Source organism: Oncorhynchus gorbuscha, unplaced genomic scaffold (assembly GCF_021184085.1).
Source record: "Oncorhynchus gorbuscha isolate QuinsamMale2020 ecotype Even-year unplaced genomic scaffold, OgorEven_v1.0 Un_scaffold_2725, whole genome shotgun sequence".
NCBI lineage: Eukaryota > Metazoa > Chordata > Actinopteri > Salmoniformes > Salmonidae > Oncorhynchus > Oncorhynchus gorbuscha.
Window position 1 is genome coordinate 1 of NW_025747159.1, and position 67602 is coordinate 67602.

Below are 67602 nucleotides of genomic sequence, written 5' to 3' on the forward strand. Positions count from 1 at the left end.
TAATGGTTTTCAGTCTCTACTGACTGTTAGAAGGAAGCTAATGTTTGTCTGTCTCTACTGACTGTTAGAAGGAAGCTAATGGTTTCTCTTCTCTACTGACTGTTAGAAGGAAGCTAGTGGTTACTCTACTGACTGTTAGAAAGAAGCTAATGGTTTTCCGTCTCTACTGACTGTTAGAAGGAAGCTAATGGTTTTCAGTCTCTACTGACTGTTAGAAGGAAGCTAATGGTTTTCAGTCTCTACTGACTGTTAGAAGGAAGCTAATGGTTTCTCTTCTCTACTGACTGTTAGAAGGAAGCTAATGGTTTCTCTTCTCTACTGACTGTTAGAAGGAAGCTAATGGTTTCTCTTCTCTACTGACTGTTAGAAGGAAGCTAATGGTTTCTCTTCTCTACTGACTGTTAGAAGGAAGCTAATGGTTTTCAGTCTACTGACTGTTAGAAGGAAGCTAATGGTTTTCAGTCTCTACTGACTGTTAGAAGGAAGCTAATGGTTTCTCTTCTCTACTGACTGTTAGAAGCTAATGGTTTCTCTTCTCTACTGACTGTTAGAAGCTAATGGTTTCTCTTCTCTACTGACTGTTAGAAGGAAGCTAATGGTTTCTCTTCTCTACTGACTGTTAGAAGGAAGCTAATGGTTTCTCTTCTCTACTGACTGTTAGAAGGAAGCTAATGGTTTCTCTTCTCTACTGACTGTTAGAAGGAAGCTAATGGTTTCTCTTCTACTGACTGTTAGAAGGAAGCTAATGGTTTCTCTTCTCTACTGACTGTTAGAAGGAAGCTAATGGTTTTCAGTCTCTACTGACTGTTAGAAGGAAGCTAATGGTTTTCAGTCTACTGACTGTTAGAAGGAAGCTAATGGTTTCTCTTCTCTACTGACTGTTAGAAGGAAGCTAATGGTTTCTCTTCTCTACTGACTGTTAGAAGGGAAGCTAATGGTTTTCAGTCTCTACTGACTGTTAGAAGGAACTAATGGTTTCTCTTCTCTACTGACTGTTAGAAGGAAGCTAATGGTTTCTCTTCTCTACTGACTGTTAGAAGGAAGCTAATGGTTTCTCTTCTCTACTGACTGTTAGAAGGAAGCTAATGGTTTTCAGTCTCTACTGAGTGTTAGAAGGAAGCTAATGGTTTTCCTTCTCTACTGACTGTTAGAAGGAAGCTAATGTTTTTCCTTCTCTACTGACTGTTAGAAGGAAGCTAATGGTTTCTCTACTGACTGTTAGAAGGAAGCTAATGGTTTCTCTTCTCTACTGACTGTTAGAAGGAAGCTAATGGTTTCCGTCTCTACTGACTGTTAGAAGGAAGCTAATGGTTTTCAGTCTCTACTGACTGTTAGAAGGAAGCTAATGGTTTCTCTTCTCTACTGACTGTTAGAAGGAAGCTAATGGTTTTCCGTCTCTACTGACTGTTAGAAGGAAGCTAATGGTTTCTCTTCTCTACTGACTGTTAGAAGGAAGCTAATGGTTTCTCTTCTCTACTGACTGTTAGAAGGAAGCTAATGGTTTCTCTTCTCTACTGACTGTTAGAAGGAAGCTAATGGTTTTCAGTCTCTACTGACTGTTAGAAGGAAGCTAATGGTTTTCAGTCTCTACTGACTGTTAGAAGGAAGCTAATGGTTTCTCTTCTCTACTGACTGTTAGAAGGAAGCTAATGGTTTCTCTTCTCTACTGACTGTTAGAAGGAAGCTAATGGTTTCTCTTCTCTACTGACTGTTAGAAGGAAGCTAATGGTTTCTCTTCTCTACTGACTGTTAGAAGGAAGCTAATGGTTTCTCTTCTCTACTGACTGTTAGAAGGAAGCTAATGGTTTCTCTTCTACTGACTGTTAGAAGGAAGCTAATGGTTTTCAGTCTCTACTGACTGTTAGAAGGAAGCTAATGGTTTTCAGTCTCTACTGACTGTTAGAAGGAAGCTAATGGTTTCTCTTCTCTACTGACTGTTAGAAGGAAGCTAATGGTTTTCCTTCTCTACTGACTGTTAGAAGGAAGCTAATGGTTTTTCTTCTCTACTGACTGTTAGAAGGAAGCTAATGGTTTTCCTTCTCTACTGACTGTTAGAAGGAAGCTAATGGTTTCTCTTCTCTACTGACTGTTAGAAGTTAATGGTTTTCCGTCTCTGACTGTTAGAAGGAAGCTAATGGTTTCTCTTCTCTACTGACTGTTAGAAGGAAGCTAATGGTTTCCGTCTCTACTGACCGTTAGAAGGAAGCTAATGGTTTTCAGTCTCTACTGACTGTTAGAAGGAAGCTAATGGTTTTCCATCTCTACTGACTGTTAGAAGGAAGCTAATGGTTTCTCTTCTCTACTGACTGTTAGAAGGGAGCTAATGGTTTCTCTTCTCTACTGACTGTTAGAAGCTAATGGTTTCTCTTCTCTACTGACTGTTAGAAGGAAGCTAATGGTTTTCCGTCTCTACTGACTGTTAGAAGGAAGCTAATGGTTTTCCATCTCTACTGACTGTTAGAAGGAAGCTAATGGTTTCTCTTCTCTACTGATTGTTAGAAGGAAGCTAATGGTTTCTCTTCTCTACTGACTGTTAGAAGGAAGCTAATGGTTTTCAGTCTCTACTGACTGTTAGAAGGAAGCTAATGTTTGTCTGTCTCTACTGACTGTTAGAAGGAAGCTAATGGTTTCTCTTCTCTACTGACTGTTAGAAGGAAGCTAATGGTTTTCAGTCTCTACTGACTGTTAGAAGGAAGCTAATGGTTTTCCTTCTCTACTGACTGTTAGAAGGAAGCTAATGGTTTTCAGTCTCTACTGACTGTTAGAAGGAAGCTAATGGTTTCTCTTCTCTACTGACTGTTAGAAGCTAATGGTTTCTCTTCTCTACTGACTGTTAGAAGGAAGCTAATGGTTTCTCTTCTCTACTGACTGTTAGAAGGAAGCTAATGGTTTCTCTACTGACTGTTAGAAGGAAGCTAATGGTTTCTCTACTGACTGTTAGAAGGAAGCTAATGGTTTCTCTTCTCTACTGACTGTTAGAAGGAAGCTAATGGTTTCTCTACTGACTGTTAGAAGGAAGCTAATGGTTTCTCTTCTCTACTGACTGTTAGAAGGAAGCTAATGGTTTTCCGTCTCTACTGACTGTTAGAAGGAAGCTAATGTTTGTCTGTCTCTACTGACTGTTAGAAGGAAGCTAATGGTTTCTCTTCTCTACTGACTGTTAGAAGGAAGCTAATGGTTTCTCTTCTCTACTGACTGTTAGAAGGAAGCTAATGGTTTCTCTTCTCTACTGACTGTTAGAAGGAAGCTAATGGTTTCTCTTCTCTACTGACTGTTAGAAGGAAGCTAATGGTTTTCAGTCTCTACTGACTGTTAGAAGGAAGCTAATGGTTTTCCTTCTCTACTGACTGTTAGAAGGAAGCTAATGTTTTTCCTTCTCTACTGACTGTTAGAAGGAAGCTAATGGTTTCTCTACTGACTGTTAGAAGGAAGCTAATGGTTTCTCTTCTCTACTGACTGTTAGAAGCTAATGGTTTCCGTCTCTACTGACTGTTAGAAGGAAGCTAATGGTTTTCAGTCTCTACTGACTGTTAGAAGGAAGCTAATGGTTTCTCTTCTCTACTGACTGTTAGAAGGAAGCTAATGGTTTCGTCTCTACTGACTGTTAGAAGGAAGCTAATGGTTTCTGTCTCTACTGACTGTTAGAAGGAAGCTAATGGTTTCTCTTCTCTACTGACTGTTAGAAGCTAATGGTTTCTCTTCTCTACTGACTGTTAGAAGGAAGCTAATGGTTTCTCTTCTCTACTGACTGTTAGAAGGAAGCTAGTGGTTTTCCATCTCTACTGACTGTTAGAAGGAAGCTAATGGTTTTCTGTCTCTACTGACTGTTAGAAGGAAGCTAATGGTTTCTCTTCTCTACTGACTGTTAGAAGCTAATGGTTTCTCGTCTCTACTGACTGTTAGAAGGAAGCTAATGGTTTCCGTCTCTACTGACTGTTAGAAGGAAGCTAATGGTTTCTCTTCTCTACTGACTGTTAGAAGGAAGCTAATGGTTTCTCTTCTCTACTGACTGTTAGAAGGAAGCTAATGGTTTCTCTTCTCTACTGACTGTTAGAAGGAAGCTAATGGTTTTCAGTCTCTACTGACTGTTAGAAGGAAGCTAATGGTTTTCAGTCTCTACTGACTGTTAGAAGGAAGCTAATGGTTTCTCTTCTCTACTGACTGTTAGAAGGAAGCTAATGGTTTCTCTTCTCTACTGACTGTTAGAAGGAAGCTAATGGTTTCTCTTCTCTACTGACTGTTAGAAGGAAGCTAATGGTTTCTCTTCTCTACTGACTGTTAGAAGGAAGCTAATGGTTTCTCTTCTCTACTGACTGTTAGAAGGAAGCTAATGGTTTCTCTTCTCTACTGACTGTTAGAAGGAAGCTAATGGTTTTCAGTCTCTACTGACTGTTAGAAGGAAGCTAATGGTTTTCAGTCTCTACTGACTGTTAGAAGGAAGCTAATGGTTTCTCTTCTCTACTGACTGTTAGAAGGAAGCTAATGGTTTTCCTTCTCTACTGACTGTTAGAAGGAAGCTAATGGTTTTTCTTCTCTACTGACTGTTAGAAGGAAGCTAATGGTTTTCCTTCTCTACTGACTGTTAGAAGGAAGCTAATGGTTTCTCTTCTCTACTGACTGTTAGAAGTTAATGGTTTTCCGTCTCTGACTGTTAGAAGGAAGCTAATGGTTTCTCTTCTCTACTGACTGTTAGAAGGAAGCTAATGGTTTCCGTCTCTACTGACCGTTAGAAGGAAGCTAATGGTTTTCAGTCTCTACTGACTGTTAGAAGGAAGCTAATGGTTTTCCATCTCTACTGACTGTTAGAAGGAAGCTAATGGTTTCTCTTCTCTACTGACTGTTAGAAGGAAGCTAATGGTTTCTCTTCTCTACTGACTGTTAGAAGCTAATGGTTTCTCTTCTCTACTGACTGTTAGAAGGAAGCTAATGGTTTTCCGTCTCTACTGACTGTTAGAAGGAAGCTAATGGTTTTCCATCTCTACTGACTGTTAGAAGGAAGCTAATGGTTTCTCTTCTCTACTGATTGTTAGAAGGAAGCTAATGGTTTCTCTTCTCTACTGACTGTTAGAAGGAAGCTAATGGTTTTCAGTCTCTACTGACTGTTAGAAGGAAGCTAATGTTTGTCTGTCTCTACTGACTGTTAGAAGGAAGCTAATGGTTTCTCTTCTCTACTGACTGTTAGAAGGAAGCTAATGGTTTTCAGTCTCTACTGACTGTTAGAAGGAAGCTAATGGTTTTCCTTCTCTACTGACTGTTAGAAGGAAGCTAATGGTTTTCAGTCTCTACTGACTGTTAGAAGGAAGCTAATGGTTTCTCTTCTCTACTGACTGTTAGAAGCTAATGGTTTCTCTTCTCTACTGACTGTTAGAAGGAAGCTAATGGTTTCTCTTCTCTACTGACTGTTAGAAGGAAGCTAATGGTTTCTCTACTGACTGTTAGAAGGAAGCTAATGGTTTCTCTACTGACTGTTAGAAGGAAGCTAATGGTTTCTCTTCTCTACTGACTGTTAGAAGGAAGCTAATGGTTTTCCGTCTCTACTGACTGTTAGAAGGAAGCTAATGTTTGTCTGTCTCTACTGACTGTTAGAAGGAAGCTAATGGTTTCTCTTCTCTACTGACTGTTAGAAGGAAGCTAATGGTTTCTCTTCTCTACTGACTGTTAGAAGGAAGCTAATGGTTTCTCTTCTCTACTGACTGTTAGAAGGAAGCTAATGGTTTCTCTTCTCTACTGACTGTTAGAAGGAAGCTAATGGTTTTCAGTCTCTACTGACTGTTAGAAGGAAGCTAATGGTTTTCCTTCTCTACTGACTGTTAGAAGGAAGCTAATGTTTTCCTTCTCTACTGACTGTTAGAAGGAAGCTAATGGTTTCTCTACTGACTGTTAGAAGGAAGCTAATGGTTTCTCTTCTCTACTGACTGTTAGAAGCTAATGGTTTCCGTCTCTCTGACTGTTAGAAGGAAGCTAATGGTTTTCAGTCTCTACTGACTGTTAGAAGGAAGCTAATGGTTTCTCTTCTCTACTGACTGTTAGAAGGAAGCTAATGGTTTCCGTCTCTACTGACTGTTAGAAGGAAGCTAATGGTTTCTGTCTCTACTGACTGTTAGAAGGAAGCTAATGGTTTCTCTTCTCTACTGACTGTTAGAAGCTAATGGTTTCTCTTCTCTACTGACTGTTAGAAGGAAGCTAATGGTTTCTCTTCTCTACTGACTGTTAGAAGGAAGCTAGTGGTTTTCCATCTCTACTGACTGTTAGAAGGAAGCTAATGGTTTTCTGTCTCTACTGACTGTTAGAAGGAAGCTAATGGTTTCTCTTCTCTACTGACTGTTAGAAGCTAATGGTTTCTCGTCTCTACTGACTGTTAGAAGGAAGCTAATGGTTTCCGTCTCTACTGACTGTTAGAAGGAAGCTAATGGTTTCTCTTCTCTACTGACTGTTAGAAGGAAGCTAATGGTTTTCCATCTCTACTGACTGTTAGAAGGAAGCTAATGGTTTCTCTACTGACTGTTAGAAGGAAGGTAATGGTTTCTCTTCTCTACTGACTGTTAGAAGGAAGCTAATGGTTTCTCTTCTCTACTGACTGTTAGAAGGAAGCTAATGATTTTCCATCTCTACTGACTGTTAGAAGGAAGCTAATGGTTTCTCTACTGACTGTTAGAAGGAAGCTAATGGTTTCTCTTCTCTACTGACTGTTAGAAGGAAGCTAATGGTTTCTCTTCTCTACTGACTGTTAGAAGGAAGCTAATGGTTTTCCATCTCTACTGACTGTTAGAAGGAAGCTAATGGTTTCTCTACTGACTGTTAGAAGGAAGCTAATGGTTTATCTTCTCTACTGACTGTTAGAAGTAAGCTAATGGTTTCTCTACTGACTGTTAGAAGGAAGCTAATGGTTTCTCTACTGACTGTTAGAAGGAAGCTAATGGTTTCTCTACTGACTGTTAGAAGGAAGCTAATGGTTTCTCTACTGACTGTTAGGAGGAAGCTAATGGTTTCTCTTCTCTACTGACTGTTAGAAGGAAGCTAATGGTTTCTCTTCTCTACTGACTGTTAGAAGGAAGCTAATGGTTTCTCTTCTCTACTGACTGTTAGAAGGAAGCTAATGGTTTATCTTCTCTACTGACTGTTAGAAGGAAGCTAATGGTTTTCCGTCTCTACTGACTGTTAGAAGGAAGCTAATGGTTTCTCTTCTCTACTGACTGTTAGAAGCTAATGGTTTTCCGTCTCTACTGACTGTTAGAAGGAAGCTAATGGTTTCTCTTCTCTACTGACTGTTAGAAGGAAGCTAATGGTTTTCCATCTCTACTGACTGTTAGAAGGAAGCTAAAGGTTTCTCTTCTCTACTGACTGTTAGAAGGAAGCTAATGGTTTCTCTACTGACTGTTAGAAGGAAGCTAATGGTTGTCCGTCTCTACTGACTGTTAGAAGCTAATGGTTTCACTTCTCTACTGACTGTTAGAAGGAAGCTAATGGTTTTCCGTCTCTACTGACTGTTAGAAGGAAGCTAATGGTTGTCCGTCTCCACAGTCAGTAGAGAAGGGAAAGGCTGAATGTGAACCTTACCTTTTCTCCAAAATGGAGTCCCGGCTGGTAGTTCCGTTGACAACCTTCTCTCCGACTTCAGGTACAATCCATTTGGCAAACAATATCCATTAAATCCTCAGAGCCCAGTTACTCCACGTTTGTTCACCCACCCAGGTAGTTGTTTCGGTAGATTTAGGCCTTTTGGTGTTGACAATAATATACCCAGAATTGTGTATCCAAAATAATTTATATGTCACAGGTGTCTCTCCTGTGTACTTTGTTCTCTGGTCTGAAAGGTAAAACCATTCACATACCCTGCGCAGGCGTTCTGCCTGTGTGTGCCAGGTGTCCTTGCCCTGGACCATAAAGCAGGTATTCATTACAAGGTGACACAGAGGGGTAGTACACTAAAAAGCAGTCTTATCTCTGGCTTAGACACTCTGCAAATAGAACACTGTCCATACAGATGTACAGTACTGTCCATACAGATGTACAGTACTGTCCATACAGATGTACAGTACTGTCCATACAGATGTACAGTACTGTCCATACAGATGTACAGTACTGTCCATACAGATGTACAGTACTGTCCATACAAATGTACAGTACTGTCCATACAAATGTACAGTACTGTCCATACAAATGTACAGTACTGTCCATACAAATGTACAGTACTGTCCCATACTGTCCAAATGTACAGTACTGTCCATACAAATGTACAGTACTGTCCATACAAATGTACAGTACTGTCCATACAAATGTACAGTACTGTCCATACAAATGTACAGTACTGTCCATACAAATGTACAGTACTGTCCATACAAATGTTCCTAGGCCGTCATTGAAAATAAGAATTTGTTCTTAACTGACTTTCCTAGTTAAATAAAGGTAAAATAAATAAATAAAAACTATAAAGAATTAATGAACATGCACCTGTGGAATAGTTGTTAAGACACTAACAGCTTACAGACGGTAGGCAATTAAGGTCATAGTTATGAAAACTTAGGACACTAAAGAGGCCTTTCTACTGACTCTGAAAAACACCGATCTGCATGAACATGCCTTAGGCATGCTGCAAGGAGGCATGAGGACTGCGGATGTGGCCAGGGCAATACATTGCCATGTCTGTACTGTGAGTCGCCTAAGACAGCGCTACAGAGAGACAGGACGGACAGCTGATCGTCCTTGAAGTGGCAGACCACGTGTAACAACACCTGCACAGGATCGGTACATCCGATTGCGGGAAAGGTACAGGATGGCAACAACACTGCCCGGGTTACACCAGGAACGTACAATCCCTCCATCACTGCTCAGGCTCTCTGCAATAGGCTGAGAGAGGCTGGACTGAGGACTTGTAGGCCTGTTGTAAGGCAGGTCCTCACCAGACATCACCGGCAACAACGTCACCTATGGGCACAAAGCCATCGTCACTGGACCAGACAGGACTGGCAAAAAGTGCTCTTCACCGACTAGTCGCGGTTTTGTCTCACCAGGGGTGATGGTCGGATTTTCGCGTTTATCGTTGAAGGAATGAGCGTTACACCGAGGCCTGTATTCTGGAGCGGGATCGATTTGGAGGTGGAGGGTCCGTCACGGGCTGGGGCGGTGTGTCACGGCATCATCGGACTGAGCTTGTTGTCATTGCAGGCAATCTCAACGCTGTGCGTTACAGGGAAGACATCCTCCTCCCTCATGTGGAACCCTTCCTGCAGGCTCACCCTGACATGACAATGCCACCTGTGATTCTGCTCGCTCTGTGCGTGATTTCCTGCAAGACAGGAATGTCAGTGTTCTGCCACGGCCAGCGAAGAGCCCATACGCCGCAGAAATGTCCAGGAACTTGCAGGTGCCTTGGTGGAAGAGTGGGGTAACATCTCACAGCAAGAACTAGCAAATCTGGTGCAGTCCACGAGGAGGAGATGCACTGCAGTACATAATGCAGCTGGTGGCCACACCAGATACTTACTGTTACTTTTAATTTTAACCCCTTTGTTCAGGGACACATTATTACATTTGTTAGTCACATGTCTGTGGAACTTGTTCAGTTTATGTCTCAGTTGTTGAATCTTGTTATGTTCATTCAAATATTTACACATGCTAAGTTTGCTGAAAGTAAACACAGTTGACATGACAATGCTACCAGCCAGAGGATGTTTCTTTTGCTGAGTTGATGATAAACAGAGAGTAGCAGCAGCGTAAAAGAGGGGTTGGTGGGTGGGCACAATGCAAATAGTCCGGCTTGGCATTTGATTACATGTTCATGAGTCTTATGGCTTGGGGGTAAAAGGCTGTTGAGAAGCCTTTTTGTTCTAGACTTGGCACTCCGGTACCGCTTGCCATGCGATAGTAGAGAGAACAGTCTATGACTGGGGTGGCTGGGGTCTTTGACAATTTTTAGGGCCTTCCTCTGACACCGCCTATTATATCGGTCCTGGATGGCAGGCAGCTTAGCCCCAGTGATGTACTGGGCAGTACGCACTACCCTCGCTACTGCCTTGCGGTCGGAGGCCAAGCAGTTGCCGTACCAGGCAATTATGCAACCAGTTGCAGCTGTAGAACCTTGAAGATCTGAGGACCCATACCAAATCTTTTCGTTTCCTGAGGGGAATAGGCTTTGTCGTGTCCTCTTCAAGACTGTCTATTCCCTAGACCAGTGGTTCCTATTCCCTAGACCAGTGGTTCCTATTCCCTAGACCAGTGGTTCCTATTCCCTAGACCAGTGGTTCCTATTCCCTAGAGCAGTGGTTCCTATTCCCTAGACCAGTGGTTCCTATTCTCTAGAGCAGTGGTTCCTATTCCCTAGACCAGTGGTTCCTATTCCCTAGACCAGTGGTTCCTATTCCCTAGACCAGTGGTTCCTATTCCCTAGACCAGTGGTTCCTATTCCCTAGACCAGTGGTGCCCATCCAGGGCTACTAGGATCCCTAGGGGGAACTTGGCCTATCCACAGGGGGTACATGAGAAGGCTCATGATGAGACCATAGGGTTACTGCTAAAAAGCACACGAGTGGGTACTACAGATGTACTCTGGGAAGAGCAAAATTTCGTTGGTGGTACAGTAACCGAAAAAGGTTGGGAACCACTGCCCTATAGAGTGCACTACTGTTGACCAGAGCCCAACATGCATGTACCCTAGTCAAAAGTAGTGTACTATATAGGGAATAGGGCTCTGGTCTAAAGTAGTGCACTATATAAGGAATAGGGCTCAGGTCTAAAGTAGTGCACTATATAGGGAATAGGGCTCTGGTCTAAAGTAGTGTACTATATAGGGAATAGGGCTCTGGTCTAAAGTAGTACACTATATAGGGAAAAGGGCTCTGGTCTAAAGTAGTGCACTATATAGGGAATAGGGCTCTGGTCTAAAGTAGTGCACTATATAGGGAATAGGTTACCATTTGTGATGCACAACATGGGTATTGAACCAGGAAGTATTTTATATGCAGTATAATTGTGTTCAGTCCAAGATAATAAAGTTTATAGTGTTGAATCTATACTGCAGAGGAGGCTGGTGGGAGGAGATATAGGAGTGTTGAATCTATACTGCAGAGGAGGCTGGTGGGAGGAGATATAAGAGTGTTGAATCTATACTGCAGAGGAGGCTGGTGGGAGGAGATATAAGAGTGTTGAATCTATACTGCAGAGGAGGCTGGTGGGAGGAGATATAGGAGTGTTGAATCTATACTGCAGAGGAGGCTGGTGGGAGGAGATATAAGAGTGTTGAATCTATACTGCAGAGGAGGCTGGTGGGAGGAGATATAAGAGTGTTGAATCTATACTGCAGAGGAGGCTGGTGGGAGGAGATATAGGAGTGTTGAATCTATACTGCAGAGGAGGCTGGTGGGAGGAGATATAAGAGTGTTGAATCTATACTGCAGAGGAGGCTGGTGGAAGGAGATATAGGAGTGTTGAATCTATACTGCAGAGGAGGCTGGTGGGAGGAGATATAAGAGTGTTGAATCTATACTGCAGAGGAGGCTGGTGGAAGGAGATATAGGAGTGTTGAATCTATACTGCAGAGGAGGCTGGTGGGAGGAGATATAGGAGTGTTGAATCTATACTGATGAACTCTGTGATTGTGAAAGAAGACAACAAATTGACATTTTTAAATGCAGTAGAATTACAAAACATATTGAAACAGTAACATCGTCAAAACTACTGTATTGAAAGGACGTCATTTCACCAAGATTTACAATCCAGTTGAAAGCCCAGAGACGTGGCAGGAAGAAGAACCATTAACAGGAAGTTAAGTTGCCCTACTTTTATAAGACAACGCTTGGACAACGTGCAGAATGTACTGAACAATGTACAGATCTATTTTTATTACGCAGTAGAATTGTGTCCTGACAATTTTACCCTTAAATGTGTCATCACATGTAGACTGACTGAGTGTGTTTGGGACAACAGACTTCATGTTCACAGAGACACGTTGGTTCCAGAGGTATACCATTTTTTATTCAGTGTGTTCCAGAAAGGCACTAAAATAAATTGAGGAAAGCTTGGAGATGGAATGTTAACAGAGGACTTGGAGGGATGGAAGGATGGAAAACCAGGAGAAGGTATATAGATTGGAACGTTCACAGACCACACACACGCACACACACCACACGTACACACACCACAACGACACACACACACACCACACGTACACACACACACATGACGACACAGCTACATACTTCTAACTAAAGGGTTGGTAAAGAACTAAAAAGCCAGAGAGAATGTTCTTCATCATCATCATCGATGTGTTTTCTAAACCCTTCAAAACATTTGTCCAGATTCTTCTAAAGTCCTTGTATTGGACAGAACCCAACAGAATCCTCCTCCTCATGTTCTGCTCCCAAATGGCACCTAATTCTCTACATCACGGGTCCCAAACATACGGGGCGGGGCGTCTGAGTATCACGGGACCTTCCGATCTAAAATGAAGCGTCACTCCGCAATGCATTAGGCTAGAAACAAGTAGTAAAATGACAAAGAGGAAGACGCGACTCGGATGCACATGGGGAATGTATTTGCTTTGTCTCTATGACATCGAGAAGCTGAGCTTACGACCTTCTAAAGTCGAGGAGTCAAAAGAAATTGGACTTCGCTTGCGGAGTAATCTTATACAATGTGTGACTCCGTCGCTATCAATTGATCGAATCACTTCCTGTAAAATAGAATTTGCATAATTAAATTGAATCACTTCCTGTAAAATATAATTTGCATAATTAAATTGAAGGTTCATATAAATTATCGTAATAAAACATTTGGTAGCGGAAAACATTTGGGGAAATCAGGTCTGGACTATTTATTTCTATTATTATTGTTGATATCATCATCATCATCATCATCATCATCATCATGGGGGCTCCTGAGTGGCGCAGCTGTTTAAGGCACTGCATCTCAGTGCTACAGGAATCACTACAGACCCTGGTTCGATTCCAGGCTGTATCACAACCAGGCGTGATTGGGAGTACCATAGGGTGGAGCACAATTGGCCCCGCGTCGTCAGGCGTCGTCAGTGTTAGGGGGGTTTGGCCTTGGTAGGCCGTCATTGTAAATAAGAATTTGTTCTTAACTGACTTGCCAAGTTAAATAAAAGGTTAAATAAATCGCCTCCCTAAAACAAGTCATGAGACATTTTCCTAGGTCCCTCAAATGAAACAAAATGAAGCTGGTGTTGTATTTAACAAAGGCAATCTCAATAAAAAATAATGAAGCACGTTTGGGAACCCCTGCTGTGCATACTGCACCACTACAGTAGTTAACTATATAGGGAATAGGGTGCCATTTGTGACTCAGCCTTGTAGTGTGGACAGAAGAGCTCATTCAGCGTTTCTTACATGTAATAACGGAGTCAAGTTACATACAGCAGCGTGGTCGTCACCATAGTTACGGTCCTCTGGTTTTAAATACGGACTGGAGATAGATGGATAGAATAACCACAGATGGCTGGATGGACGGAGCGCCTCGATTTACACTTGTCTTGTGTCCCAAATGGCACCCTAATTCCATATTTAGTGCACTACTTTTGACCAGGGCTCATAGGGGCCACAAGTCGTGCACTACAGTGAACAGGGTGCCATTTTGGAAGCAACCGTTGGGTTTAGAGCACTTCCTCTCTGTTCCAATATGCATTCTAGCAGACCAATCAGAATGACAAGCAAAGGTCATGTTCCAGACAGACTGACTGAACTACCAATCCCCTTACATCCTGAATAACTACTCACTGTTATTGGTAGATCAGTCAGTCTGAACTACCAATCCCCTTCCTGATTAACTACTCACTTACCAATCCCCTTACATCCTAAATAACTACTCACTGTTATTGGTAGACCAGTCAGTCTGAACTACCAATCCCCTTCCTGATTAACTACTCACTTACCAATCCCCTTACATCCTAAATAACTACTCACTGTTATTGGTAGACCAGTCAGTCTGAACTACCAATCCCCTTCCTGATTAACTACTCACTTACCAATCCCCTTACATCCTAAATAACTACTCACTGTTATTGGTAGATCAGTCAGTCTGAACTACCAATCCCCTTCCTAAATAACTACTCAGTGTTATTGGTAGATCAGTCAGTCTGAACTACCAATCCCCTTCCTGATTAACTACTCACTTACCAATCCCCTTACATCCTGAATAACTACTCAGTGTTATTGGTAGACCAGTCAGGATGTAAGGGGCATGCATTTTAAGTCATATACTTGTTGGTATTGAAGACAGAGGATGGGACGACTCTCCTGAAATGACATGTGATTGGATGAGATATTGGAAGGGGTGGCGATGAGGAGCGTTGGGGGCGGTCCTTCTTCCTTCTGAGAGCCAGGAGGGTAGGATGATTGGAGAGCTATCCTGTCCGTCACGGGAGTGCATCTGATGATAGGTTGAGATTCAGACACGCATCCCTCTGTTCTGTATCGTGATTGGTTGGTCACAGTTCCTCCTTGTAGTAGCCCAGCTTAGCAAAACTCATCTCTTTCCTCAACTGCATCACTTCCCAGAACATCTGTTCTGCTAGAGTACAGGAAAGGAGATAGAGGGAGCAAAGGAGATAGAGGGAGCAAAGGAGATAGAGGGAGCAAAGGAGATAGAGGGAGCAAAGGAGATAGAGGGAGCAAAGGAGATAGAGGGAGCAAAGGAGATAGAGGGAGCAAAGGAGATAGAGGGAGCAAAGGAGATAGAGGGAGCAAAGGAGATAGAGGGAGCAAAGGAGATAGAGGGAGCAAAGGAGATAGAGGGAGCAAAGGAGATAGAGGGAGCAAAGGAGATAGAGGGAGCAAAGGAGATAGAGGGAGGAAAGGAAGATCGGACAGAAGAGGGCATAAACATTATAACACATTCTGACTATACTGTAGGGACATTATAACACATTATAACACATTCTGACTATACTGTAGAGACATTATAACACATTATAACACATTCTGACTATACTGTAGGGACATTATAACACATTCTGACTATACTGTAGGGACATTATAACACATTATAACACATTATGACTATACTGTAGGGACATTATAACACATTCTGACTATACTGTAGAGACATTATAACACATTATAACACATTATGACTATACTGTAGAGACATTATAACACATTATAACACATTATAACACATTATAACACATTATAACACATTCTGACTATACTGTAGAGACATTATAACACATTATAACACATTATGACTATACTGTAGAGACATTATAACACATTATAACACATTATAACACATTATAACACATTATGACTATACTGTAGGGACATTATAACACATTATAACACATTATAACACATTATAACACATTATGACTATACTGTAGAGACATTATAACACATAACACATTCTGACTATACTGTAGGGACATTATAACACATTATAACACATTCTGACTATACTGTAGGGACATTATAACACATTATAACACATTATAACACATAACACATTCTGACTATACTGTAGGGACATTATAACACATTCTGACTATACTGTAGGGACATTATAACACATTATAACACATGACTATACTGTAGAGACATTATAACACATTATAACACATTATAACACATTATAACACATTATAACACATTATAACACATTATAACACATTCTGACTATACTGTAGGGACATTATAACACATTATAACACATTATAACACATTATAACACATTCTGACTATACTGTAGGGACATTTAACACATTATAACACATTCTGACTATACTGTAGGGACATTATAACACATTACAACACATTCTGACTATACTGTAGAGACATTATAACACATTATAACACATTCTGACTATACTGTAGAGACATTATAACACATTATAACACATTCTGACTATACTGTAGAGACATTATAACACATTATAACACATTCTGACTATACTGTAGGGACATTATAACACATTACAACACATTCTGACTATACTGTAGGGACATTATAACACATTATAACACATTCTGACTATACTGTAGGGACATTATAACACATTACAACACATTCTGACTATACTGTAGAGACATTATAACACATTATAACACATTCTGACTATACTGTAGGGACATTATAACACATTACAACACATTCTGACTATACTGTAGGGACATTATAACACATTATAACACATTCTGACTATACTGTAGAGACATTATAACACATTATAACACATTATAACACATTATAACACATTATAACACATTCTGACTATACTGTAGAGACATTATAACACATTATAACACATTATGACTATACTGTAGAGACATTATAACACATTATAACACATTATAACACATTATAACACATTATGACTATACTGTAGGGACATTATAACACATTATAACACATTATAACACATTATAACACATTATGACTATACTGTAGAGACATTATAACACATAACACATTCTGACTATACTGTAGGGACATTATAACACATTATAACACATTCTGACTATACTGTAGGGACATTATAAACACATTATAACACATTATAACACATAACACATTCTGACTATACTGTAGGGACATTATAACACATTCTGACTATACTGTAGGGACATTATAACACATTATAACACATGACTATACTGTAGAGACATTATAACACATTATAACACATTATAACACATTATAACACATTATAACACATTATAACACATTATAACACATTCTGACTATACTGTAGGGACATTATAACACATTATAACACATTATAACACATTATAACACATTCTGACTATACTGTAGGGACATTTAACACATTATAACACATTCTGACTATACTGTAGGGACATTATAACACATTACAACACATTCTGACTATACTGTAGAGACATTATAACACATTATAACACATTCTGACTATACTGTAGAGACATTATAACACATTATAACACATTCTGACTATACTGTAGAGACATTATAACACATTATAACACATTCTGACTATACTGTAGGGACATTATAACACATTACAACACATTCTGACTATACTGTAGGGACATTATAACACATTATAACACATTCTGACTATACTGTAGGGACATTATAACACATTACAACACATTCTGACTATACTGTAGAGACATTATAACACATTATAACACATTCTGACTATACTGTAGGGACATTATAACACATTACAACACATTCTGACTATACTGTAGGGACATTATAACACATTATAACACATTCTGACTATACTGTAGAGACATTATAACACATTATAACACATTATAACACATTATAACACATTATAACACATTATAACACATTATAACACATTCTGACTATACTGTAGGGACATTTTACAACATTATAACACATTCTGACTATACTGTAGGGACATTATAACACATTACAACACATTCTGACTATACTGTAGAGACATTATAACACATTATAACACATTCTGACTATACTGTAGGGACATTATAACACATTACAACACATTCTGACTATACTGTAGGGACATTATAACACATTATAACACATTCTGACTATACTGTAGGGACATTATAACACATTACAACACATTCTGACTATACTGTAGGGACATTATAACACATTATAACACATTCTGACTATACTGTAGAGACATTATAACACATTCTGACTATACTGTAGAGACATTATAACACATTCTGACTATACTGTAGAGACATTATAACACATTATAACACATTATGACTATACTGTAGAGACATTATAACACATTATAACACATTCTGACTATACTGTAGGGACATTATAACACATTCTGACTATACTGTAGAGACATTATAACACATTATAACACATTATGACTATACTGTAGGGACATTATAACACATTATAACACATTCTGACTATACTGTAGAGACATTATAACACATTCTGACTATACTGTAGGGACATTATAACACATTCTGACTATACTGTAGAGACATTATAACACATTATAACACATTATGACTATACTGTAGAGACATTATAACACATTATAACACATTCTGACTATACTGTAGAGACATTATAACACATTATAACACATTCTGACTATACTGTAGAGACATTATAACACATTATAACACATTATAACACATTATAACACATTCTGACTATACTGTAGGGACATTATAACACATTATAACACATTCTGACTATACTGTAGGGACATTATAACACATTATAACACATTCTGACTATACTGTAGGGACATTATAACACATTATAACACATTCTGACTATACTGTAGGGACATTATAACACATTACAACACATTCTGACTATACTGTAGGGACATTATAACACATTATAACACATTATAACACATTATAACACATTATAACACATTCTGACTATACTGTAGAGACATTATAACACATTATAACACATTATGACTATACTGTAGAGACATTATAACACATTATAACACATTATAACACATTATAACACATTATAACACATTCTGACTATACTGTAGGGACATTATAACACATTATAACACATTCTGACTATACTGTAGGGACATTATAACACATTATAACACATTCTGACTATACTGTAGGGACATTATAACACATTACAACACATTCTGACTATACTGTAGGGACATTATAACACATTATAACACATTATAACACATTATAACACATTCTGACTATACTGTAGAGACATTATAACACATTATAACACATTCTGACTATACTGTAGGGACATTATAACACATTATAACACATGCTGACTATACTGTAGAGACATTATAACACATTATAACACATTATGACTATACTGTAGAGACATTATAACACATTATAACACATTATGACTATACTGTAGAGACATTATAACACATTATAACACATTCTGACTATACTGTAGGGACATTATAACACATTATAACACATTCTGACTATACTGTAGGGACATTATAACACATTATGACTATACTGTAGAGACATTATAACACATTATAACACATTATAACACATTCTGACTATACTGTAGAGACATTATAACACATTATAACACATTCTGACTATACTGTAGGGACATTATAACACATTATGACTATACTGTAGAGACATAACACATTATAACACATTATAACACATTCTGACTATACTGTAGGGACATTATAACACATTCTGACTATACTGTAGGGACATTATAACACATTCTGACTATACTGTAGAGACATAACACATTATAACACATTATAACACATTCTGACTATACTGTAGGGACATTATAACACATTATAACACATTCTGACTATACTGTAGGGACATTATAACACATTATAACACATTATAACACATTACAACACATTCTGACTATACTGTAGGGACATTATAACACATTATAACACATTCTGACTATACTGTAGGGACATTATAACACATTCTGACTATACTGTAGGGACATTATAACACATTATAACACATTCTGACTATACTGTAGGGACATTATAACACATTATAACACATTCTGACTATACTGTAGGGACATTATAACACATTATAACACATTATAACACATTATAACACATTATGACTATACTGTAGGGACATTATAACACATTATAACACATTCTGACTATACTGTAGAGACATTATAACACATTATAACACATTCTGACTATACTGTAGGGACATTATAACACATTATAACACATTCTGACTATACTGTAGAGACATTATAACACATTATAACACATTCTGACTATACTGTAGGGACATTATAACACATTATAACACATTCTGACTATACTGTAGAGACATTATAACACATTATAACACATTCTGACTATACTGTAGGGACATTATAACACATTCTGACTATACTGTAGGGACATTATAACACATTATAACACATGACTATACTGTAGAGACATTATAACACATTATAACACATTCTGACTATACTGTAGAGACATTATAACACATTATAACACATTATGACTATACTGTAGAGACATTATAACACATTATAACACATTATAACACATAACACATTATAACACATTCTGACTATACTGTAGGGACATTATAACACATTATAACACATTATAACACATTATAACACATTCTGACTATACTGTAGGGACATTATAACACATTATAACACATTCTGACTATACTGTAGGGACATTATAACACATTACAACACATTCTGACTATACTGTAGAGACATTATAACACATTATAACACATTCTGACTATACTGTAGAGACATTATAACACATTATAACACATTCTGACTATACTGTAGAGACATTATAACACATTATAACACATTCTGACTATACTGTAGGGACATTATAACACATTACAACACATTCTGACTATACTGTAGGGACATTATAACACATTATAACACATTCTGACTATACTGTAGGGACATTATAACACATTACAACACATTCTGACTATACTGTAGAGACATTATAACACATTATAACACATTCTGACTATACTGTAGAGACATTATAACACATTATAACACATTCTGACTATACTGTAGGGACATTATAACACATTACAACACATTCTGACTATACTGTAGAGACATTATAACACATTATAACACATTCTGACTATACTGTAGGGACATTATAACACATTATAACACATTCTGACTATACTGTAGAGACATTATAACACATTATAACACATTCTGACTATACTGTAGGGACATTATAACACATTCTGACTATACTGTAGGGACATTATAACACATTATAACACATGACTATACTGTAGAGACATTATAACACATTATAACACATTCTGACTATACTGTAGAGACATTATAACACATTATAACACATTATGACTATACTGTAGAGACATTATAACACATTATAACACATTATAACACATTATAACACATTATAACACATTCTGACTATACTGTAGGGACATTATAACACATTATAACACATTATAACACATTATAACACATTCTGACTATACTGTAGGGACATTATAACACATTATAACACATTCTGACTATACTGTAGGGACATTATAACACATTACAACACATTCTGACTATACTGTAGAGACATTATAACACATTATAACACATTCTGACTATACTGTAGAGACATTATAACACATTATAACACATTCTGACTATACTGTAGAGACATTATAACACATTATAACACATTCTGACTATACTGTAGGGACATTATAACACATTACAACACATTCTGACTATACTGTAGGGACATTATAACACATTATAACACATTCTGACTATACTGTAGGGACATTATAACACATTACAACACATTCTGACTATACTGTAGAGACATTATAACACATTATAACACATTCTGACTATACTGTAGAGACATTATAACACATTATAACACATTCTGACTATACTGTAGGGACATTATAACACATTACAACACATTCTGACTATACTGTAGGGACATTATAACACATTATAACACATTCTGACTATACTGTAGAGACATTATAACACATTATAACACATTATAACACATTCTGACTATACTGTAGGGACATTATAACACATTATAACACATTCTGACTATACTGTAGGGACATTATAACACATTACAACACATTCTGACTATACTGTAGAGACATTATAACACATTATAACACATTCTGACTATACTGTAGGGACATTATAACACATTACAACACATTCTGACTATACTGTAGGGACATTATAACACATTATAACACATTCTGACTATACTGTAGGGACATTATAACACATTACAACACATTCTGACTATACTGTAGGGACATTATAACACATTATAACACATTCTGACTATACTGTAGGGACATTATAACACATTATAACACATTCTGACTATACTGTAGGGACATTATAACACATTCTGACTATACTGTAGAGACATTATAACACATTCTGACTATACTGTAGGGACATTATAACACATTCTGACTATACTGTAGAGACATTATAACACATTATAACACATTCTGACTATACTGTAGGGACATTATAACACATTCTGACTATACTGTAGAGACATTATAACACATTATAACACATTATGACTATACTGTAGGGACATTATAACACATTATAACACATTCTGACTATACTGTAGAGACATTATAACACATTCTGACTATACTGTAGGGACATTATAACACATTATAACACATTATAACACATTATAACACATTATAACACATTCTGACTATACTGTAGAGACATTATAACACATTATAACACATTATGACTATACTGTAGAGACATTATAACACATTATAACACATTATGACTATACTGTAGAGACATTATAACACATTATAACACATTCTGACTATACTGTAGAGACATTATAACACATTATAACACATTCTGACTATACTGTAGAGACATTATAACACATTATAACACATTATGACTATACTGTAGGGACATTATAACACATTATAACACATTCTGACTATACTGTAGGGACATTATAACACATTATAACACATTCTGACTATACTGTAGGGACATTATAACACATTATAACACATTCTGACTATACTGTAGAGACATTATAACACATTATAACACATTCTGACTATACTGTAGAGACATTATAACACATTATGACTATACTGTAGAGACATTATAACACATTATGACTATACTGTAGAGACATTATAACACATTATGACTATACTGTAGAGACATTATAACACATTCTGACTATACTGTAGAGACATTATAACACATTATGACTATACTGTAGAGACATTATAACACATTATGACTATACTGTAGAGACATTATAACACATTATAACACATTATGACTATACTGTAGAGACATTATAACACATTCTGACTATACTGTAGGGACATTATAACACATTCTGACTATACTGTAGAGACATTATAACACATTATAACACATTCTGACTATACTGTAGGGACATTATAACACATTATAACACATTATAACACATTATAACACATTCTGACTATACTGTAGAGACATTATAACACATTCTGACTATACTGTAGAGACATAACACATTCTGACTATACTTTCGGGACATAGTCAGCATGACAACTGGAGACTAAAGACTGCCAGTACGGCTACTGTTGTAGATTGTGAGAATCCTATAAACGACAAAATGCTAGAACAGCCATTCCATGGCTACGTTAAAAACATCATCGCTTGGCTCCGAACTCGTCTCCTCTATTGAAAAACAATGGCGTTCTTGTGCTAGTCGGTAACCTTGAGGAGACTTCTCTAAATGAGCTGTGTGACTGATGAGCCTCCACCCTCTACGGTAATGGACATAGAAATAGAATCAGAATGTTGAGGTGAATGGGGAATTCCCCATTCTAGGTATTCCATTTCTATGCTGATAGGATTCCACCATGTCAGATAGCTGCTGAGTTAGCAGGATCTACAGCCCCACTGGGTCCATAAGAAACACTACTCAACATGACTTATTCATATGTACTGTGGTTTCCTGATAGCACGTCCATCCATGGGATCCATCCAAAGCTTCACATTAGCTGAAACCACTAAAGACAAAGTGTATTCACATGTGACTGTAGGCAAAACAACATGGCTGCAGCGTCACAGGAAATGCACTGCTAGCCGATCTCACCGTCCTGCAGCTTGACCAGCCCTTGGTGGATGTAGCGGATGTAGGTAAAGAAGTTACAAACTGACGTGATCTGGAGAGAGAGAGAGAGGGAGAGATCAAGGTTAAATGTCTAGACTGGTGAACATGAATCCTTTTCTTATGCAGGGAATTAGACGTTGATAAAACAGAGTGCTGTGGACGTCGTAGGGGATTACAGGTTGATAAATGAGAGTGCTGTAGACGTCGTAGGGGATTACAGGTTGATAAATGAGAGTGCTGTAGACGTCGTAGGGGATTACAGGTTGATAAATGAGAGTGCTGTAGACGTCGTAGGGGATTACAGGTTGATAAATGAGAGTGCTGTAGACGTCGTAGGGGATTACAGGTTGATAAATGAGAGTGCTGTAGACGTCGTAGGGGATTACAGGTTGATAAATGAGAGTGCTGTAGACGTCGTAGGGGATTACAGGTTGATAAATGAGAGGGCTGTAGACGTCGTAGGGGATTACAGGTTGATAAATGAGAGGGCTGTAGACGTCTCTGGATAAGAGCGTCTGCTAAATGACTTAAATGTAAATGTAATGTAAATGTCGTAGGGGATTACAGGTTGATAAATGAGAGTGCTGTAGACGTCGTAGGGGATTACAGGTTGATAAATGAGAGTGCTGTAGACGTCGTAGGGGATTACAGGTTGATAAATGAGAGTGCTGTAGACGTCGTAGGGGATTACAGGTTGATAAATGAGAGTGCTGTAGACGTCGTAGGGGATTACAGGTTGATAAATGAGAGTGCTGTAGACGTCGTAGGGGATTACAGGTTGATAAATGAGAGGGCTGTAGACGTCGTAGGGGATTACAGGTTGATAAATGAGAGGGCTGTAGACGTCTCTGGATAAGAGCGTCTGCTAAATGACTTAAATGTAAATGTAATGTAAATGTCGTAGGGGATTACAGGTTGATAAATGAGAGTGCTGTAGACGTCGTAGGGGATTACAGGTTGATAAATGAGAGTGCTGTAGACGTCGTAGGGGATTACAGGTTGATAAATGAGAGGGCTGTAGACGTCGTAGGGGATTACAGGTTGATAAATGAGAGGGCTGTAGACGTCGTAGGGGATTACAGGTTGATAAATGAGAGGGCTGTAGACGTCGTAGGGGATTACAGGTTGATAAATGAGAGGGCTGTAGACGTCGTAGGGGATTACAGGTTGATAAATGAGAGGGCTGTAGACGTCGTAGGGGATTACAGGTTGATAAATGAGAGGGCTGTAGACGTCGTAGGGGATTACAGGTTGATAAATGAGAGTGCTGTAGACGTCGTAGGGGATTACAGGTTGATAAATGAGAGGGCTGTAGACGTCGTAGGGGATTACAGGTTGATAAATGAGAGGGCTGTAGACGTCGTAGGGGATTACACGTTGATAAATGAGAGTGCTGTAGACGTCGTAGGGGATTACAGGTTGATAAATGAGAAGGCTGTAGACGTGGTAAAACTCACCCGATAACGACAGAAAGGAGACACGTAGTAATAGTTGCTGGAATCACCAAACTTGATTCTGTGCTTGCAGGTTTTGGTCTGGCCACTAAGGGCACACTTTCTGTGAGGAGAGACAAGAAACAGAGAGACAGTGGTAAGAAAGACCATTCTGAAACCAAGTGGTAAGAAAGAGGCCCAGTATTGCCCTGAAAACAGCTGAATTTCTAATCACCTAAAGCTCAACATCACAGCACATTGAGAGACCAGGCCTGGTCAGCCTAACTGGACTGATCATGTTTAAGGAATAGAAAGAGAGCGAGGGGGAGACACACACAGAGCGAGGGGGAGAGAGGCACACACAGAGCGAGGGGGAGAGACACAGAGCGAGGGGGAGAGACACAGAGCGAGGGGGAGAGACACACAGAGCGAGGGGGAGAGACACACAGAGCGAGGGGGAGAGACACACAGAGCGAGGGGGAGAGACACACAGAGCGAGGGGGAGAGAGACACAGAGCGAGGGGGAGAGAGACACAGAGCGAGGGGGAGAGAGACACAGAGCGAGGGGGGAGAGACACACAGAGCGAGGGGGAGAGACACACAGAGCGAGGGGGAGAGAGACACAGAGCGAGGGGGAGAGAGACACAGAGCGAGGGGGAGAGAGACACAGAGCGAGGGGGAGAGACACACAGAGCGAGGGGGAGAGACACACAGAGCGAGGGGGAGAGACACACAGAGCGAGAGAGAGACACATCGAGGAAGAATGAAAGAAATGGTGAGAGAGCAGGGTGGAACCAGAATGAATGAGGTCTTTGGGTAAACACATTGTATTCCCTTCACACAGACAGGGAACCACTGAGAACAAAAACATCATTCCCCCAATTCTCTCTTCTTCCTCCCAACTTGAACAAATAATCTCCTTTAACATTTACATTTAAGTCATTTAGCAGACGCTCTTATCCAGAGCGACTTTAATCCACCCAATATTCTAACCAAGGTCAGAGACATTATCAGGAAGTCAATTGTCAGCGGGGGATTCTGATTGGTCACGGTTGGGTGAGGAAGGAGGATAGCAGTTTCAGTACATTGTAATCTCCCCTAGGATTCTAGAGAGATGATTACTGATTCATATTGTAGACAGAGCAGAAGGAGAGCATATTAAACACAGACATGGAGATACACTATTATTCAAAAGTATGTGGACAGCCCTTCAAAATCAGTGGATTCGGCTATTTCTACCTCACCCGTTGCTGACAGGTGTAGAAAACTGAGCACACCGCCATGCGATCTCCATAGACAAACATTAGCAGTAGAATGGCCTCACTGAAGAGCTCAGTGACTTTCAAAGTGGCACAGTCACAGGATGCCACCTTTTCAACAAGTCAAGCTAGTCAAAATGCTGTCCTGTTAGAGCTGCCCTGGTCAACTGTAAGTGCTGTTATTGTGAAGTGGAAACATCTAGGAGAAAAACAGTGGTAGGACACACAAGCTCACAGAAAGGGACCATCGAGAGCTGAAGTGGGTAGAGTGTATAAAGAATAAATTAGAGTCTGTCCTCGGTTGCATCACTCTCTACAGAGTTCCAAACTGTCGCTGTAAACAATGAGCAGTGGTAGTCAGCGTGTTAGCTGGGGTAGTTGTTAGCTGGGGTAGTTGTTAGCTGGGGTAGTTGTTAGCTGGGGTAGTTGTTAGCTGGGGTAGTTGTTAGCTGGGGTATTTGTTAGCTGGGTTAGCTGGGGTAGTCAGTGTGTTAGCTGGGGTAGTTGTTAGCTGGGTTAGCTGGGGTAGTCGTTAGCCGGGTTAGCTGGGGTAGTCAGTGTGTTAGCTGGGGTAGTTAGCTGGGCTAGTCAGTGTGTTAGCTGGGGTAGTTGTTAGCTGGGGTAGTTGTTAGCTGGGCTAGTCAGTGTGTTAGCTGGGGTAGTTGTTAGCTGGGCTAGTCGTTAGCTGGGTTAGCTGGGGTAGTTGTTAGCTGGGGTAGTTGTTAGCTGGGGTAGTCAGTGTGTTAGCTGGGGTAGTTGTTAGCTGGGGTAGTTGTTAGCTGGGGTAGTCGTTAGCCGGGTTAGCTGGGGTAGTCAGTGTGTTAGCTGGGGTAGTCAGTGTGTTAGCTGGGGTAGTTGTTAGCTGGGCTAGTCAGTGTGTTAGCTGGGGTAGTTGTTAGCTGGGCTAGTCGTTAGCCGGGTTAGCTGGGGTAGTTGTTAGCTGGGGTAGTTGTTAGCTGGGGTAGTTGTTAGCTGGGGTAGTTGTTAGCTGGGGTAGTCAGTGTGTTAGCTGGGGTAGTTGTTAGCTGGGGTAGTCAGTGTGTTAGCTGGGGTAGTTGTTAGCTGGGGTAGTCAGTGTGTTAGCTGGGGTAGTTGTTAGCTGGGGTAGTCAGTGTGTTAGCTGGGGTAGTTGTTAGCTGGGGTAGTCAGTGTGTTAGCTGGGATAGTTAGCTGGGCTAGTCATTAGCTGGGTTAGCTGGGGTAGTCAGTGTGTTAGCTGGGGTAGTCGTTAGCTGGGCTAGTAGTTAGCTGGGTTAGCTGGGGTAGTCAGTGTGTTAGCTGGGGTAGTCGTTAGCTGGGCTAGTCGTTAGCTGGGTTAGCTGGGGTAGTCAGTGTGTTATCTGGGGTAGTTGTTAGCTGGGCTAGTCGTTAGCTGGGTTAGCTGGGGTAGTCAGTGTGTTAGCTGGGCTAGTCGTTAGCAGAGTTAGCCGTTAGCCGGGTTAGCTGGGGTAGTCGTCAGTTGGGTTAGCTGGGGTGGTCGTGGTCAGCGTGTTAGCTGGGGTCGTGGTCAGCGTGTTAGCTGGGGTCGTGGTCAGCGTGTTAGCGGGGGTCGTGGTCAGCGTGTTAGCGGGGGTCGTGGTCAGCGTGTTAGCGGGGGTCGTGGTCAGCGTGTTAGCGGGGGTCGTGGTCAGCGTGTTAGCGGGGGTCGTGGTCAGCGTGTTAGCTGGGGTCGTGGTCAGCGTGTTAGCTGGGGTCGTGGTCAGCGTGTTAGCTGGGGTCGTGGTCAGCGTGTTAGCTGGGGTAGTTGTCAGCTGGGGTAGTTGTCAGCTGGGGTAGTTGTCAGCTGGGGTAGTTGTCAGCTGGGGTAGTTGTCAGCTGGGGTAGTTGTCAGCTGGGGTAGTTGTCAGCTGGGGTAGTTGTCAGCTGGGGTAGTTGTCAGCTGAGGTAGTTGTCAGCTGAGGTAGTTGTTAGCGTACTCACTTTGGTCCTCCACACTCCACAGCAGAGGCCTTGACGACAGGCAGCGTCTGGAAGCCCACCGGCTCCACACTGAGCGTGTTCCTCTCCACTGCCTCCAAGATGGCCGACCCCAGCTACAGGAGAGGTTAGAGTTAAGGGTGAAAGTGCTCTGAAGCCCACCTTAAGTCCACAGCCTCCAAGATGAGGTCAGATGTTAGGGGTCAGGGTGAAAGTACATTATATTTATAGACAGTACTGCTTCAGTTACTTCTAGTTTTAGTCAACATTTCTAAATACTTCTTTCAGTAAGTGTCAGTTTTTCTTATCTGTCAGTACCTCTATTCTGCCACAAGAGGGCAGTGTAACAGATCAGTCTATTCAGAGTACAGAATAGTGTTGCAGGATACAGTGAAACTTCTGTATATTTTAGACTGTTCTGGGCTGCATTAGCTCCACAGTCCCCACTCATGCTGCACAGACACTGACACGCTTGAATAATGCCACTCGGACCGAAATGAAATTGTTCATTACGGTTCGCAAAACAATGTCCATACAGGCCAGAAATGTTTAACAATGCAGGAGGATACCGGTAGCTTCCAGGTTTAAAATGTAGGCTAACTTTCCTAACTCGACTACAGCTGAATTCACTACCCTCATACTTTCTTTGTGATAATATCCAAACCATAATTCAAAACACGCTGATTTTAAAGCTGATTGTCACCACAAACTTTATTAATTGACTTAGTCTACCTTGCAGCACCAAAAACTAAATTCTCTCCTTTGCCTCCTCCTGGTTTCCAGTAGATTCCATAGCCACAATCAGCCTAACAAATGACACTCATTTAAAGAGACGGCGCACACTTCTATAAAGAAGAGATTGCTTTTTTTCCCCTACGCAAATGTTGTTAATCAGTACAATATGTTCTCTTAGCCATAATCAATAAGTCGTAAATGAAAAGGGATTGTTTGTCGTCTGTAGCCTCATGAAATCAGCCAAAACAACTCCTATACACTCCTATTGAATAATATACATTCACCTGTATTATGAATAGACCTAGTCGACATCCTGATTTACCCAGTTAACCAATAGAGATGGACCATTCCAATAACTGATTACCATTATGGAGTTATGTAGTCAGATTGGTAAAAGTCTAATTGATTGTATATGATTGTATAATTTATTCTATATATACGGTTGTCTCCGTGAACAATGTTGCAAGTAAAGCATTTAAAATGTAATGATATTGAACTCAAAAGCTGAGTTTATCTGTCTGGATCAAGTGCCATTCTGTAACTTTGGCTAATATGCCTTTAATATGTGTGATATAGTTTTGGTATCAAGTGATGTGATGCTATAGAGTATTGTGATAGTAAAGCTGGTATTGGGTTGGAAGTTAAAATGGTGGTATGGTGACAACACTATTACAGAACACTAATGACAACACTAGTACAGAACACTAATGACAACACTAGCAGAGAACACTAATGACAACACTAGCAGAGAACACTAATGACAACACTAGTACAGAACACTAATGACAACACTAGTAGAGAACACTAATGACAACACTAGTAGAGAACACTAATGACAACACTAGTACAGAACACTAATGACAACACTAGTACAGAACACTAATGACAACACTAGTAGAGAACACTAATGACAACACTAGTAGAGAACACTAATGACAACACTAGTAGAGAACACTAATGACAACACTAGTAGAGAACACTAATGACAACACTAGCACAGAACACTAATGACAACACTAGCACAGAACACTAATGACAACACTAGTACAGAACACTAATGACAACACGAGAGGGTTATAACAGCTCCAGACATTATACTGCTCCCTGATGGAATACACAGGTTATAACAGCTCCAGACATTATACTGCTCCCTGATGGAATACACAGGTTATAACAGCTCCAGACATTATACTGCTCCCTGATGGAATACACAGGTTATAACAGCTCCAGACATTATACTGCTCCCTGATGGAATACACAGGTTATAACAGCTCCAGACATTATACTGCTCCCTGATGGAATACACAGGTTATAACAGACATTATACTGCTCCCTGATGGAATACACAGGTTATAACAGACATTATACTGCTCCCTGATGGAATACACAGGTTATAACAGCTCCAGACATTATACTGCTCCCTGATGGAATACACAGGTTATAACAGCTCCAGACATTATACTGCTCCCTGATGGAATACACAGGTTATAACAGCTCCAGACATTATACTGCTCCCTGGTGGAATACACAGACTGGGTTATAACAGCTCCAGACATTATACTGCTCCCTGATGGAATACACAGGTTATAACAGCTCCAGACATTATACTGCTCCCTGATGGAATACACAGGTTATAACAGCTCCAGACATTATACTGCTCCCTGGTGGAATACACAGACTGGGTTATAACAGCTCCAGACATTATACTGCTCCCTGATGGAATACACAGGTTATAACAGACATTATACTGCTCCCTGATGGAATACACAGGTTATAACAGACATTATACTGCTCCCTGATGGAATACACAGGTTATAACAGACATTATACTGCTCCCTGATGGAATACACAGGTTATAACAGCTCCAGACATTATACTGCTCCCTGATGGAATACACAGGTTATAACAGCTCCAGACATTATACTGCTCCCTGATGGAATACACAGGTTATAACAGCTCCAGACATTATACTGCTCCCTGATGGAATACACAGGTTATAACAGCTCCAGACATTATACTGCTCCCTGATGGAATACACAGGTTATAACAGCTCCAGACATTATACTGCTCCCTGGTGGAATACACAGACTGGGTTATAACAGCTCCAGACATTATACTGCTTCCTGATGGAATACACAGGTTATAACAGCTCCAGACATTATACTGCTCCCTGGTGGAATACACAGACTGGGTTATAACAGCTCCAGACATTATACTGCTCCCTGATGGAATACACAGGTTATAACAGCTCCAGACATTATACTGCTCCCTGGTGGAATACACAGACTGGGTTATAACAGCTCCAGACATTATACTGCTCCCTGATGGAATACACAGGTTATAACAGCTCCAGACATTATACTGCTCCCTGGTGGAATACACAGACTGGGTTATAACAGCTCCAGACATTATACTGCTCCCTGATGGAATACACAGGTTATAACAGCTCCAGACATTATACTGCTCCCTGATGGAATATGGATACGACCACAGGTACTAAGGAGTGAAAGAAGTTTAGACTGGTGAGTCCATCTGTGGTCACTACGGAAGCCCAGAGGGTACTTGATGAAACCAGACAAAACAGAGAGCACTTGGTAAAACAATGTTAACAGCTAGAGTTTTAAAATCATAGCGCTGACAACATGCAGGACACAGAATAGGTCTTTATGAACTATCATACATCCTGCACTGGGCCTTAGTGTACCTGGAGGAGGTGAGGGTGTGTGTGTGTGTGTGTGTGTGTGTGTGTGTGTGTGTGTGTGTGTGTGTGTGTGTGTGTGTGTGTGTGTGTGTGTGTGTGTGTGTGTGTGTGTGTGTGTGTGTACCTCACTCTTGGAGGTGGTGAGGTGTGTGTGTGGTGTGTACCTCACTCTTGGAGGTGGTGAGGTGTGTGTGTGGTGTGTACCTCACTCTTGGAGGTGGTGAGGTGTGTGTGTGGTGTGTACCTCACTCTTGGAGGTGGTGAGGTGTGTGTGTGGTGTGTACCTCACTCTTGGAGGTGGTGAGGTGTGTGTGTGGTGTGTACCTCACTCTTGGAGGTGGTGAGGTGTGTGTGTGTGTGTGTGTGTGTGTGGTGTGTGGTGTGTGTGTGTGTGTGTGTGGTGTGTGTGTGTGGTGTGTGTGTGTGGGGTGTGTGTGGTGTGTGTGTGTGTGGTGTGTGTGTGTGTGTGTGTGTGTGTGTGTGTGTGTGTGTGTGTGTGTGTGTGTGTGTGTGTGTGTGTGTGTGTGTGTGTGTGTGTGTGTGTGTGTGTGTGTGTGTGTGTGTGTGTGTGTGTGTGTACCTCACTCTTGTAGAAGGTGAGACAGGGGTAGATGTCCTCTCTGTAGACTCTCTCCAGGAAAGAGCTGTTCCTCTCCAGACTGGGCTCCTCCTTCCACAACTTAAACTCACTAAACAGGAGACTGTCCAGCTGAAGAGGAGGAGTAGGAAGAGGAGTAGGGGGTGGAAGAAGAGGAGTAGGGGGGTGGAGGAAGAGGAGTAGGGGGTGGAGGAAGAGGAGTAGGAGCAGGAAGAGTAGGGGTGGAGGAAGAAGAGTAGGAGCAGGAAGAGTAGGGGTGGAGGAAGGAGGAGGAGCAGAAGAGGGAGTAGGGGTGGAGGAAGGAGGAGGAGCAGAAGGGTGAGTAGGGCGTGGAGGAAGACGAGGAGCAGAAGGGGGAGTAGGGCGTGGAGGAAGAGGAGGAGCAGAAGGGGGAGTAGGGGGTGGAGGAAGAGGAGTCGGAGCAGGGGGAGGAGTAGGGGGTGGAGGAAGAGGAGGAGCAGAAGGGGGAGTAGGGGGTGGAGGAAGAGGAGTCGGAGCAGGGGGGGAGGAGTAGGGGTGGAGGAAGGAGGTATAGGAGCAGAAAGAGTAGGGGTGGAGGAAGGAGGAGGAGGAGTAGGGGTGGAGGAAGAGGAGTGGGAGCAGGAAGAGTAGGGGTGGAGGAAGGAGGAGGAGGAGCAGGCAGAGTAGGGGTGGAGGAAGGAGGAGGAGGAGCAGGAAGAGTAGGGGTGGAGGAAGGAGGAGGAGGAGCAGGAAGAGTAGGGGTGGAGGAAGGAGGAGTAGGAGCAGGAAGAGTAGGGGTGGAGGAAGGAGGAGTAGGAGCAGGAAGAGTAGGGGTGGAGGAAGAGGAGGAGGAGTAGGGGGTGGAGGAAGGAGGAGTAGGAGCAGGAAGAGTAGGGGTGGAGGAAGAGGAGGAGCAGAAGGGGGAGTAGGGGTGGAGGAAGGATGTATAGGAGCAGGAAGAGTAGGGGTGGAGGAAGGAGGAGGAGGAGTAGGGGGTGGAGGAAGAGGAGGGGGAGCAGGCAGAGTAGGGGTGGAGGAAGGAGGAGGAGGAGCAGGCAGAGCAGGAAGGGGTGGAGGAAGGAGGAGGAGGAGCAGGAAGAGTAGGGGTGGAGGAAGGAGGAGGAGGAGCAGGAAGAGTAGGGGTGGAGGAAGGAGGAGGAGGAGCAGGAAGAGTAGGGGTGGAGGAAGGAGGAGTAGGAGCAGGAGGAGGAGTAGGGGGTGGAGGAAGAGGAGTGGGAGCAGGAAGAGTAGGGGTGGAGGAGGAGCAGGAAGAGGAGGAGTGGAGGAAGGAGGAGTCAGGGGTGGAGGAAGAGGAGGAGGAGCAGGAGCAGGAAGAGTAGGGGTGGAGGGAGAGGAGGAGTGGAGGAAGGAGGAGTCAGGGGTGGAGGAAGGAGGTGTCGGGGGTGGAAGAAGAGGAGGAGGAGCAAAGTAGACACTTTAATATCACACACATACCTGGACAACATAACTTCCACACACCAACAGACCACACATCCAGATCCCCTCTTCAGCCTCCTCCAGGAAGATAGTTATGGACGATTCATTCTGCTGTATTACAGTGCTCACAGATCTCAGTTTCACTCCTATTCATACCTACTGATAGTCCAGCTTCATGAGGGTCACTGGAGGGAGGGAGGGAGGGAGGGAGGGAGTAGGAGGGATGGAGTAGGAGGGAGGGAGTAGGAGGGAGGGAGTAGGAGGGAGGGAGTAGGAGGGAGGGAGGGAGTGAGGGAGGGAGTGGGAGGAGGGAGGGAGGAAGAGGGGAGGGAGGGGGAGGGAGGAAGAGGGGGGGGAGGAGGAGGGAGGGGGAGGGAGGAGGAGGAGGGAGGGAGGGAGGGAGGGAGGGAGGGAGGGAGGAAGGAGGGAGGGAGGGAGGGAGGGAGGGAGGGAGGGAGGGAGGGAGGGAGGGAGGGAGGGAGGGAGGGAGGAGGGGGAGGGAGGGAGGAGGGAGGGGGAGGGAGGGGGAGGGAGGGGGAGGGAGGGGAGGAGGGAGGGGGAGGGAGGGGGGGGGGGAGGAGGGAGGGAGGAGGGAGGAGGGAGGGAGGGAGGGAGGGAGGGAGGGAGGGAGGGAGGGAGGGAGGGAGGGAGGGAGGGAGGGAGGGAGGGAGGGGGAGGGAGGGAGGGAGGGAGGAGGGAGGAGGGAGGGGGAGGGAGGAGGAGGAGGGAGGGGGAGGGAGGGGGAGGAGGGAGGGGGGAGGGAGTAGGAGGGAGGGGGAGGGAGTAGGAGGGAGGGGGAGGGAGGGAGGAGGAGGAGGGAGGGAGTGGGAGGAGGAGGAGGGAGGGGTAGGGAGGGAGTAGGAGAACTGCATAAATGACTCACTGCTCAGGCAACATGAATCAATAAGGAGTTGATGATAAACCAGGTCTCAACAGAACCCACAGCACGTATAAAACATGAGCAGAGCAGAAGCCCTGGCTGACATGTGGAGAGGAGAGCAGAAGCCCTGGCTGACATGTGGAGAGGAGAGCAGAAGCCCTGGCTGACATGTGGAGAGGAGAGCAGAGCAGAAGCCCTGGCTGACATGTAGAGAGGAGAGCAGAAGCCCTGGCTGACATGTGGAGAGCAGAGCAGAGCAGAAGCCCTGGCTGACATGTGGAGAGCAGAGCAGAAGCCCTGGCTGACATGTGGAGAGGAGAGCAGAGCAGAAGCCCTGGCTGACATGTGGAGAGCAGAGCAGAGCAGAAGCCCTGGCTGACATGTGGAGAGCAGAGCAGAAGCCCTGGCTGACATGTGGAGAGCAGAGCAGAAGCCCTGGCTGACATGTGGAGAGCAGAGCAGAAGCCCTGGCTGACATGTGGAGAGCAGAGCAGAAGCCCTGGCTGACATGTGGAGAGGAGAGCAGAAGCCCTGGCTGACATGTGGAGAGCAGAGCAGAAGCCCTGGCTGACATGTGGAGAACAGAGCAGAAGCCCTGGCTGACATGTGGAGAGCAGAGCAGAGCAGAAGCCCTGGCTGACATGTGGAGAGGAGAGCAGAAGCCCTGGCTGACATGTAGAGAGGAGAGCAGAAGCCCTGGCTGACATGTAGAGAGGAGAGCAGAGCAGAAGCCCTGGCTGACATGTGGAGAGGAGAGCAGAGCAGAAGCCCTGGCTGACATGTGGAGAGCAGAGCAGAAGCCCTGGCTGACATGTGGAGAGGAGAGCAGAAGCCCTGGCTGACATGTGCAGAGGAGAGCAGAAGCCCTGGCTGACATGTGGAGAGGAGAGCAGAAGCCCTGGCTGACATGTGGAGAGGAGAGCAGAAGCCCTGGCTGACATGTGCAGAGCAGAGCAGAAGCCCTGGCTGACATGTGGAGAGCAGAGCAGAAGCCCTGGCTGACATGTGGAGAGGAGAGCAGAAGCCCTGGCTGACATGTGGAGAGCAGAGCAGAAGCCCTGGCTGACATGTGGAGAGGAGAGCAGAAGCCCTGGCTGACATGTGGAGAGGTGAGCAGAGCAGAAGCCCTGGCTGACATGTGGAGAGCAGAGCAGAAGCCCTGGCTGACATGTGGAGAGCAGAGCAGAAGCCCTGGCTGACATGTAGAGAGGAGAGCAGAGCAGAAGCCCTGGCTGACATGTGGAGAGCAGAAGCCCTGGCTGACATGTGGAGAACAGAGCAGAAGCCCTGGCTGACATGTGGAGAGGAGAGCAGAAGCCCTGGCTGACATGTGGAGAGGAGAGCAGAAGCCCTGGCTGACATGTGGAGAGCAGAGCAGAGCAGAAGCCCTGGCTGACATGTAGAGAGCAGAGCAGAAGCCCTGGCTGACATGTGGAGAGCAGAGCAGAAGCCCTGGCTGACATGTAGAGAGCAGAGCAGAAGCCCTGGCTGACATGTAGAGAGCAGAGCAGAAGCCCTGGCTGACATGTGGAGAGCAGAGCAGAGCAGAAGCCCTGGCTGACATGTGGAGAGCAGAGCAGAAGCCCTGGCTGACATGTGGAGAGCAGAGCAGAAGCCCTGGCTGACATGTGGAGAACAGAGTAGAAGCCCTGGCTGACATGTGGAGAGGAGAGCAGAAGCCCTGGCTGACATGTGGAGAGGAGAGCAGAAGCCCTGGCTGACATGTGGAGAGCAGAGCAGAAGCCCTGGCTGACATGTGGAGAGGAGAGCAGAAGCCCTGGCTGACATGTGGAGAGCAGAGCAGAGCAGAAGCCCTGGCTGACATGTGGAGAGCAGAGCAGAAGCCCTGGCTGACATGTGGAGAGCAGAAGCCCTGGCTGACATGTGGAGAGCAGAGCAGAAGCCCTGGCTGACATGTGGAGAGCAGAAGCCCTGGCTGACATGTGGAGAGGAGAGCAGAAGCCCTGGCTGACATGTGGAGAGGTGAGCAGAGCAGAAGCCCTGGCTGACATGTGGAGAGCAGAGCAGAAGCCCTGGCTGACATGTGGAGAGCAGAGCAGAGCAGAAGCCCTGGCTGACATGTGGAGAGGAGAGCAGAAGCCCTGGCTGACATGTAGAGAGCAGAGCAGAAGCCCTGGCTGACATGTGGAGAGCAGAGCAGAGCAGAAGCCCTGGCTGACATGTGGAGAGGAGAGCAGAAGCCCTGGCTGACATGTGGAGAGGAGAGCAGAAGCCCTGGCTGACGTGTGGAGAGCAGAAGCCCTGGCTGACGTGTGGAGAGCAGAAGCCCTGGCTGACATGTGGAGAGCAGAAGCCCTGGCTGACATGTAGAGAGCAGAGCAGAAGCCCTGGCTGACATGTGGAGAGCAGAGCAGAGCAGAAGCCCTGGCTGACATGTGGAGAGGAGAGCAGAAGCCCTGGCTGACATGTGGAGAGGAGAGCAGAAGCCCTGGCTGACGTGTGGAGAGCAGAAGCCCTGGCTGACATGTGGAGAGCAGAAGCCCTGGCTGACATGTGGAGAGCAGAAGCCCTGGCTGACATGTGGAGAGCAGAGCAGAAGCCCTGGCTGACATGTGGAGAGCAGAGCAGAAGCCCTGGCTGACATGTGGAGAGCAGAGCAGAAGCCCTGGCTGACATGTGGAGAGGAGAGCAGAAGCCCTGGCTGACATGTGGAGAGCAGAGCAGAGCAGAAGCCCTGGCTGACATGTGGAGAGCAGAGCAGAGCAGAAGCCCTGGCTGACATGTGGAGAGCAGAGCAGAGCAGAAGCCCTGGCTGACATGTGGAGAGCAGAGCAGAAGCCCTGGCTGACATGTGGAGAGGAGAGCAGAAGCCCTGGCTGACATGTGGAGAGCAGAGCAGAGCAGAAGCCCTGGCTGACATGTGGAGAGGAGAGCAGAAGCCCTGGCTGACATGTGGAGAGCAGAGCAGAAGCCCTGGCTGACATGTGGAGAGGAGAGCAGAAGCCCTGGCTGACATGTGGAGAGCAGAGCAGAAGCCCTGGCTGACATGTGGAGAGGAGAGCAGAAGCCCTGGCTGACGTGTGGAGAGCAGAAGCCCTGGCTGACGTGTGGAGAGCAGAAGCCCTGGCTGACATGTGGAGAGCAGAAGCCCTGGCTGACATGTGGAGAGCAGAGCAGAAGCCCTGGCTGACATGTGGAGAGCAGAGCAGAAGCCCTGGCTGACATGTGGAGAGGAGAGCAGAAGCCCTGGCTGACATGTGGAGAGGAGAGCAGAAGCCCTGGCTGACATGTGGAGCCATCTGCCATTTAAATGAAGCAGGGAAACTGAAACAGCCAGCAGTGAAATAGTTCAGGAAGACAAGAGCAGGAGGGTGATTACATCTGACTGCATGTCTGTGTGTGTTACGTCCATGTCTGTGTGTGTGTGTGTGTGTGTGTTACGTCCATGTCTGTGTGTGTGTGTTACCTCTGCAGTCTCGTACGATGGGCTGTGTGCCGCTCAGTTCGTGTGTGTGTGTGTGTGTGTGTGTGTGTGTGTGTGTGTGTGTGTGTGTGTGTGTGTGTGTGTGTGTGTGTGTGTGTGTGTGTGTGTGTGTGTGTGTGTGTGTGTGTGTGTGTGTGTGTGTGTGTGTGTGTGTGTGTGTGTGTGTTACCTCTCTACAGTCTCGTACGATGGGCTGTGCGCCGCTCACTTCCTGCCCGCTGCCCAGCATGGCGCTGCTCGTACTCTTGTTGCGGCCGTGACCCTTCTTGAAGGGAGCCTTGGAGCCCCCAGGAAGGTCATGACAGGGGGAGGTGGGGGACGTGGACAGGACCAAGGTCTTCAGGGCCGACACCTCCGCCTGGAGCACATCAATCTGGGGGGAGGAACATCACACATATAGAACCATATAGATACAGGTCTATCTGTCTCGTCTCACACCGTTCTGACAGGGAGAGGTGAGGAACAGGTCTAACTTCTGTTACTGTCAGACTGATATATGATCTACAGGACTGTTACTGTCAGACTGATATATGATCTACAGGACTGTTACTGTCAGACTGATATATGATCTACAGGACTGTTACTGTCAGACTGATATATGATCTACAGGACTGTTACCGTCAGACGGATATATGATCTACAGGACTGTTACCGTCAGACTGATATATGATCTACAGGACTATTACTGTCAGACTGATATATGATCTACAGGACTGTTACTGTCAGACTGATAGGATATATGATCTACAGGACTGTTATTAAAGCAGCCAGACATGGAGCACTACAGTCAGTCAAGTCCCTGTGGTTCCCATTACCAGCCAGTCGGGAGGCTGTAGTGGTGTGACTGATACAACCTGCTATTAAAGCAGCCAGACATGGTGCACTACAGTCAGTCAGCCCCTGTGGCTCCCATTACCAGCCAACCGGGAGGCTGTAGTGGTGTGACTGACACCTTTAGTGAAGAGGCAGCACATAAATCAGCCAGCACTCCATCCCAGACACACACACCTGCAGAATTGTCCTTAGAAGACTATCAGACTGGGTCAGCCACTCCATTTCCATGAGGGTAACAGTCATGTAGACACAGTAGTATTGAAAATGGTTGTGAATGGGTCAGTCCTCACCTTGTTCAGAGCTTCCTTCAGCTGCTTCTCAGCAGTCGACTGTTTGATGTTGGCCTCACGCACCATCTTGTGAGCTTCCTGTAAGAAGGCACGAGACGTTAGACCCACAATGCATCACTCATCGCCCTGACCTCTAACCCCTACCGACTCCTGACACAAAACAGAGAACCCAGCAACCAAACACAAGTCAAGACAACCCGAGTCAGAGTCACAGCTGGAACCAAACACCCAGAGAAAAGCAGGTTAGTGTCTTTACAAACTAACAAGAGCTTTGAAAACAGGAGAGGAGAGACAAAGGAGACCGAGAGAGAGGATGGAAACTGTTAATCTAGCTACGTAAGAGAAGGGAGGAGAGACAAAGGAGACCGAGAGAGAGAGAGAGGATGGAAACTGTTCATCTAGCTCCGTAAGAGAAGGGAGGAGAGACAAAGGAGACCGAGAGAGAGAGAGAGAGGATGGAAACTGTTCATCTAGCTCCGTAAGAGAAGGGAGGAGAGACAAAGGAGACCGAGAGAGAGAGAGAGAGGATGGAAACTGTTAATCTAGCTACGTAAGAGAAGGGAGGAGAGACAAAGGAGACCGAGAGAGAGAGAGAGGATGGAAATTGTTAATCTAGCTACGTAAGAGAAGGGAGGAGAGACAAAGGAGACCGAGAGAGAGGATGGAAACTGTTAATCTAGCTACGTAAGAGAAGGGAGGAGAGACAAAGGAGACCGAGAGAGAGAGAGAGGATGGAAACTGTTAATCTAGCTCCGTAAGAAAAGGGAGGAGAGACAAAGGAGACCGATAGAGAGGATGGAAACTGTTAATCTAGCTCCGTAAGAAAAGGGAGGAGAGACAAAGGAGACCGAGAGAGAGGATGGAAACTGTTAATCTAGCTCCGTAAGAAAAGGGAGGAGAGACAAAGGAGACCGAGAGAGAGGATGGAAACTGTTAATCTAGCTCCGTAAGAAAAGGGAGGAGAGACAAAGGAGACCGATAGAGAGGATGGAAACTGTTAATCTAGCTCCGTAAGAAAAGGGAGGAGAGACAAAGGAGACCGAGAGAGAGGATGGAAACTGTTAATCTAGCTCCGTAAAAGAAGGGAGGAGAGACAAAGGAGACAGAGAGAGGATGGAAACTGTTAATCTAGCTCCGTAAGAAAAGGGAGGAGAGACAAAGGAGACCGAGAGAGAGGATGGAAACTGTTAATCTAGCTACGTAAGAGAAGGGAGGAGAGACAAAGGAGACCGAGAGAGAGGATGGAAACTGTTAATCTAGCTCCGTAAGAGAAGGGAGGAGAGACAAAGGAGACCGAGAGAGAGGATGGAAACTGTTAATCTAGCTCCGTAAGAGAAGGGAGGAGAGACAAAGGAGACCGAGAGAGAGAGAGAGGATGGAAACTGTTAATCTAGCTCCGTAAGAGAAGGGAGGAGAGACAAAGGAGACCGAGAGAGAGAGAGAGGATGGAAACTGTTAATCTAGCTACGTAAGAGAAGGGAGGAGAGAAAGGAGACAGAGAGAGAGGATGGAAACTGTTAATCTAGCTCCGTAAGAGAAGGGAGGAGAGGATGGAAACTGTTAATCTAGCTCCGTAAGAGAAGGGAGGAGAGACAAAGGAGACCGAGAGAGAGGATGGAAACTGTTAATCTAGCTCCGTAAGAAAAGGGAGGAGAGACAAAGGAGACCGAGAGAGAGGATGGAAACTGTTAATCTAGCTCCGTAAGAGAAGGGAGGAGAGACAAAGGAGACCGAGAGAGAGGATGGAAACTGTTCATCTAGCTCCGTAAGAGAAGGGAGGAGAGAAAGGAGACAGAGAGAGAGGATGGAAACTGTTAATCTAGCTCCGTAAGAAAATGGAGGAGAGACAAAGGAGACCGAGAGAGAGGATGGAAACTGTTAATCTAGCTCCGTAAGAGAAGGGAAGAGAGACAAAGGAGACCGAAAGAGAGAGAGAGAGAGGATGGAAACTGTTCATCTAGCTCCGTAAGAGAAGGGAGGAGAGACAAAGGAGACCGAGAGAGAGGATGGAAACTGTTAATCTAGCTCCGTAAGAAAAGGGAGGAGAGACAAAGGAGACCGAGAGAGAGAGAGAGAGAGGATGGAAACTGTTCATCTAGCTCCGTAAGAGAAGGGAGGAGAGAAAGGAGACAGAGAGAGAGGATGAAAACTGTTCATCTAGCTCCGTAAGAGAAGGGAGGAGAGAAAGGAGACAGAGAGAGAGGATGGAAACTGTTAATCTAGCTCCGTAAGAAAAAGGGAGGAGCGAAACCAAAACACTGATCACAAGGAGGGCCGTCTCAGTGTTTCTGGGGGGGATGAATTAGCCGGTCGGACCAACCTCAAACAGGCTAGCAGTGAGCTCCTCCAGTTCCTGGCCCAGTTGGTCCCTGACTTTAGAAAGCCTTTCACACTCCTCGTCTTTCAACTTAACATCCTTAAGAAATTAAGAAAAAAAAACACAAAAAATGGACAAACACAAACGTGATGAACGTAAATATAAATGACTAGGTAATAATAATGACAAAGGAAAATCAAATGTGGTTTATTTTAGCAGCCGAAATAAGATGAAACAAATCAAAAATGTGAAATGGAACCGTGACTTGGTGTGTGTGAATGTTGTGTGTGTACACGTCTTAAGACAGGCATGTACTGGAAATGGAACCGTGACTTGGTGTGTGTGAATGTTGTGTGTGTACACGTCTTAAGACAGGCATGTACTGGAAATGGAACCGTGACTTGGTGTGTGTGAATGTTGTGTGTGTACACTTCTTAAGACAGGCATGTACTGGAAATGGAACCGTGACTTGGTGTGTGTGAATGTTGTGTGTGTACACTTCTTAAGACAGGCATGTACTGGAAATGGAACCGTGACTTGGTGTGTGTGAATGTTGTGTGTGTACACTTCTTAAGACAGGCATGTACTGGAAATGGAACCGTGACTTGGTGTATGTGAATGTTGTGTGTGTACACGTCTTAAGACAGGCATGTACTGGAAATGGAACCGTGACTTGGTGTGTGTGAATGTTGTGTGTGTACACTTCTTAAGACAGGCATGTACTGGAAATGGAACCATGACTTGGTGTGTGTGAATGTTGTGTGTGTACACGTCTTAAGACAGGCATGTACTGGAAATGGAACCGTGACTTGGTGTATGTGAATGTTGTGTGTGTACACTTCTTAAGACAGGCATGTACTGGAAATGGAACCGTGACTTGGTGTGTGTGAATGTTGTGTGTGTACACTTCTTAAGACAGGCATGTACTGGAAATGGAACCGTGACTTGGTGTGTGTGTACACGTCTTAACACAGGCATGTACTGGAAATGGAACCGTGACTTGGTGTGTGTGTACACGTCTTAAGACAGGCATGTACTGGAAATGGAACCGTGACTTGGTGTGTGTGTACACTTCTTAAGACAGGCATGTACTGGAAATGGAACCGTGACTTGGTGTGTGTGAATGTTGTGTGTGTACACTTCTTAAGACAGGCATGTACTGGAAATGGAACCGTGACTTGGTGTGTGTGTACACGTCTTAACACAGGCATGTACTGGAAATGGAACCGTGACTTGGTGTGTGTGTACACGTCTTAAGACAGGCATGTACTGGAAATGGAACCGTGACTTGGTGTGTGTGTACACTTCTTAAGACAGGCATGTACTGGAAATGGAACCGTGACTTGGTGTGTGTGTACACGTCTTAACACAGGCATGTACTGGAAATGGAACCGTGACTTGGTGTGTGTGTACACTTCTTAAGACAGGCATGTACTGGAAATGGAACCGTGACTTGGTGTGTGTGAATGTTGTGTGTGTACACGTCTTAAGACAGGCATGTACTGGAAACACACACAGTTCAGTTGACAGCAGGCCAAGTTTCGATAGCTGAAATCAAAACGTTTATATTACCCTAATAATATATTACCCTGTACAGTAAATGTATTTCAGAGCACTAAAATACTTAGTTCCTGGAAGAGATATTTAACAGTGTGTGGCCCTTATTGTTCTATACTAGTTCCTGGAAGAGATATTTAACAGTGTGTGGCCCTTATTGTTCTATACTAGTTCCTGGAAGGGATCTTTAACAGTGTGTGGCCCTTATTGTCCTATACTAGTTCCTGGAAGAGATATCTAACAGTGTGTGGCCCTTATTGTCCTATACTAGTTCCTGGAAGAGATATCTAACAGTGTGTGGCCCTTATTGTTCTATACTAGTTCCTGGAAGAGATATCTAACAGTGTGTGGCCCTTATTGTTCTATACTAGTTCCTGGAAGAGATATTTAACAGTGTGTGGCCCTTATTGTTCTATACTAGTTCCTGGAAGGGATCTTTAACAGTGTGTGGCCCTTATTGTCCTATACTAGTTCCTGGAAGAGATCTTTAACAGTGTGTGGCCCTTATTGTCCTATACTAGTTCCTGGAAGGGATCTTTAACAGTGTGTGGCCCTTATTGTCCTATACTGGTTCCTGGAAGGGATCTTTAACCTCTCTAGGGTACGTGGGACGGTAGCATCCCACCTCGTCAACAGACAGTGAAACTGCAGGGCGCCAAATTCAAAACAACAGAAATCTCATAATTAAAATTCCTCAAACATACTTGTATTTCACACCATTTTAAAGATACACTTGTTGTAAATCCAGCCACAGTGTCCGATTTCAAAACGGCTATACGGCGAAAACACACCAAACGATTATGTTAGGTCAGAGCCAAGTCACAGAAAAACACAGCCATTTTTCCAGCTAAAGAGAGGAATCACAAAAAGCAGAAACAGATTAAATTGATCACTAACCTTTGATGATCTTCATCAGATGACACTCATAGGACTTCATGTTACACAATACATTAATGTTTTGTTCGGTCGGTAAAGTTCATATTTATATCCAAAAATAGGAGTTTACATTGGCGCGTTATGTTCAGTAGTTCCAAAACATCCGGTGATTTTGCGGAGAGCCACATCAATTTACAGAAATACTCATAATAAACATTGCTAAAAGATACAAGTGTTATGCATGGAACTTTAGATCCACTTCTCCTTAATGCAACCGCTGTCAGATTTCAAAGAAACTTTACGGAAAAAGCACACCATGCAATAATCTGAGTACAGCGCTCAGAGACCAAAACAACCCAAACAGATATCCGCCATGTTGTGTCATCAACAGAAGTCAGAAATAGTATTATAAATATTCACTTACCTTTGATGATCTTCATCAGAATGCACTCCCAGGAATCCCAGTTTCACAAGAAATATGTTTGTTTTGTTCGATAATGTCCATCATTTATGTCCAAATACCTCCTTTTTGTTAGCGCGTTCAGTACACAATCCAAACTCACGACGCGCGATCACTAGGAGCAGACGAAAAGTCAAAAAGTTCCGTTACAGTCCATAGAAACATGTCAAACGATGTATAGAATTAATCTTTAGGATGTTTTTAACAAAAATCTTCAATAATGTTCCAACCAGAGAATTCCTTTGTCTGTGGAAATGGAATGGAACTGAGCTAACTATCACGTGAACGTGCGAGACTGAGATTGTGGCTCTCTGGCAGACCTGACTCAATTCCCTCTCATTCTCCCCCACTTCACAGTAGAAGCATCAAACAAGGTTCTAAAGACTGTTGACATCTAGTGGAAGCCTTGGGAAGTGTAATATGACCCCATAGACACTGTGTATTCGATAGGCCAAGAGTTGAAAAACTACAAACCCTCAGATGTCCCACTTCCTGGTTGGATTTTTCTCTCAGGTTTTTGCCTGCCATATGAGTTCTGTTACACTCACAGACATCATTCAAACCGTTTGAGAAACTTCAGAGTGTTTTCTATCCAAATATACTATTATATGCATATTCTAGCTTTTATGACTGAGAAGCAGGCAGTTTAATTTGGGCACGCTTTTCATCCAAAATCCCCAATGCTGCCCCCTACCCTAGAGAAGTTAACAGTGTGTGGCCCTTATTGTTCTATACTACTTCCTGGAAGGAACATGGACATCCACTGTAGGCTGTATAAACTGGGTGTTGTCCATGTCATATAATTACAACAGAAACATTCCTGTATCCATTTGACCTGCTGCTTCTTAGTAAATATAACTTTATAGTGAGGCTACACCCACTAACCCCCACCAACACCACCCACATGCTGATGCAGTAACTGTTGTTCACGCAGAAATGATATGTGAGGAGCTACAACCACACACACACACACACACACACACACACACACACACACACACACACACACACACACACACACACACACCACACACACACACACACACACACACACACACACACACACACACACACACACAGGGTTTACTAGTCCTCTCCTCTGGCAAGGTGACACCTCTTCACACAGGGTTTACTAGTCCTCTCCTAGTACACTCTGGCAAGGTGACACCTCTTCACACAGGGTTTACTAGTCCTCTCCTCTGGCAAGGTGACACCTCTTCACACAGGGTTTACTAGTCCTCTCCTCTGGCAAGGTGAAGTAGTTAAATAACTTTCCAGGGCCTGACCAAAAACAACAGGACAGACACTAGTGGTAAACAACAGGACAGACACTAGTGGTATTCTACACCGTGGTAAACAACAGGACAGACACTAGTGGTATTCTAGACCGTGGTAAACAACAGGACAGACACTAGTGGTAAACAACAGGACAGACACTAGTGGTATTCTAGACCGTGGTAGACAACAGGACAGACACTAGTGGTAAACAACAGGACAGACACTAGTGGTATTCTAGACCGTGGTAGACAACAGGACAGACACTAGTGGTAAACAACAGGACAGACACTAGTGGTATTCTAGACCGTGGTAAACAACAGGACAGACACTAGTGGTATTCTAGACCGTGGTAAACAACAGGACAGACACTAGTGGTAAACAACAGGACAGACACTAGTGGTATTCTAGACCGTGGTAAACAACAGGACAGACACTAGTGGTATTCTAGACCGTGGTAAACAACAGGACAGACACTAGTGGTATTCTAGACCGTGGTAGACAACGGGACAGACACTAGTGGTATTCTAGACCGTGGTAAACAACAGGACAGACACTAGTGGTATTCTAGACCGTGGTAAACAACAGGACAGACACTAGTGGTATTCTAGACCGTGGTAAACAACAGGACAGACACTAGTGGTAAACAACAGGACAGACACTAGTGGTATTCTAGACCGTGGTAAACAACAGGACAGACACTAGTGGTATTCTAGACCATGGTAAACAACAGGACAGACACTAGTGGTATTCTAGACCATGGTAAACAACAGGACAGACACTAGTGGTATTCTAGACCGTGGTAAACAACAGGACAGACACTAGTGGTATTCTAGACCATGGTAAACAACAGGACAGACACTAGTGGTATTCTAGACCATGGTAAACAACAGGACAGACACTAGTGGTATTCTAGACCGTGGTAAACAACAGGACAGACACTAGTGGTATTCTAGACCGTGGTAAACAACAGGACAGACACTAGTGGTATTCTAGACCGTGGTAAACAACAGGACAGACACTAGTGGTATTCTAGACCGTGGTAAACAACAGGACAGACACTAGTGGTAGACAACAGGACAGACACTAGTGGTAAACAACAGGACAGACACTAGTGGTAAACAACAGGACAGACACTAGTGGTATTCTAGACCGTGGTAAACAACAGGACAGACACTAGTGGTATTCTACACCGTTGTAAACAACCATAAGCATCTGGAAGGATAAACACCAACTCCCTTGGCTGGCTGGGCCTTTTTATTTATTATTCAATGGCTCAGATTAGTAGTGGGAGCTGGCTTACAGCGTACACACACACACACACACAGGGTTCCCTCTCGCTCATCGAACACAAGGTCATCGCCATGCCGACAGAGGCAGAAGGGTGAGAGTAGTGATCAACGCAGGAAGTGGAAGGAGGTAGATAGTAGTGGTGATCAACGCAGGAAGTGGAGGGAGAATGGGCAGGGAACGGCAGGAAAGGGGGAAGAAGGTAGAGGTGGGATGAGATGGAAGGAGAGGAAGAAAGATAAGGGGCTGACCCTGCTGGTTCTGGAGCGGACAACTTGTCTGAGCTGCGTAGACTATCTGGGGGAATCAGTGATTTACCTGTCTGTCTGTGATCGGCTGGTCACCAGTTAAGGCTGTACAGACTCATAGCCCTAAACTGATTGGGAAGGAGGAACTGGGTGTTTCCCTCTCCTTACTGGAAGAGACACTGGCAACAGGACAGCAGTCAGTCCTGGTGCAGCGAGGAGCAGCCAGACTGGGTAATACATGGAAGAAGACACACAGCTTTCTCTGAGGGGAAATGGCAGAGGGATCGTCAATAATTGTGATTCCAAATCCATGAGGGGTCACCATAAGGTCAGCAGTGGTCAATAAGAACACCTGAGGATGACTGATTGGTTCAATCTAACCTCCCCCGGGCCACCCTGCTAGTAGCATGACCCTGCACCTCATTGGGGTGGTCTGATTTGGTGCATCTGTGATAGTGAATGAGGTCCAGTCTAATGGCTGTAGTTATAATCCAGGACTTCCCTGATGCTAATGGAACTGAAGGAGCCCCCAGGGGATACTGGGCTTTCCTCTAGTACAGTAGCTAGCTGGTGATTCAGCACCACCTAGTACAGTAGCTAGCTGGTGATTCAGCACCACCTAGTACAGTAGCTAGCTGGTGATTCAGCACCACCTAGTACAGTAGCTAGCTGGTGATTCAGCACCACCTTCTAGTACAGTAGCTAGCTGGTGATTCAGCACCACCTTCTAGTACAGTAGCTAGCTGGTGATTCAGCACCACCTAGTACAGTAGCTAACTGGTGATTCAGCACCACCTTCTAGTACAGTAGCTAGCTGGTGATTCAGCACCACCTTCTAGTACAGTAGCTAGCTGGTGATTCAGCACCACCTTCTAGTACAGTAGCTAGCTGGTGATTCAGCACCAACATCCTTCTAGTACAGTAGCTAGCTGGTGATTCAGCACCACCATCCTTCTAGTACAGTAGCTAGCTGGTGATTCAGCACCACCATCCTTCTAGTACAGTAGCTAGCTGGTGATTCAGCACCACCTTCTAGTACAGTAGCTAGCTGGTGATTCAGCACCACCTTCTAGTACAGTAGCTAGCTGGTGATTCAGCACCACCTAGTACAGTAGCTAGCTGGTGATTCAGCACCACCTTCTAGTACAGTAGCTAGCTGGTGATTCAGCACCAACATCCTTCTAGTACAGTAGCTAGCTGGTGATTCAGCACCACCTTCTAGTACAGTAGCTAGCTGGTGATTCAGCACCACCTTCTAGTACAGTAGCTAGCTGGTGATTCAGCACCACCTAGTACAGTAGCTAGCTGGTGATTCAGCACCACCTTCTAGTGCAGTAGCTAGCTGGTGATTCAGCACCACCACCTAGTACAGTAGCTAGCTGGTGATTCAGCACCACCTTCTAGTACAGTAGCTAGCTGGTGATTCAGCACCACCTTCTAGTACAGTAGCTAGCTGGTGATTCAGCACCACCTTCTAGTACAGTAGCTAGCTGGTGATTCAGCACCACCTTCTAGTACAGTAGCTAGCTGGTGATTCAGCACCACCTTCTAGTACAGTAGCTAGCTGGTGATTCAGCACCACCTTCTAGTACAGTAGCTAGCTGGTGATTCAGCACCACCTAGTACAGTAGCTAGCTGGTGATTCAGCACCACCTAGTACAGTAGCTAGCTGGTGATTCAGCACCACCTTCTAGTACAGTAGCTAGCTGGTGATTCAGCACCACCTAGTACAGTAGCTAGCTGGTGATTCAGCACCACCTAGTACAGTAGCTAGCTGGTGATTCAGCACCACCTTCTAGTACAGTAGCTAGCTGGTGATTCAGCACCACCTAGTACAGTAGCTAGCTGGTGATTCAGCACCACCTAGTACAGTAGCTAGCTGGTGATTCAGCACCACCTAGTACAGTAGCTAGCTGGTGATTCAGCACCACCTTCTAGTACAGTAGCTAGCTGGTGATTCAGCACCACCTAGTACAGTAGCTAGCTGGTGATTCAGCACCACCTAGTACAGTAGCTAGCTGGTGATTCAGCACCACCTTCTAGTACAGTAGCTAGCTGGTGATTCAGCACCACCTTCTAGTACAGTAGCTAGCTGGTGATTCAGCACCACCTTCTAGTACAGTAGCTAGCTGGTGATTCAGCACCACCTAGTACAGTAGCTAGCTGGTGATTCAGCACCACCTTCTAGTACAGTAGCTAGCTGGTGATTCAGCACCACCTTCTAGTACAGTAGCTAGCTGGTGATTCAGCACCACCTTCTAGTACAGTAGCTAGCTGGTGATTCAGCACCACCTTCTAGTACAGTAGCTAGCTGGTGATTCAGCACCACCTTCTAGTACAGTAGCTAGCTGGTGATTCAGCACCACCTTCTAGTACAGTAGCTAGCTGGTGATTCAGCACCACCTAGTACAGTAGCTAGCTGGTGATTCAGCACCACCTAGTACAGTAGCTAGCTGGTGATTCAGCACCACCTAGTACAGTAGCTAGCTGGTGATTCAGCACCACCTTCTAGTACAGTAGCTAGCTGGTGATTCAGCACCACCTTCTAGTACAGTAGCTAGCTGGTGATTCAGCACCACCTTCTAGTACAGTAGCTAGCTGGTGATTCAGCACCACCTAGTACAGTAGCTAGCTGGTGATTCAGCACCACCTTCTAGTACAGTAGCTAGCTGGTGATTCAGCACCACCTTCTAGTACAGTAGCTAGCTGGTGATTCAGCACCACCTTCTAGTACAGTAGCTAGCTGGTGATTCAGCACCACCTTCTAGTACAGTAGCTAGCTGGTGATTCAGCACCACCTAGTACAGTAGCTAGCTGGTGATTCAGCACCACCTAGTACAGTAGCTAGCTGGTGATTCAGCACCACCTAGTACAGTAGCTAGCTGGTGATTCAGCACCACCTAGTACAGTAGCTAGCTGGTGATTCAGCACCACCTTCTAGTACAGTAGCTAGCTGGTGATTCAGCACCACCTTCTAGTACAGTAGCTAGCTGGTGATTCAGCACCACCTTCTAGTACAGTAGCTAGCTGGTGATTCAGCACCACCTTCTAGTACAGTAGCTAGCTGGTGATTCAGCACCACCTTCTAGTACAGTAGCTAGCTGGTGATTCAGCACCACCTTCTAGTACAGTAGCTAGCTGGTGATTCAGCACCACCTTCTAGTACAGTAGCTAGCTGGTGATTCAGCACCAACATCCTTCTAGTACAGTAGCTAGCTGGTGATTCAGCACCACCTTCTAGTACAGTAGCTAGCTGGTGATTCAGCACCACCTAGTACAGTAGCTAGCTGGTGATTCAGCACCAACATCCTTCTAGTACAGTAGCTAGCTGGTGATTCAGCACCACCTAGTACAGTAGCTAGCTGGTGATTCAGCACCACCTTCTAGTACAGTAGCTAGCTGGTGATTCAGCACCAACATCCTTCTAGTACAGTAGCTAGCTGGTGATTCAGCACCACCTTCTAGTACAGTAGCTAGCTGGTGATTCAGCACCACCTTCTAGTACAGTAGCTAGCTGGTGATTCAGCACCACCTTCTAGTACAGTAGCTAGCTGGTGATTCAGCACCACCTAGTACAGTAGCTAGCTGGTGATTCAGCACCAACATCCTTCTAGTACAGTAGCTAGCTGGTGATTCAGCACCACCTAGTACAGTAGCTAGCTGGTGATTCAGCACCACCTAGTACAGTAGCTAGCTGCTGATTCAGCACCACAAGTCTCTCTCACACCCCTCTCTCTTTCACTCATGATTTTCTGTCTTTCGTTCTCTCGCTCTCCTTCCGTCTTACAATCTTTCTTTCTCCCTCACACATCCCTGCTCTGAGCAGCAGGACTGAGACAGACAGAATGTGGGTGCAACTGGCAGCTGCGTCTCTCTCACACCATTTCATTCCAGAGATCTCTAAATCAGGTAGTGAGATGACACCTGGAGTCTGTCTGGCACACCAGTGTAGAGGGGGAAGAGATAGAATGTTCAGAAGAAACAGAGGTAAAAACAACAACGTTTGAAGCAATAATTGACACGTGACAAACTCCTGTTTGTGGTTCTAATATGCTGCTCTGATAGAGGCTGAATGAAGAGGCAGAATGAAGAGGCAGAATGAAGAAAGAGGCAGAATGAAGAGGCTGAATGAAGAGGCAGAATGAAGAGGCAGAATGAAGAAAGAGGCAGAATGAAGAGGCTGAATGAAGAAAGAGGCTGAATGAAGAGGCTGAATGAAGAAAGAGGCTGAATGAAGAGGCAGAATGAAGACAGAGGCAGAATGAAGACAGAGGCAGAATGAAGAAAGAGGCAGAATGAAGAAAGAGGCAGAATGAAGAAAGAGGCAGAATGAAGAAAGAGGCAGAATGAAGAAAGAGGCAGAATGAAGAAAGAGGCAGAATGAAGAAAGAGGCAGAATGAAGAAAGAGGCAGAATGAAGAAAGAGGCAGAATGAAGAAAGAGGCAGAATGAAGAAAGAGTCAGAATGAAGAAAGAGTCAGAATGAAGAAAGAGTCAGAATGAAGAAAGAGTCAGAATGAAGAAAGAGTCAGAATGAAGAAAGAGTCAGAATGAAGAAAGAGTCAGAATGAAGAAAGAGTCAGAATGAAGAAAGAGTCAGAATGAAGAAAGAGTCAGAATGAAGAAAGAGTCAGAATGAAGAAAGAGTCAGAATGAAGAAAGAGTCAGAATGAAGAAAGAGTCAGAATGAAGACAGAGGCAGAATGAAGAAAGAGTCAGAATGAAGACAGAGGCAGAATGAAGAAAGAGTCAGAATGAAGACAGAGGCAGAATGAAGAAAGAGGCAGAATGAAGAAAGAGGCAGAATGAAGAGGCTGAATGAAGAGGCAGAATGAAGAAAGAGGCAGAATGAAGACAGAGGCAGAATGAAGAAAGAGGCAGAATGAAGACAGAGGCAGAATGAAGAAAGAGGCAGAATGAAGACAGAGGCAGAATGAAGAAAGAGGCAGAATGAAGAAAGAGGCTGAATGAAGAAAGAGTCAGAATGAAGAAGGAGGCAGAATGAAGAAAGAGGCTGAATGAAGAAAGAGGCAGAATGAAGAATAATAATAATATATGCCATTTAGCAGACGCTTTTATCCAAAGCGACTTACAGTCATGTGTGCATACATTCTACGTATGGGTGGTCCCGGGAATCGAACCCACTACCCTGGCGTTACAAGCGCCATGCTCTACCAACTGAGCTACAGAAGGACCACTAAAGAGGCAGAATGAAGAGGCAGAATGAAGAGGCAGAATGAAGAGGCAGAATGAAGAGGCAGAATGAAGAGGCAGAATGAAGAGGCAGAATGAAGAGGCTGAATAGGAAGATGGCGCCTATTGAGATGGCGCCTATTGAGATGGCGCCTATTGAGATGGCGCCTATTGAGATGGCGCCTATTGAGATGGCGCCTATTGAGATGGCGCCTATTGAGATGGCGCCTATTGAGATGGCGCCTATTGAGATGGCGCCTATTGAGATGGCGCCTATTGAGATGGCGCCTATTGAGATGGCGCCTATTGAGATGGCGCCTATTGAGATGGCAGCGTCGCTTCTAGTCCTTAGGAAACTGCGTAGTATTTTTTTTTTCTAAAGTATTATTTCTTACATTGTTAGCCCAGAAAACCTTAAGTGTTGTTACATACAGTCAGTATTGAATATCAGAGAGACGTCAACTTGCCAGCACAACCAGGAATACGATCAGGAATACGACCAGGAATACGACCAGGAATACGACCAGGAATACGACCAGGAATTACGACCAGGAATACGACCAGGAATACGACTTTCCCAAAGCGGATCCTTTGTCTGCACCTCCCAGGGCATTTGAACTGATTCCAGAGGCCGATCCAAAACAAAGGAGGAGGAGAGGGTGCCGGAGCGGTCTTCTAGTGAGGCTTCGGATGCGCGCACACCACCCAAAGCTTCCGAGTACATTACTCGCTAATGTCCGGTCCCTAGTTAACGAAGAAGACAAAATCAGGGCAAGAGATACTTTCCAAAGAGATATCTGGGGTTGTAACATACTCTGTTTCACCTTTTGTTCACCTGACCTAGAGTTCCTCACAATAAAATGCAGGCCGTATTAACTCCCAAGAGAACTCTACTCGGTTATCGCCACTGCCGTGTATATTCCCGCAAGCGGATACCAAGACAGCCATCAAGGAACTTGAAAACCCATATATGCTGAGGCTGCATTTATTGTAGCTGGGGATTTTAACAAAGCTAATTCGAGAACAAGGATACCTAAATTCTATCAGCATATCGATTGCAGTACACGAGTGAGTAACACGCTTTACCACTGCTACTCTAACTTCCATGATACATACAAGGCTCTCCCCCCGCCCTCCTTTTGGCTAATCTGACCATGACTCCATCTTGTTGCTCCCATCCTACAGGCATAAACTATAACAGGAAGCGCCCGTGCTTAGGTCTATCCAACGCTGGTCTGACTAATTGGATTCCACGCTTCAAGATTGTTTCGATCACGTGGACTGGGATGTTCCGGGTAGCCTCAGACAATGACATTGACGTACACGCTGACTCGGTGAGAGAGTTTATAAGAAGATGTTGTACCCACTGCAAATATTAAAACCTTCCCTAAACAGAAACCGTGAAATGATGGCAGCTTTCGCACAAAACTGAAAGCACGTACCACCGCATTTAATCATGGCAAGGAGACTGGGAAACATGGACGTATACAAACAGTGTAGTTATTCCCTCCGTAAGACAATCAAACAAGTTAAGCATCAGTATAGAGACAAAGTGGAGTCGTAATTCAACAGCTCAGACACGAGACGTATGTGGCTACAGACAATCACGGATTACAACAAAGAAAACAGCCCTGTCGCAGACGTCTTACTCCAAACAAACTAAACAACTTCTTTGCTCGCTTTGAGGACAATACAGTGCCACCGCCACGGCCCGCTACCAAAGACTGTGGGCTCTCCTTCTCCATGGCCGACGTGAGTAAAACATTTAAAAGTGTTAACCCTCGCAAGGCTGCCGGCCCAGACGCCATCCCTAGCCGCGTCCTCAGAGCATGCGCAGACCAGCTGGCTGGTGTGTTTACGGACATATTCGATCACACCCTATCCCAGTCTGCTGTCCCCACATGCTTCAAGATGGCCACCATTGTTCCTGTTCCCAAGAAAGCTAAGGTAACTGAGCTAAACGACTATCGCTCCGTAGCACTCACCTCCGTCATCATGAAGTGCTTTGAGAGACTAGTCAAGGATCATATTACCTCCACCCCACCTGATACCCTAGACCCACCACAATTTGCTTACCGCCCCAAAAGGTCCACAGATGATGCAATCGCCATCTGGACAAGAGGAACACCTATGTAAGAATGCTGTTCATTGACTACAGCTCAGCATTCAACAGCATAGTGCCCTCCAAACTCATCATAAACTTGATACCCTGGGTCTCGAACCCGATCTGTGCAACTGGGTCCTGGACTTCCTGATGGGCTGCACCCAGGTGGTGATGGTAGGAAACAACATCTCCACTCCATCGATGCTCAACACTGGAGCTCCACAAGGGTGCGTTCTCAGCCCTCTCCTGTACAACCTGTTCACCCATGACTGCGTGGCCATGCACGCCTCTAACTCAATCATCAAGTTTAGACAACACTACAGTGGTAGGCTTGATTACCAACAACGACGAGACAGCCTACAGTGTGTGGTGTGGTGTCAGGAAAATAACCTCTCACTCAATATATTAACATCCTGTTCCTTTACTAGATTGTGTGTATTAGGTTTTGTTGTGGAATATTTAGATATTACCTGTTAGATACTGCTGCACTGTCAGATCTAGAAGCATAAGCATTTAGCTACACCTACAATAACATCTGCTAACCATGTGTATGTGACCAATAACATCTGCTAACCATGTGTATGTGACCAATAACATCTGCTAACCATGTGACTGTGACCAATAACATCTGCTAACCATGTGTATGTGACCAATAACATCTGCGAACCCTGTGTATGTGACCAATAACATCTGCTAACCCTGTCTATGTGACCAATAACATCTGCTAACCCTGTGTATGTGACCAATAACATCTGCTAACCCTGTGTATGTGACCAATAACATCTGCTAACCCTGTGTATGTGACCAATAACATCTGCTAACCATGTGTATGTGACCAATAGCATCTGCTAACCCTGTGTATGTGACCAATAACATCTGCTAACCATGTGACTGTGACCAATAACATCTGCTAACCATGTGTATGTGACCAATAACATCTGCTATCCATGTGTATGTGACCAATAACATCTGCTAACCCTGTGTATGTGACCAATAACATCTGCTAACCATGTGTATGTGACCAATAGCATCTGCTAACCCTGTGTATGTGACCAATAACATCTGCTAACCCTGTGTATGTGACCAATAACATCTGCTATCCATGTGTATGTGACCAATAACATCTGCTAACCCTGTGTATGTGACCAATAACATCTGCTAACCCTGTGTATGTGACCAATAACATCTGCTAACCATGTGTATGTGACCAATAGCATCTGCTAACCCTGTGTATGTGACCAATAACATCTGCTAACCATGTGACTGTGACCAATAACATCTGCTAACCATGTGTATGTGACCAATAACATCTGCTATCCATGTGTATGTGACCAATAACATCTGCTAACCCTGTGTATGTGACCAATAACATCTGCTATCCATGTGTATGTGACCAATAACATCTGCTAACCCTGTGTATGTGACCAATAACATCTGCTAACCCTGTGTATGTGACCAATAACATCTGCTATCCATGTGTATGTGACCAATAACATCTGCTAACCCTGTGTATGTGACCAATAACATCTGCTAACCCTGTGTATGTGACCAATAACATCTGCTAACCCTGTGTATGTGACCAATAGATTTTGATTTGAACGAAGAGGCTGATAATAACATGGTAACATGGAATAGATCATCAGACTGAACAAAGCACTGTTCCTGTAGAATCACTGGTCAACCAATCACCTTGCCTGCTCAGGCCCAACCCCTTCCGTTCCAACACGCCCATTCAAACTCTGGTTACGAGGCAGTGATAGTTCTCACTCATCAGAGTTGGCTGGAGAAAGCAGCATTCAGGAGCGTCGGGTTAAAAATAAACATTGGCAAGAGGCTTGTGGGGTAATTTCAGAGAACACAGGAGGAACATGTTGGTCCCCTGCCGTTGATTTCAACATGGCTGCTTTGATGAGGAGAGGAGAACCACACAATCCTTCTGCGTGGATTTCACTCTGTTATCAACTGATGTGAGACCATTCAACTAGTAGACACACAACCTGAGGGAACATACACATGACATGGGCACAGTGGGTGTGTGTGTGTGTGTGGTCTCTTACCCTCTGTGCCTTGGCTAGCTCCTCCTTCAGTCTCTCATTGGCTTTCTCTCTGATCTCCATGACTGAGGGGCTGCGGAGGCGGGACAGGCTGTCATTGGTCAGACTCAGAGAATCCTCCCCTTCCTCTCCAGACAGGAACACCCCTTCTGCTGACTCCGCCTCTGACCGGACGGGGGGTTCCAACCCCGGAACGCTGCAAGGAATCATGGGTAAACTAATGTAAGCGTATAGGAGGGTTGGCTGATTACTACAGGGATCAATCAGTCATCACTGATCAACACTATTGACTGTATGATTAGTGGTGATAATGATCCAGCTATCATTACCTGGTTGGACATTTTAAGCTGAGTAAGCATGTTTTAATGTATGACTTAGCATCCCAGTGGGCTAGTCATCAATAGTACATTTTAAGTGTCAATGAACACTGCTTAGTGGAACCCTTGACTTGTATAGAATACATTGCCTGGTTAATACCGACTGCACTGTGTATCCTACAGACAGATCATTTAAAGCAGACATCAAGATTGGCATCATTTAAATGGGCCAGGTACTATACCTACAAGATTTCATGGGCCAGGTCTAGTATCTCTTTACATTGTGGTTGTCATGGGCCAGGTAACATTTATTACAAATCTCTTTACATTGTGGTTGTCATGGGCCAGGTACTATATCTCTTTACATTGTGGTTGTCATGGGCCAGGTACTATATATCTTTACATTGTGGTTGTCATGGGCCAGGTACTATATATCTTTACATTGTGGTTGTCATGGGCCAGGTACTATATATCTTTACATTGTGGTTGTCATGGGCCAGGTACTATATTTCTTTACATTGTGGTCATCATGGGCCAGGTACTATATGTCTCTTTACATTGTGGTTGTCATGGGCCAGGTACTATATGTCTCTTTACATTGTGGTTGTCATGGGCCAGGTACTATATGTCTCTTTACATTGTGGTTGTCATGGGCCAGGTACTATATGTCTCTTTACATTGTGGTTGTCATGGGCCAGGTACTATATGTCTCTTTACATTGTGGTTGTCATGGGCCAGGTACTATATGTCTCTTTACATTGTGGTTGTCATGGGCCAGGTACTATATGTCTCTTTACATTGTGGTTGTCATGGGCCAGGTACTATATGTCTCTTTACATTGTGGTTGTCATGGGCCAGGTACTATATGTCTCTTTACATTGTGGTTGTCATGGGCCAGGTACTATATGTCTCTTTACCTTGTGGTTGCCATGGGCCAGGTACTATATGTCTCTTTACATTGTGGTTGTCATGGGCCAGGTACTATATGTCTCTTTACATTGTGGTTGTCATGGGCCAGGTACTATAAGTCTGTTTCTCCAGGAGGGTTTCTTCCTGACCTTCCATTGTGGGGTTCTGTGCTGCCCAGTAGCCTAGGGGCAGAGTAGATGGGCTGGGTGGGCAGCTGGTCGGCTCGCAGGGCGTTGGGGGGGCAGGGGCTGGAGCTGAGGGAGGGTGTACGGTACAGGGCGCTGGAAGGGGCGCTGTGACATTGGGGTCTGGTGTCGGAGGTCAATCCGTGGAGGTCAGGGGTGGTGGGTGACGCCAAGTTGACCTCATGGAAGCCTTCGAGGGGTTCGCTGGCCATAGCCCTGCAGCTTCAGTCATCATACACCTCCCTGAAGAGAGGGGAGAGAAGAGAGGGGAGAGAGGAGAGAGGAGAGAGGGGAGAGGAGAGAGGGGAGAGGAGAGAGGAGAGAGGGGAGAGGGAGAGGGGAGAGGGGAGAGGAGATGAAAGTCAAAATAATGACTGTTTGGGGTCAAACAGAGACATCCATTCTAGACTACATTCACACAGATCTAATTCTGCTATTTCAAGCAGACTACCCACAGCAGCAACAGTATCATTGTGTGATCCCAGGTGTGGACTATGGAGTAGCTGATTAAACACTGCCTCCCTCTTCAGCCCCAGCAGAGAGAGCAGACAGCCAGGCCACTGCTCCAGTCAATGAGGACTGAGAGGAAACAGGTCATTCAGGGGAACGTTCCAGACAGGAACAGGCCAGTCTTTCTGAGAGGAAACAGGTCATTCAGGGGAATGTTCCAGACAGGAACAGGCCAGTCTCTCTGAGAGGAAACAGGTCATTCACGGGAATGTTCCAGACAGGAACAGGCCAGTCTCTCTGAGAGGAAACAGGTCATTCAGGGGAATGTTCCAGACAGGAACAGGCCAGTCTCTCTGAGAGGAAACAGGTCATTCAGGGGAATGTTCCAAACAGGAACAGGCCAGTCTCTCAGACAGGAAATAGGTCATTCAGGGAATGGTTACAGACAGTGACAGGCCAGTTTCTCCGAGAGGAAATGTAATGTGTACCTGTGAAGTTAGTGTTGAAATTCACACTGAAGGTTTAGCTAGCCTGCACAACTAGAAACTGGTTCCACCAAACTGTTTCATTCCAGAAGCTGTTTCATTCATTCATTCAGCTGAATTGAAACCAACAGATATGAACCTACCATTATGATGAATGTGTGTGTATTTAAAAGCTGATGATGTGATTGTGTGTGTAGTGGGTCTCCTCTTCAGTCAGGACAGACCTCCAACACTGACTTACTGCTGCAAGAGAAGACAGGAAGAGATGAGAGTTACTGTTGGTGAGCAGCTTGGGGAACAGCTTGTTGGGGGAACAGCTTGTTGGGGGAACAGCTTGGGGGAATATGTTGGGGAACAGCTTTTGGGGGAACATGTTGGGGGAACAGCTCTCTTGGGGGAACAGCTGTTGGGGGAACATGTTGGGGGAACATGTTGGGGGAACATCTTGGGAACATGTTGGGGAACATGTTGGGGGAACAGCTTGTTGGGGGAAACATGTTGGGGAACATGTTGGGGGAACAGCTTGGGGGAACAGTTTGGGGGAACATGTTGGGGGAACATGTTGGGGGAATATGTTGGGGGAACAGCTTTTTGGGGAACAGCTCGTTGGGGGAACAGCTCGTTGGGGGAACAGCTGGGGGAACAGCTTGGGGGAACATGTTGGAGGAACAGCTTGTTGGGGGAACAGCTTGTTGGGGGAACAGCTTGTTGGGGGAACAGCTTGGGGGAACAGCTTGGGGGAACAGCTTGGGGGAACAGCTTGGGGGAACAGCTTGGGGGAACAGCTCGTTGGGGGGAACAGCATGGGTGAACAGCTTGTTGGGGAACAGCTCGTTGGGGGAACAGCTCGTTGGGGGAACAGCTCGTTGGGGGAACAGCTCGTTGGGGGAACAGCTGGGGGAACATGTTGGGGGAACAGCTTGTTGGGGGAACATGTTGGGGAACATGTTGGAGGAACAGCTTGTTGGGGGAACATGTTGGAGGAACAGCTTGTTGGGGGAACAGCTTGTTGGGGGAACATGTTGGGGAACATGTTGGGGGAACATGGGGAACAGCTTGGGGGAACATGTTGGGGGAACATGTTGGGGGAACAGCTTTGGGGAACAGCTTGGGGGAACAGCTTGGGGGAACAGCTTGGGGGAACAGCTTGGGGGAACAGTTGGGGGAACATTGGGGGAATATGTTGGGGGAACAGCTTCTTGGGGGAACAGCTTCTTGGGGAACAGCTCGTTGGGGGAACATGTTGGAGGAACAGCTTGGGGGAACAGCTTGGGGGAACAGCTTGGGGGAACATGTTGGGGGAGCAGCTTGGGGGAACATGTTGCCAGGGTTAGTTAGGTGTAACCCTTTACACTCGTACCCGTCGTCAGGTTGAAAATGACAGATTTGGACAGTAATTAGCTACCTGTACAGTAACATGCTATATACATGACCAGACCTCTGGCTTTTGGGTTTTGACTGACAGACGTTCTGAACTGGAGCACCACAACATGTTTTACAGATGAGTTGTTGTCTGAACGAGGGAAATGCTGTAAATTAAGTATTTTGAAAGATGAGACGTTGAGGATTATAATTTAATACCTCTGATGTCACAAGGAAGACAAACACCTGTCAGTCCAAATGTACATTTCACATTTCTATAATCAGACAACTCATGTTATATTCAGTGTCAACGTTTATCATCACTATGTTTAATGTGCAGTTACCAGGTGACATGGGGTCACACCCTGGGTTGTTGTGAACAGAATGAGTCTGTTTAATGTGCAGTTACCAGGTCACATGGGGTCACACCCTGGGTTGTTGTGAACAGAATGATTCTGATGAACAGTTACCAGGTGACATGGGGTCACACCCTGGGTTGTTGTGAACAGAATGATTCTGATGAACAGTTACCAGGTGACATGGGGTCACACCCTGGGTTGTTGTGAACAGAATGATTCTGATGAACAGTTACCAGGTGACATGGGGTCACACCCTGGGTTGTTGTGAACAGAATGAGTCTGTTTGATGCAGTTACCAGGTGACATGGGGTCACACCTGGTTGTTGTGAACAGAATGAGTCTGTTTGATGTGCAGTTACCAGGTCACATGGGGTCACACCCTGGGTTGTTGTGAACAGAATGAGTCTGTTTGATGTGCAGTTACCAGGTGACATGGGGTCACACCCTGGGTTGTTGTGAACAGAATGAGTCTGTTTGATGAACAGTTACCAGGTGACATGGGGTCACACCCTGGGTTGTTGTGAACAGAATGAGTCTGTTTGATGAACAGTTACCAGGTGACATGGGGTCACACCCTGGGTTGTTGTGAACAGAATGAGTCTGTTTAATGTGCAGTTACCAGGTGACATGGGGTCACACCCTGGGTTGTTGTGAACAGAATGAGTCTGTTTGATGACCAGTTACCAGGTGACATGGGGTCACACCCTGGGTTGTTGTGAACAGAATGAGTCTGTTTGATGACCAGTTACCAGGTGACATGGGGTCACACCCTGGGTTGTTGTGAACAGAATGAGTCTGTTTGATGTGCAGTTACCAGGTGACATGGGGTCACACCCTGGGTTGATGTGAACAGAATGAGTCTGTTTAATGCAGTTACCAGGTGACATGGGGTCACACCCTGGGTTGTTGTGAACAGAATGAGTCTGTTTGATGAACAGTTACCAGGTGACATGGGGTCACACCCTGGGTTGTTGTGAACAGAATGAGTCTGTTTAATGTGCAGTTACCAGGTGACATGGGGTCACACCCTGGGTTGTTGTGAACAGAATGAGTCTGTTTGATGAACAGTTACCAGGTGACATGGGGTCACACCCTGGGTTGTTGTGAACAGAATGAGTCTGTTTGATGAACAGTTACCAGGTCACATGGGGTCACACCCTGGGTTGTTGTGAACAGAATGAGTCTGTTTGATGAACAGTTACCAGGTCACATGGGGTCACACCCTGGGTTGTTGTGAACAGAATAAGTCTGTTTGATGAACAGTTACCAGGTGACATGGGGTCACACCCTGGGTTATTGTGAACAGAATGAGTCTGTTTGATGAACAGTTACCAGGTGACATGGGGTCACACCCTGGGTTGTTGTGAACAGAATAAGTCTGTTTGATGAACAGTTACCAGGTTGGGGTCACACCCTGGGTTATTGTGAACAGAATGAGTCTGTTTTGAACACCAGGTGACATGGGGTCACACCCTGGGTTGTTGTGAACAGAATGAGTCTGTTTGATGAACAGTTACCAGGTGACATGGGGTCACACCTGGGTTGTTGTGAACAGAATGAGTCTGTTTGGTGAACAGTTACCAGGTGACATGGGGTCACAGGTGAACAGAATGATGATGAACAGTTACCAGGTCACATGGGGTCACACCCTGGGTTGTTGTGAACAGAATGAGTCTGTTTGATGAACAGTTACCAGGTGACATGGGGTCACACCCTGGGTTGTTGTGAACAGTCTTCTAATGGTACGACTGCTGTCGGCATTAAAGATTATCCAACATGAATAATCGCTTGGAGGTCAGGATGACATCAGTGGTGTCGTCTACGGAGATACAGATATGACTTATTACTGATATCTACACAGAGCATTGATGTGAATCACACTGCTGCTCTCTCATTTAGATATTTGTGCCTTACAGATTGTGGTTGTTGTGGACGGCTGTTCACAAATCTAAATGTGTATTTGAACCCAATAATAGTTGAATTCAAGAAGTTTAAGCTGCATTGTTTTGAAACCAGTGGACAGCCAGTGAAAAAACGTGCTCTTGCAACAGCTGCTTGTGCGGATCCTAAACAGCCGGTGAAATAGAGGTGAGTGAGATCCTCCCTTCTGAACTCCACTGTGGCATTGTGCCCCACACGGTCAGAAACCAGCTTCATTTAACACCCCGACTGGGGCTTAATAGCTCAAATCTAATGTGCACTGATGAACACATGTCCATGGGACTAACAGACTTCACAGCTGCATAATGTCAAGATATCACCGTGTCACCAACAATAAGGTCAACAGGCCAATAACAAAAGGCAGCACGTAATTTATTTTTCACGTGTAAACAGCACTTTTCAGTAGTGCTGAAAGCTCGCCGTTCCATGAGCGCAGTATCTATTTTTAAACTCGAAATAATGACCCAAATCAGTCATCCATAACAACAGAATCATAAACAGAGTAGGTTAGTGAGTGAGTGAGTACACACACACCTCACACACCTCACACCTCACACACGCATCTCAAACTCCACTGGCCAAACACAAGACAGACACACCCATGCTAACATTCCAAAGGTTGAGCTAACTGTTATGAGGTGTTGTTACAACCAGGCCAGTCCACTGAAGGGTGGATATAAAATAAATCTATTGGCTGGAAAGACGGGAGAGCCCGGTAATGGGAGAAGCTCATAGGCTGCATCACCTGTCTGTCGGGACGGCTACTATGGAAACAGTGACAGGTTGTCATTCTAATTTCCTACCCAGTGAACATGGTGCTGTAAACAGAGGAGAGTAACGACCACTCTGAGACGAGCTGCTGTAGTGTGTGTGTGTGTGTGTATGTGTGAGTGTCTCTCTCTCTCTCTTTGTGTGTTTCTAAGAGGGTGTGTTGTGTTGTGTCCTCAACAGGGTTTACAGATACAACAGGACAAGAATAGCAGCATTCAGACAGTAGGCAGGTCATTACTCATTAACTATTAGTCCAGTCTACAGAGACGGGTTCAACTAGACCACAGTCCTGTCTACAGAGAGGGGTTCAACTAGACCACAGTCCAGTCTACAGAGAGGGGTTCAACTAGACCACAGTCCTGTCTACAGAGAGGGGTTCAACTAGACCACAGTCCTGTCTACAGAGAGGGGTTCAACTAGACCACAGTCCTGTCTACAGAGAGGGTTCAACTAGACCACAGTCCTGTCTACAGAGGGGTTCAACTAGACCACAGTCCGTCTACAGAGAGGGTTCAGCTAGATCACAGTCCCGTCTACAGAGGGGTTCAACTAGACCACAGTCCTGTCTACAGAGGGTTCAACTAGACCACCTGTCTACAGAGAGGGGTTCAACTAGACCACAGATCTCCTGTCTACAGAGAGGGGTTCAACTAGACCACAGTCCTGTCTACAGAGAGGGGTTCAACTAGACCACAGTCCTGTCTATGAGAGGGTTCAACTAGACCACAGTCCTGTCTACAGAGAGGTTCAACACTAGCCACAGTCCTGTAATCTACAGAAAGTTCAACTAGACCACAGTCCTGTCTCTGCAGGGGAGGGGTTCCCAGCTGGGTCACGGTCCTGTCTACAGAGAGGGTTCAACTAGACCTGGTCTGTCTGCAGGGAGGGTTCAACTAGACCACAGTCCTGTCTACAGAGAGGGTTCTTAACTCTAGACCACAGTCCTGTCTAGGGTTCATAGAGCCACAGTCCTGTCTACAGAGGGAGGGACCAGCTAGTACAGTCCTGTCTCCCAGAGGGGTTCAGCTGGGCCACAGTCTCTCTTACAGAGAGGGTTCAACTTGAACCTAGTCCTGCCACAGAGAGAAGGTTCCAACTAGATCACAGTCCTGTCTACAGAGAGGGTTCAACTAGACCACAGTCCTGTCTACAGAGAGGGGTTCAACTAGACCACAGTCCTGTCTACAGAGAGGGGTTCAACTAGACCACAGTCCTGTCTACAGAGAGGGGTTCAACTAGACCACAGTCCTGTCTACAGAGAGGGGTTCAACTAGACCACAGTCCTGTCTACAGAGAGGGGTTCAACTAGACCACAGTCCTGTCTACAGAGAGGGGTTCAACTAGACCACAGTCCTGTCTACAGAGAGGGGTTCAACTAGACCACAGTCCTGTCTACAGAGAGGGGTTCAACTAGATCACAGTCCTGTCTACAGAGAGGGGTTCAACTAGACCACAGTCCTGTCTACAGAGAGGGGTTCAACTAGACCACAGTCCTGTCTACAGAGAGGGGTTCAACTAGACCACAGTCCTGTCTACAGAGAGGGGTTCAACTAGACCACAGTCCTGTCTACAGAGAGGGGTTCAACTAGACCACAGTCCTGTCTACAGAGAGGGGTTCAACTAGACCACAGTCCTGTCTACAGAGAGGGGTTCAACTAGACCACAGTCCTGTCTACAGAGAGGGGTTCAACTAGACCACAGTCCTGTCTACAGAGAGGGGTTCAACTAGACCACAGTCCTGTCTACAGAGAGGGGTTCAACTAGACCACAGTCCTGTCTACAGAGAGGGGTTCAACTAGATCACAGTCCTGTCTACAGAGAGGGGTTCAACTAGACCACAGTCCTGTCTACAGAGAGGGGTTCAACTAGACCACAGTCCTGTCTACAGAGAGGGGTTCAACTAGACCACAGTCCTGTCTACAGAGAGGGGTTCAACTAGACCACAGTCCTGTCTACAGAGAGGGGTTCAACTAGACCACAGTCCTGTCTACAGAGAGGGGTTCAACTAGACCACAGTCCTGTCTACAGAGAGGGGTTCAACTAGACCACAGTCCTGTCTACAGAGAGGGGTTCAACTAGACCACAGTCCTGTCTACAGAGAGGGGTTCAACTAGACCACAGTCCTGTCTACAGAGAGGGGTTCAACTAGACCACAGTCCTGTCTACAGAGAGGGGTTCAACTAGACCACAGTCCTGTCTACAGAGAGGGGTTCAACTAGACCACAGTCCTGTCTACAGAGAGGGGTTCAACTAGACCACAGTCCTGTCTACAGAGAGGGGTTCAACTAGACCACAGTCCTGTCTACAGAGAGGGGTTCAACTAGACCACAGTCCTGTCTACAGAGAGGGGTTCAACTAGACCACAGTCCTGTCTACAGAGAGGGGTTCAACTAGACCACAGTCCTGTCTACAGAGAGGGGTTCAACTAGACCACAGTCCTGTCTACAGAGAGGGGTTCAACTAGACCACAGTCCTGTCTACAGAGAGGGGTTCAACTAGACCACAGTCCTGTCTACAGAGAGGGGTTCAACTAGACCACAGTCCTGTCTACAGAGAGGGGTTCAACTAGACCACAGTCCTGTCTACAGAGAGGGGTTCAACTAGACCACAGTCCTGTCTACAGAGAGGGGTTCAACTAGACCACAGTCCTGTCTACAGAGAGGGGTTCAACTAGACCACAGTCCTGTCTACAGAGAGGGGTTCAACTAGACCACAGTCCTGTCTACAGAGAGGGGTTCAACTAGACCACAGTCCTGTCTACAGAGAGGGGTTCAACTAGACCACAGTCCTGTCTACAGAGAGGGGTTCAACTAGACCACAGTCCTGTCTACAGAGAGGGGTTCAACTAGACCACAGTCCTGTCTACAGAGAGGGGTTCAACTAGACCACAGTCCTGTCTACAGAGAGGGGTTCAACTAGACCACAGTCCTGTCTACAGAGAGGGGTTCAACTAGACCACAGTCCTGTCTACAGAGAGGGGTTCAACTAGACCACAGTCCTGTCTACAGAGAGGGGTTCAACTAGACCACAGTCCTGTCTACAGAGAGGGGTTCAACTAGATCACAGTCCTGTCTACAGAGAGGGGTTCAACTAGACCACAGTCCTGTCTACAGAGAGGGGTTCAACTAGACCACAGTCCTGTCTACAGAGAGGGGTTCAACTAGACCACAGTCCTGTCTACAGAGAGGGGTTCAACTAGACCACAGTCCTGTCTACAGAGAGGGGTTCAACTAGACCACAGTCCTGTCTACAGAGAGGGGTTCAACTAGACCACAGTCCTGTCTACAGAGAGGGGTTCAACTAGACCACAGTCCTGTCTACAGAGAGGGGTTCAACTAGACCACAGTCCTGTCTACAGAGAGGGGTTCAACTAGACCACAGTCCTGTCTACAGAGAGGGGTTCAACTAGATCACAGTCCTGTCTACAGAGAGGGGTTCAACTAGACCACAGTCCTGTCTACAGAGAGGGGTTCAACTAGACCACAGTCCTGTCTACAGAGAGGGGTTCAACTAGATCACAGTCCTGTCTACAGAGAGGGGTTCAACTAGACCACAGTCCTGTCTACAGAGAGGGGTTCAACTAGACCACAGTCCTGTCTACAGAGAGGGGTTCAACTAGACCACAGTCCTGTCTACAGAGAGGGGTTCAACTAGACCACAGTCCTGTCTACAGAGAGGGGTTCAACTAGACCACAGTCCTGTCTACAGAGAGGGGTTCAACTAGACCACAGTCCTGTCTACAGAGAGGGGTTCAACTAGACCACAGTCCTGTCTACAGAGAGGGGTTCAACTAGACCACAGTCCTGTCTACAGAGAGGGGTTCAACTAGATCACAGTCCTGTCTACAGAGAGGGGTTCAACTAGACCACAGTCCTGTCTACAGAGAGGGGTTCAACTAGACCACAGTCCTGTCTACAGAGAGGGGTTCAACTAGACCACAGTCCTGTCTACAGAGAGGGGTTCAACTAGACCACAGTCCTGTCTACAGAGAGGGGTTCAACTAGACCACAGTCCTGTCTACAGAGAGGGGTTCAACTAGACCACAGTCCTGTCTACAGAGAGGGGTTCAACTAGACCACAGTCCTGTCTACAGAGAGGGGTTCAACTAGATCACAGTCCTGTCTACAGAGAGGGGTTCAACTAGACCACAGTCCTGTCTACAGAGAGGGGTTCAACTAGACCACAGTCCTGTCTACAGAGAGGGGTTCAACTAGACCACAGTCCTGTCTACAGAGAGGGGTTCAACTAGACCACAGTCCTGTCTACAGAGAGGGGTTCAACTAGACCACAGTCCTGTCTA

The 67602-nt window shown here is 44.9% G+C and overlaps 1 protein-coding gene and 1 long non-coding RNA gene across 6 annotated transcripts; both read right to left on the reverse strand.

The window, feature by feature from the left end:
- Nucleotides 1-11948: 11948 nt before the first annotated feature.
- LOC124026393 lies at nucleotides 11949-14281 on the reverse strand. Its single transcript, XR_006837286.1, has 2 exons — nucleotides 14126-14281; nucleotides 11949-13757 (listed from the first exon to the last, which is right to left on the reverse strand). It is a non-coding gene; the product is annotated as an uncharacterized LOC124026393 (long non-coding RNA).
- A 2-nt stretch (nucleotides 14282-14283) lies between these two features.
- Nucleotides 14284-59120, reverse strand: LOC124026392 (rab-3A-interacting protein-like). 5 transcript variants are annotated; one of them, XM_046339419.1, is made up of 12 exons: nucleotides 59013-59120; nucleotides 57899-58177; nucleotides 56527-56719; nucleotides 41470-41565; nucleotides 39150-39227; nucleotides 38195-38398; nucleotides 32285-32413; nucleotides 28272-28384; nucleotides 25117-25216; nucleotides 23642-23711; nucleotides 14425-14520; nucleotides 14284-14385 (listed from the first exon to the last, which is right to left on the reverse strand). In XM_046339419.1, exons 2-11 carry the CDS (start codon nucleotides 58144-58146, stop codon nucleotides 14441-14443), a joined length of 1311 nt encoding a protein of 436 aa, XP_046195375.1. In that variant the 5' UTR covers nucleotides 58147-58177; nucleotides 59013-59120; the 3' UTR covers nucleotides 14284-14385; nucleotides 14425-14440. The 5 variants fall into 5 exon arrangements, with proteins under 5 accessions (XP_046195375.1, XP_046195373.1, XP_046195374.1 ...); XM_046339417.1 differs by having other exon boundaries at nucleotides 14425-14523; XM_046339418.1 differs by having other exon boundaries at nucleotides 14290-14520.
- Between the last annotated feature and the right edge of the window lie 8482 nt (nucleotides 59121-67602).

What these genes read in the sequence shown, in the direction of transcription:
- LOC124026392 (XM_046339417.1), bottom strand. Translation starts at nt 58,146, where the DNA reads ATGGCCAGCGAACCCCTCGAAGGCTTCCATGAGGTCAACTTGGCGTCA. An exon ending in TGAAGGAAGCTCTGAACAAG is followed by an intron (nt 38,399 to 39,149) that starts GTGAGGACTGAC and finishes TCCTCCCCCCAG; the next exon opens with ATTGATGTGCTCCAGGCGGA. An exon ending in TCACCTTCTACAAGAGTGAG is followed by an intron (nt 28,385 to 32,284) that starts GTACACACACAC and finishes CCTCTCCTGTAG; the next exon opens with CTGGGGTCGGCCATCTTGGA.